Source organism: Podarcis pityusensis (assembly GCF_964106645.2).
Source record: "Podarcis pityusensis genome assembly, chromosome: 12".
Taxonomy (NCBI): Eukaryota; Metazoa; Chordata; class Lepidosauria; order Squamata; family Lacertidae; genus Podarcis; species Podarcis pityusensis.
The window spans coordinates 35,971,783-36,042,671 of record NC_138037.1 but is presented as its reverse complement, the minus strand read 5'-3'; the positions used below and the strand labels follow the sequence as shown (position 1 = coordinate 36,042,671).

At 43.4% G+C, this 70,889-nt stretch overlaps 3 protein-coding genes and 1 long non-coding RNA gene across 9 annotated transcripts; 3 read left to right on the top strand and 1 right to left on the bottom strand.

Annotated features, from left to right (window-relative positions):
• The first annotated feature begins 23,046 nt into the window (after window positions 1-23,046).
• On the top strand, window positions 23,047-26,534 carry NPVF (neuropeptide VF precursor). Its single transcript, XM_080975230.1, has 3 exons — window positions 23,047-23,209; window positions 24,798-25,180; window positions 26,192-26,534. Exons 1-3 carry the CDS (start codon window positions 23,081-23,083, stop codon window positions 26,277-26,279), a joined length of 600 nt encoding a protein of 199 aa, XP_080831356.1. The 5' UTR covers window positions 23,047-23,080; the 3' UTR covers window positions 26,280-26,534.
• Window positions 26,535-27,992: 1,458 nt separating this feature from the next.
• On the top strand, window positions 27,993-44,555 carry SPMIP4 (sperm microtubule inner protein 4). 2 transcript variants are annotated; one of them, XM_080974872.1, is made up of 9 exons: window positions 27,993-28,105; window positions 30,386-30,528; window positions 31,756-31,917; window positions 35,314-35,343; window positions 36,705-36,814; window positions 40,522-40,583; window positions 41,347-41,512; window positions 42,251-42,342; window positions 43,644-44,555. In XM_080974872.1, the coding sequence occupies exons 2-9, from the start codon at window positions 30,395-30,397 to the stop codon at window positions 44,430-44,432; spliced, it is 1,545 nt and encodes a 514-aa protein (XP_080830998.1). In that variant the 5' UTR covers window positions 27,993-28,105; window positions 30,386-30,394; the 3' UTR covers window positions 44,433-44,555. The 2 variants fall into 2 exon arrangements, with proteins under 2 accessions (XP_080830998.1, XP_080830997.1); XM_080974871.1 differs by lacking the exon at window positions 27,993-28,105 and adding an exon at window positions 29,270-29,315.
• Window positions 44,556-47,862: 3,307 nt separating this feature from the next.
• On the top strand, window positions 47,863-51,469 carry CYCS (cytochrome c, somatic). 2 transcript variants are annotated; one of them, XM_080975244.1, is made up of 3 exons: window positions 47,863-48,019; window positions 49,776-49,949; window positions 51,044-51,469. In XM_080975244.1, exons 2-3 carry the CDS (start codon window positions 49,781-49,783, stop codon window positions 51,190-51,192), a joined length of 318 nt encoding a protein of 105 aa, XP_080831370.1. In that variant the 5' UTR covers window positions 47,863-48,019; window positions 49,776-49,780; the 3' UTR covers window positions 51,193-51,469. The 2 variants fall into 2 exon arrangements, with proteins under 2 accessions (XP_080831370.1, XP_080831369.1); XM_080975243.1 differs by having other exon boundaries at window positions 47,864-48,019; window positions 49,773-49,949.
• Window positions 51,470-51,814: 345 nt separating this feature from the next.
• Window positions 51,815-62,383, bottom strand: LOC308459561. Of its 4 annotated transcripts, XR_013978147.1 has the most exons (4): window positions 61,955-62,383; window positions 59,870-59,933; window positions 55,610-56,490; window positions 51,815-52,179 (listed from the first exon to the last, which is right to left on the bottom strand). It is a non-coding gene; the product is annotated as an uncharacterized lncRNA (long non-coding RNA). The 4 variants fall into 4 exon arrangements; XR_013978148.1 differs by lacking the exon at window positions 51,815-52,179 and having other exon boundaries at window positions 53,372-56,490; XR_013978149.1 differs by lacking the exons at window positions 51,815-52,179; window positions 59,870-59,933 and having other exon boundaries at window positions 53,372-56,490.
• Between the last annotated feature and the right edge of the window lie 8,506 nt (window positions 62,384-70,889).

Genomic DNA, 70,889 nt, shown 5'->3' with positions numbered 1-70,889 from the left:
GAGAGGGTGGTGTTTCAAAGTCACCTTCTGAATTCTCTTCAGGGGTTTACAAGTCTTGGAAGGACCCATAGGAACATAGGAAGCTGCGTTAAATTGAGTCAGATCATTGGTGCTTCTCGATCAATATTGTCTATGTTGACAGGCAGCACCTCTAAAGGACTTCAAGCAGGACTGTCTCCCAACCCTACTTGGAGATACCAGGGCTTGAACCTGGGACCTTCTGCTTGCAGGGCAGGAGCCCTACCACTGAGCTATGACCCCCAAAGCCACAGAGAAGGGTGGGAGGAAACTGAAGGTGAGCAGCCACACCAGGAATGGAGGAGGCACACCTGGATTGAGCATGGTGAGTTGTGGGAAGGGAACGATGGGCAGGTTTCTCTGAATTCTGCTCCACACACAATGAACAGGGCTTCTTATGTCTAGCAGAAAGGCTATGAAAGGGAGCTCAATCTGGTTTCCTGAGTCAAGGAGCAGCTGGCTTAAGTTCTGAGGAGTTGAAGCCAGAGGAAGTGTGACAGCGATAGCCATATTACAACAGCAGATGCTGAAAAGATCAAGCAGGCGAAAGTTCTTTCACCTTGATCAGATGCTCACCCGAATAGCTGTGTTTTAACTTGCCACCTAGAGGAGGACAAAGAGGAGGGAGGGTCAACCAGGTCTGCCAAAGCAATGAATTTGACAAGCGGTGTGCCACTACTAAAGGGGCCTATCCTGCATCAGGTAGATTTATATGAGGAGATGGTTGCTTGGACACATGTCTCTCACACACCACTCTCTATTCATTTAGGCAAAGAAGAGGTATTAGCTGAGTTCAAGGATACATTCCAGGCAGTCAGAAATAAGGTGTGAACCAAGACTGGTGAGAAATATGGACTGGGGAGTTTGTGGCATGGCTGAGGAGGGGCTTGGAGGGCTGCACTGGGCCCCTGGCCTTGAGGTTCCCCACACCCCATTTTATAAGCAGCCCCTTTGTGGCTCTTAGTCATCTGACTTAACCCCGGAACTCGTTGGTCTCAGTTAAGGATGTCCTTCCCCTTCTCGCTGTCAGTTGCTGCTCTAATGCAATCCAGGAGACAAAAAGCATGGCCTGGTCAAACTTTTTCAAAGGTCAGCTCTCGCTCTCTCTCTGGCTCAACCTGGCCAGGCTGTTCACTGGAGAAACATTCTGTCTAAATGCTCTGTGAAATTTCAGTCTCAGTAATAAAAATGTACTTCTTTTCCCCCCCTTTTCTTCTTTGGCTCGCTTCCCTGATCACGGGGCTCCTTCCTCACCTCCAGGACTAATCCATTAAAATTTGAGGCAGCAGAAAAGCTGGAAAGAAATTGGTTTTTCCTTTAGGTTCTTGCTTGGCTGAGTTCCAAAGAGAACATCAAAGTACCTGTTTAGCAGGACCACTTTTGGGAGGAATCTATGAGTGACACCTGACATGAGTCTTGTTCAAAAAAAAAGGCCCATTAACATCAATGGACTTATATCCATTCATTTCAATGGTCCTACTGTGATTATGACTAATATTGGAGCTCATCACGCCCATGATCTTTGCCCCAACGTTCCCATACTCGTTCCAGGGACATCCCATTTTTTCTCATGAGAAGACAACAATCACAATGGCTCCTGCGATCTCATGTTATTTTGGGCTGCACTTTTTGGGGCATGGTGCCCCAAAATGCATGTTTTGGGGTGTTGTGCCCAAAAAAAGTGCTGGGGTGGGGAGCATGATCTCATATGGGTCACATGAGTCATGCAGGAGTGTGGACCCAAAAGATGGCATCCCGGATTTGGTCCGCTTTGTGTTAACAGGTATGCCTTCCCTCTCGGCTCACTGAAGTTATTTAAGTCTTGCAAGGGGTCTACTTATGAGTATGGCTGCCATCACCCCTATGACCTTTGCCTCCACCTGCCACATGCCCTGGTTCATGGAAGCTACTGGAGCTATTATCAGGCCAGAGATAAAATGATCAGACAGGCCCTTCTGTTCAGTAGCCATCCCTTCCTCTTGTTCCTCTCCCCTTTCCACAGTTGTATAAATCCTTTCAGAAGGAAACAAAGGAAAGAAAACCCCAATGGCATAGGGACTGGGGTCTCTCTTTCTCTCCCTGCATATGTGATGTGGGCATAGACATGCAGCAATTTTTTTTAATGAAAACATGTTTCTTTTTGACAGTAGAGACGTTACAGGGCCTTGCCTGGCTACAGGAAGAAAGATCTATGCACGGTGCCATGCCGTATTGATACAGACATAAACACAGACCTGTCTCACGAAACCAGGACCAAAGCTGCTTCCGTCTTCTACAAGGCCACAATTGGTCCTCTAGAGCCTGTTCTCCGAGCTTCAATAAATAACAAAAATAATGCCTTATTATTTATTATCATTCTTAACAGTATTCTTTATCGTGTTCTGCACGCTTATTAATCCACCTCCTCTGCCTTTAAGGGCACAGTCAACCCCAAAACAAAGATTTCTTAACTGCTAGTACAGCCCATATTTGCCGGAATGGGGGTGGGGGTTGTCCCCATTATTTTTAGCAACGCATAAAGAAATTCTAAAGTTTCAACAGATCACACACACACACACACACACACACACACTCATTTTCTCCTTGTGCTATTCTCTTGTTGGTCTTTCCTTCATTTAACAGATTAGCAATATTTTCATAGAAGGCGGGAGGAGGGAGAGAGAAAATAATAAATTACAGAATTTGGCAGCAGAAGGTAGCAATGGTGGCAAAGCACAGCTGGAGTGTTTGAAATGTGGCAGTTTTCTTCTGGGCCATCATTTTGCCTGTCCGCTGGGAATGCACAGCTAAATGTAGCCCCGGCTAATGCAATGATCAATCCATGTAAACCTCAAATGCAGAATTGGGGATCCGTCTTTCTGCAGGCAAATCAGAGTCTGTCCCCCCCCCACTCCCACCCCCACCCTGGTTGGATTTCTTCACATAATCAGAAGCTCATCTCAGCCGCTCAAATGCCATTATACAGCCCTGTATTTCAGGTCTTCACATTTTTCATTTTGATTCAAGCAAACGCCATGCGCTAGCTCTCATTTGGCAGAATAATGTACCACCTGCTCAGGGGTTTTTTTTCCCCCATTCCTAATTAAGCATTTAAATTGTTTGTCAACTAAATTGAATTCCTTTTCCTTTATGCTTCTCCCTCTCCTCTCATCCCTGGCTACCCTTTTGCAAACATTTTGCCTTTTTTTGCAAGAAAGTGTTGGGGTGGGCAGAAGTGGTTCCTATGGATGTGACAACCTTTCATGTTAGCCAAACAGATTTTGGTATTAATTTTGAACATAAAGTCATTAACTGATCTGTATCGTAGCAACCCGTTGCACATATCACTTGGGGAATCTCAAAGAGAAAAGAGGTAAAATTGCATAGGACAGGCCGAAACCCCATTTTCTTGAAATAAAAGTATGTGTATTTGTTCTTTAACTCAGCTGATCAGGACCAATGAGCCTTTGGAGTTATGGGGATTTTTAATAAGGGGATGTGTGTGATGACAACATTGGACATAGTGAACCATTTTGACAGCTCACCCATTCCCTTCCAATGTAGCTGTGAGAAGCTGGAAGCTTCCATTTCTGTTTCAGATTAGCCACAGTTTAGTGTGTTGTCTGTACCCTAACCTGTGAATAGCCATAACCATGGTTTGTTGAAATAAGCCATGGTTTGATGTTGGCTAGTTCCGAACAAAATATAGTTAAAGATAACCATATCTTGATTGTTTGGCTGGCACGACACAAGTCCCTATTAATCAAAAACAGAAGTGAAAGCTACCCAACTCCTTCTCACAACCGCACTGGAAGAGGAGAAATAAGCAGGAGCATGTAAGCCTGAGAGGAGGTTAAGTGTATTCCCATCACAATAAACCAAGAACCAAAAACTCCACATTATCATTTTCGAGAATGAATTCACATTTGTTTCTTGTTTGTTGCATGCTGCCCTCATCATCCATTTCTACTTTGGGGACGTCACATTTTGCAATCAATCAAAGCAAAGCTCTTTTTGTACCCGGGGAAAATATGATAGCTGCACACACATTTATCGCTTCTAGGACTGCATTGTGGAATGTGCGAGGATAATGGGCACTCAGTGACTTTTTTGGATGGTATAATTAGTGGCATAATTTCCACCTTTGATAAAGAAGAGATCTGGAGGAGAAAAGTATTTGGCTGAAAAAGAGGCTATGAGGGTTTTGTTTTCATGGATAAAGAGAAGGATAAACACTTTTAGGTTGGATACACGTGTTTTACCTTTCATACTAGAGTGGTATGCCCCTCCCTTTGTGCAAGGGATTGCAAAAGCAGAATCATTTTGTAAGTGATCCAGTCTGATTCCTCCTTCCTGGATAGATATAAGGCTCAAGACACAGTTATCCTTTGGTTTTTGCAAATGTTAAAAAAAAGGTACCAAAATGGATACAAAGTTTTTGGTTAAAAACCATCCAACGATTCATGCATATATTGAAAAAGACAGTTCAAAAATTAAGGCAAAATTTCATGCAAATGATGTGGGAGTGGAACAGAATGAGTATATAGATGGAAACATGGGGAATAGTCAGGGAACGTAAGTACAGTCATACCTAGGAAGTTGAACAGAATCCGTTTCAGAAGTCCATTTGACTTCCAAAACATTCAAAAACCAAATCGCAGCTTCTGATTGGCTGCAGGAAGCTCCTGCAGCCAATCAGAAGCTGCAGAAGCCCCATCGGATGTCCGGGTTCCAAAGAACGTTCACAAACCTTAACACTCACTTCTGGGTTTGCAGCATTCGGGAGCCAAAACATCTGAGTTCCAGGGCATTTGGGACCCAAGGTATGACTGTACACAAATATGTCTATCTTGAACAACCTTGCAGGAACGAACTCTTCCACAGAATCTTGCATAAGGAAACAGCCCAAGCAGGCTATTTTTCTTCTGCTATTAGTTATTTGGTTCCCCTACGTGGCATGGAGCCATGATCCTCCCTGGTTCCTTATTTCATGGCACATGCAGTCAAAAATGAAGCATTTGCACATGGTATCCCCTTATTTATTTAGACATTGTTACACAAACAAAAAAACAAACACCATTAGGCACGACGTCTTACAGCAATTAAAACCACACCCTCACAATAAATCAGCATCGAAATGAGATACAAGAGGCAAGCATAACACATTTTTAAAGAAACGTTGTCTTCAGATAAACATGATCTGACCAGCAAGATTGATAACTGTCAGAATTAAAAAGGCCTTTGTTAAGTGGCCAAAAATGGCTAGAGAGAGGTCTGCCTAAGCTTAATGGGGTGTAGTGTTCCACAATTTGGGGGCAGCCACAGAAAAGACCCTATCTTGGGACCCCACCAACCTTGTCTGCACCATAGGTGGGACACAGAGAAGAGCATCTCCACCAACCTTAGGCAGTAGGCAAGCTGATCAAGTGAATGATACTTTGACAGATTTATATAATAGTGCTTCTATTTATTCAAGCAAAATGTAAAATGAGAAGTCTTCCAAAGAAGGAAATGTACTGGGATATATGAAACAATGGATAAAGCATTGAGTTTTTCCTTTAAAACTCAGTAGGTACCATAAACATGTTATATCTTTCATGTTGGTAAATAAGTCTTTCCCACTATGTATCTGATTTCTTTCTTTTTTTCACCCAGAGAGTATTGCTGGATTTAAAATAAAAAGCTTGCCTGAGGTTATAACTTAAAATTTGAATAATCAAAGAAGTTATTAAGATTGTATAACCAAATGTCTACTTTTTCCAGTGGCATTTCTCTGGAAGTACTTGAAAAGCTATGTAAAACAGTTTCAATTTTCTTGAAAGAGGGTTAGAAGTAAATCTTGGATGTGCCAGAGCTAAAACACTGAAGTGGAATATATTCAAATGCCTTTCAAGTCTAATGCATAAACTCTGGTTATTCCATCAAAGTCTCTTTGAATCAGCCCTCGGAGCTTAGGCATGTTAAAAAGCCATCGCTGGTGTGGAACATTTGGGGTTTATGCATGTAATCTAACAACGGACTCACCGATTGCCGTCTCCCCTGATATATCTGACAATGTGGAAAGCAGTCTGCCATCGGGCTTGCTTGACTATTTTCTAAATGTTAAGCATATTTGCCATATTGCGCCCCCTCCCAGCACCCCCAAAAAACTTTGTTGAAAAGTTAATGGAATGTGGAAAAGAAAAACGCTGCTGCCACAAGTAAAAATGGAAGCATCGCCCCCACAATAGAACAGTCCCAGGTAGATGATCCAAAACAGTTTTGCAAGCCATCAAACTGTGGATTATGCAAACATTTTCACAAGAGGGGGTGTGAAATCGTGTGCATTAAGTTAGCATTAAGTCTGACGGCAGCCACAGGAATCAATCCTCTAGTTGTCTGTCAGTCATTGCCATTTGGGTACCATATTTTCATCTCTCCATGGCATTTTCATGGATGAAAAGCTGGGCATCCAAAAAAAGAAAACAGCATGTAGAGTTAAAGGGTGCCAATCACCACAGATACAATCTTTCATTGGTCCCTTGCAAAAATGTGTGTGTATGTGTGGAGGGAAGTATTAAGTGACTTGCAGAGTGGGTGGTTGATTTCTTTCTTTCTTTCTTTCTTTCTTTCTTTCTTTCTTTCTTTCACAAAAGAAGCTTTGCAACCACTTCAGACAGTGGCTTGACTGCCCTCTGCTTCCCAGCTGTGTTTCGTGAACAAAATACCCTGGTGTGAACAATGCTATATCAGGAACAATGTTGTATCAAAAGCAAGGCTTCTACTGGCTTGTTAGCTTTTAAAATAAATTAAAAATAAACAAGGAAGAGAAACCATATTGGCTCGAAAGTTAAGATCCTCCCCAACAACAAAACAAACTAAGATACAAAACCCAACAAATCAAGATCAACAGGAACAGTTTCAGGGGAGAGCAAGGACTTAACAATCAGCAAAATGGGAAAGGGGGAAGGATAACTCTCCCCCATTGCTGCAGCCTGGACCAGATTCAGAAGACCTGAGCAGGGACCTCACAGGTCTCATCTGACTTGCCTTTCACATGAAGATTAGTGAGGGGCAAGGGTACAAGAAATGCTTTGTAGCCCAGGTCAAGGCATGTTTACTTGCTCAGAAGGAGGGATGGACGAGTGTGTCCATTTCAGTTTCTCTTAGTTTCTAGCATTTCCAATCTAAAGTTCCATTCTCTACCTTTCCATATCAGTTTGTGTGTGTGTGTGTGTGTGTGTGTGTGTGTGTTTAAAAAAAATAAAAAGTCCTCGTGAAAATTCACCAGCATTTTAGTGTGAAATTCTACTCAACTATACAGTTTTGTATGCAATTTCCCAAATAAAATGCATTTTTGTATTATATTTACTAATATGTGCAATTTTAGGCACACTTTGCCCCACTATGTGCAATTTTCAAATATTACACATTTGGCTGGGCAGGTTTGCTACAAAATTCAGAGAAGTGCGAATTGTGAAGGATGGTTGTGCTTCGGTTCAGATCTCGATTTGGGAAGTGCTGACATTTAAAGAACGGAGTCTAATTTCACCTCCATCCCTACTCAGAAGTCCTACTGTTTTTAATGGGGGAAGTGGACCTAGGTAAGTGTTTATAAGATTGCAACCTTAATCAGTCATTAGATCTCCCTCAGTTTACCCCATCCTCCCTCCCATGCCATATCCTCATTTTAGGGCAGTGAGTGGCAGGTATCAGCTACTTTTCAGCTTTAAAATAGCATAGAGTCAGGTCATGGAATCAGAGTTGGAAGAGACCCTGGGATCGTCTAGTCCAAGGTTTCCCAAACTTAGGTCTCCAGCTGTTTTTGGACTACAATCCCCATCATCCCTGGCCACTGGACCCGCTAGCTAGGGATGATGGGAGTTGTAGTCCAAAAACAGCTGGAGACCTGAGGTTGGGAAACTTTGATCTAGTCCAACCCCCTGTAATCCAGGAATGTGCAGCTGTTCCTTACGGGGATCGAGCCTGCAACCTAGCCAATACCAGCACCATGCTCTAGCCAACGGATCTAGCTGGACTCTTAGATTATGCGCAGAACTTGAAAGTATGACAAAAGTGCACAGCTTTCTGCAGGGTTTCTTTAGTTTGATGTTTCCCAAATAGCTAGTTTTCCCAAATTGCCACCAACAGAGCAAGTTAATTCAGGAAAATCTCCAGTGCAGATAGGCTTTATGGAAATCTTATTCCCTCTAATTCCAGTATTCAAGCTCTGGAGGCCATTGCCAAACAGCAGCGCCCATGCACAAGCGTAAGGTGTCAGCAGTTTTGTGGGGAAGCCAAGATTTACAGAGGTGCAAAAAATATTTTTGGGGTTGGGGCTGAGACTGAAAGAGGGAGAAACTCCACACATTGCCCAATGAGGTCTGAGCATGGAAATATTGAGGGTGGAAAAATGGGGGCAAACTTCAGCAATAAACAGGAACACTGAATTTTGTTGCTGCTGGTTCCCTCTTTCTCATCTTCTTTCTCATCTCCCTTTCTCTTTCATTTGCCCTGTTGTTTCTTGTGGGCTTCCTTAAATAATAATTTTTAAAGCAACAAGCAGCCCTGTTCATCGCACACACCTCTGTGTAATTGCCTTTCCTTCACTCCGAAGATGTTTTCACTTCTTGGCATGAATAGCGATGGAGAATATACAACGAAAGCTGGTAAACCCCGATGCCCGTCCCCAGAGGAGAAGTCAGACGAGAGAATGCTGATGTGTTTGCGCTGACTGGGTCAGAACAGACAGGCCTTAATAGAGTCAGGCATTCCAGAGCCGTGTGTCAAGAGTCTGTCAAACCTACCTCACTAACACCAATTAACTGCAAGATAGACTTTGATCCAAACCTTAAGATCACCTTACTTGTCTAGATGAAAGCATGTGTCAGCTTTGAAAGAAAGCGCCAGATGTCTTTAGGAAAATAATTCCTGGTTTTCAGTGAATTCTGAAGCGTGGAACAAAAGGGCATCTCTACAGAAGACTGGATCACTAACGATCCAATCCTCTGCAAGTTTACTTCAGAGTAAGTCCCACTGAATACACTCGGACTTAGGGCCCCTCCAGATGGGTGGGTTTTTCCAGAGGTAAAATGTCATCGATTCTGGTTTAATAGGGTATCAGTGGTGGAATTATATTCATGAATCATTCAGCTTCTGTGATGCTTCCCTAAGCGTTACTGCATTATTGCTGTCTGGAGGCACCCTCTGTGCTATAGCGCAACAAAAACAGGGCAACAAACACACCTCACACATCTGCTCTATTGAGAGTTTCAGGATTCCAGTACAGTGGTACCTCGGGTTACATACGCTTCAGGTTACATATGCTTCAGGTTACAGACTCCGCTAACCCAGAAATATTACCTCGGGTTAAGAACTTTGCTTCAGGATGAGAACAGAAATCATGCTCTGGCAGTGCAGTAGCAGCAGGAGGCCCCATTAGCTAAAGTGGTGCTTCAGGTTAAGAACAGTTTCAGTTTAAGAACAGACCTCCGGAACGAATTAAGTACTTAACCCGAGGTACCACTGTAGTAAGCTATGGACATTCAGCAACTGAAAATGAAGCAGTATGTCTGTTCTGAAATTTTTGCAGAGCCAAACCTTATTGAAAGTGGATCACATATAACTGTTCAATCCAATCAGTGCTTCCCCCCCCCCCCCCAGGGATACTCAAGGTTACGCAGTACCGACAGCTTTTCAAATGTTGAAAGTATGGCACTTTACTGTAACAACTTCATGGTGAGTACTGACTCATTTTTCCCTAAAAATAAAGCACTGAATTTCATCATGAACACAAATCGTCATGAATGCACAATAAAACAGATATCTGGAAGGGCCCTTGCCTGTAAGTAAACCCATAAGATAAGGCTGCAAGTGAAGGAAGGAGTAACAAATTCAGAGGAATCCTTTCCCAATGTACACTGGTTCTTAATACAAAAGTTGAATTACTCTTGCTAAGCAGTTCCACGATGGAAAAGCCAGCAATGTTTAATTTTGTTTTCGCTACACTGATACACAGCATACGATCTCTGAAGAACACAACCGGGAATAATGATTTCGCTATTGCTGTAGAACATTGTAAATGTTACAATGGTTATCAACAACAAGCTGGTTTAATAGCATTCCATAAAATGTTATATAAATCCTAGAATTCAAGTACATTCAGTGCATTAGCGGAGCACAAACAAGCTCTAAAACTGTGTTCATTGCACTATAATTTTCAGACACTGCAAATGAGATGATAGTTTACAGGCAAATTGCTTATTGCCAAGAAGTATGTGGAACAAATATGGCCAGTTTGGGCCCCAGTCACTGTACTGTTGACTGTATACTGATAAAAGTGAATGCATTGCCGATAATGTTGTCATTTATGGCAATGAGGATAAGGAGCACTGCTGTATCTTAACCTGCATAAAAGCACCTGATTTGCTCTGATGTCACAAAAGATGGGCGAGTTTGCCCAGGCTATATTAGAGTTGGGAGTGGCAATTTCAAGTCTTTGGATGTACTTCTGAGCACCAGTATGGACTGGAGGTACACACCTGTTAAGTTGTGGGTGAACATATCAGACGACACAGCGATTCTTCAAACAGCTCTTGTTTATTCACAGGCCAGAACTGAACTGAACTGAAGGGTTCAGTCAGCCTGCTTATATAGTACAACATAACTGTAACAATTTTCTAAAACTCTCCAATCACTGAACGTCACTTTCAAGCCCTTATTTGCATAACTATCTACAGTATCCCCCTGCTGGCCCAGGGTGAGAACTTCAGTACATAACAACACCTTACGTTACAAATGATAAAATTATTGCCTACATGTTATGGGCTTCAAAAAAGAATCCTGCTTGTACAAATTGGCTGGTTAGTTTTGGAGTCTTTCAATGGAAACAGGAAGGTCGCACTTGCCACTTACAAGAGTTTTACAAGAGAGATGGTAATGCACATTTAGATTTCATTTTCATCATTATAAGCTAGACTCTACATTTCCCCCCTTAACTTTTTTGCAGACCAGCCAGCATTCCCTGACATTAAGGGCACTTTCAGACCGTCACGATTTTCATGCGGAATTCAATCACATACGCATACAAACAGCTTGCACAATGAAGATCCAAAATCTTTGTGCAAATAAATCAGGATGAATGTTCAAAATAAGCAGGTCGTCTGGAAAAAGCCATAGTTTTTTCCTGGCTATTTTTTTCATGCAAAGCAACCCTGGGGAGATTCAGGTTGAGTAGAGGACCCAGCAAGGGGATGTGTCATTTAACATTTTTGCTTCCATTCCCCAGCTGTTTTTCCACTGGGGAAGAAAGATATGGTGACCGTGTATCATGCCCAAACCTGAAGATTACCACAGCTGCTTTCTGTAGAAAAAGTTGTAAAAACAAAACAAAACACAATAACAGAACAGAACATGTCATGTGTAGCTTGGTCCTAAATCTGAGCGCATTGAACGTGAACACTTCAATTAGGAATTCTTAAAAGGATAACTTTGTCTTTTTCTAAAGAGATTGAAACGTTTGTGAAAACAGTTTGTGCTTTTTCAAATTAAGAAAGGTCAGCCAAAACAATAAATGAACAAATTTAGGTAGGAAGCAAACCAAACCAATCTAATCACATACCCTCATCTGCCAAAGTAGATAAATAGGTTCAGCCATCTTTCTCCCCAGGGGGATGCATGTACATGTATTTTCCCCCAAAAAACAAAGTACAAAGCAATACTGCATTTCAAATTAAACCGGATAGCTAATTAAAGGGCTTTTTTCCCCTATCTTTCTGGTATTACAGGACAGCCCTGTCAAAATGCAAGACACAGTACCCTAAAGAGGAACAAAGTGCAACCAGAAAAATGGGTTCAGTTATGTGAGCATAACATTAGGATTCTTCCAAGTCAATTAAAATTAATAATTAACTGTAGCTAGTGTAATAGAAATTGCATGAGCAAGTATAATCTTTTTCACATCAGGAAAACATTATGAATAACTGAGCTGAATTAAATCATCTCTTTAAAATTGTAGTGATATAAGCATAGAATAAAATTAAGCAGAAGCTGAAAATGCAAAGGTTAAATGCAGACAAGTCTGTTGTTTTTTTTAATGTTGAATATCTTTTTGGAACATTCTCTGTATACGAATGATCAAAAATTCAGCTCTGGTATTTAGGAACCAGATAGATTAAGTGGAGTTTTCTACATTTCCTCTCCCAAACAAAGCCATATTTTGTAATTGAGTTTAGATTTATTTCACACAAGGCCCATTTTGCAATAGTTTTCAGTCATACATAATTTGTAGGCAAGTTAGCAAACACTAGGTAGTAACCTAACCTCCATTTCCCAGAAAAAACCTCAGTCTGTGTGTGATGCTCCAGGGCCTCAGAAAATTTCTTAAGCAAACATCTCATGCCCCCATGTGGTTGAATTGCAAGTCTGCTGAAAACTAAAAACAGTGCAGCAAAGGAGCAAGCACACAAATGAAGATTTTGCTGTTGCTGCTGCTGTTAAAAAACTGAAAACTTAGAAATTTACAAAATGGTGCTTGCATAAGACAGCAATGTGCAGCTCACTACTTACTGGTTTTGAAGGAATGTCTAAGAAGGTGCCTGCGATATTACCACGAGCACATGACACACTGCAGCCACAAACGCAGGCTTGTATCAGACTGGCACAGAAATAAGTTGAGCTCCCCCTACAAAACTGGGAAGTATCTTAACTTATTTCTAAAAACATGGTTTCCCATATTTATGAGGTTGGACACTTTGAGAACTGATGCTCACTGCTTCCCCGGTAGACCCTCAGTTGTGGACCCTTGCTCTCCACCTCCTTCCCAGCAACTGGACCCTCATGGTCGCTGGTCAATGGGGAAATCCCTTCAGGTGCTGCAGCCATGGGGAGGTGTGACTTCCTGGCTGGTGTGCTGGGTTCAAACAGGCCAATCAGAGCCCAGGTTGTGGGAGAGTTCCTTGCTGGCTGGCCAGGCATTGGTTCACAGCCATGACCGGCTGGACAGCAACACATAAAAGGACACTGTGGGAATAGGATGCTGAGCTGAATGAACTTTTGGTCTGAATCAGCAGAGCTCTTCATAGGTCCTTAAGAATGAATCTCAGTCGCTTACTGAAATCAGCAGAGGTGTTGATGTCTGGGTTGATTCCAAAATGGATTTGTAAAGAAGCCACAGTCTAAAAATGGCTGGTCTGTGTGAGGTAGGAGGAACAAACAGTAACCCACTGCTGAAGATCATTGGAGGAAAAGGATCTTCAGAGGTAGATTCCTCTCTGCCCACCATGATCCTTTTGGGAGCAGACTATGTGCAAGATGGGCAGCACTGGATTTAGGGCAGTGTGGGCAGCTGCTCCTATTTTCAGAGTATCTTATTAAAGCATATGATCGGATATATTTGCAATGGTTGTTCTGCTATCATTTAGTCCAGAGGTGGCCAATTGGGTGCCCGCCAGATGTTTTGGACTACAACTCCCATCATCCACAGCCAGCACAGCAAATGGCCAGGAATTATGAGAGCTGGAGTCCATATCCTTGGATTCCCTGCAATCAGTTGGAGGTGTTTGCACACACAGCTGAAACTCTCTGCAACCCTTACTCTCACTGCGTAGTTCAAAGTCCCTGAACCTAAATATCACCAGTATAAAGAATATAAGTTGGAAAACCTGATAGGAAAAGGGAATGGTGGAGCCAGGGTTTTTTTCTGAGTTTCCCGGCATTATGAGTAATAAATGCAAAATTAGTGTGAGATTTGTGACTAATGTTTCAACATGAAGCCAGCAAGCTGTGAACCACTAAATTCAATGAAAGTGATTAGAAACTATAGACAGAGTTCCCTGCCAGCAAAATAAACAGTTAAGTGGCAGATGGTCGTCGACAATCCCACTGGAATTGATGGTCCCTTTGCCCTAACAAAGCAGCTGTTTATGTGACAGAGTGTATGTGCGCATGTAAAGTAAAATGTCACATATATATCCTCTCCCCGCAAAAATCCAATGACAGCAATGGTCATGAGCACTCTCCTAATGTCATGGATTTTTAAAAGCCAAAGAGTCACCCGGGATAACAAAGGACACATCGTGTAGCATTTGCTGATGTACGTGTGTTATAAGTAAGTTCTCACAATTCAATCATCTCTGCCAGAGAAGAGCAAATGCATGTGGCTTTTCTCTTTGCCCGCATGGTGCGCCACCCCTGCCTTTGCCATCCCTGTGGGCAGTTCATCCAATTGCCATCTAAAGTAAAGGTAAAGGGACCCCTGACCATTAGGTCCAGTCATGGCCGACTCTGGAGTTGCGGCGCTCATCTCACTTTACTGGCCGAGGGAGCCAGTGTACAGCTTCCGGGTCATGTGGCCAGCATGACTAAGCTGCTTCTGGCGAACCAGAGCAGCGCACGAAAACACCGTTTACCTTCCCGCCGGAGTGGTACCTATTTATCTACTTGAACTTTGACGTGCTTTCAAACTGCTCGGTTGGCAGGAGCAGGGACCGAGCAACAGGAGCTCACCCCGTTGCGGGGATTCAAACCGCCGACCTTCTGATCGGCAAGTCTTAGGCTCTGTGGTTTAACCCACAGCGCCACCCGTGTCCCAATTGCCATCTACAAATTCTGCAGGGCCCTCATGGCTCATGTCCTGATTCATTCAGGAAATCAACCACACAATCCCGCATGATTTACATGGATGTAGAAGGCAATCGAGCTATCCATCCCCAGGTAAAGGTAAAGGACCCCTGGACGGTTAAGTCCAGTCAAAGGCGACTATGGGGCTGCGGCACTCATCTCGCTTTCAGGCCAATGGAATCGGCGTTTGTCCACAGACAGCTTTCCCGGTCATGTGGCCAGCATGGCTAAACCACTTCTGGCGCAACAGAACACCGTGAAGGAAACCAGAGTGTACGGAAACGCAGTTTACCTTCCCGCTGCAGTGGTACCTATTTATCTACTTGCTCTGGTGTGCTTTCGAACTACTAGGTTGGCAGGAGCTGGGACAGAGCAATGGGACCACAGTGCCACCTGCGTCCCTTTCCATTCCCAGGACAGAGGTGAAGGATAGGGAACTGTACTCAGCAGCCAGAAAGTTGCTATGTGCACTCATATCCCTCTGCACATGAGGCTACCTTTGGGGAATGAGCATTAATGGAAACAGCCTATGGAAACACATAGAGGGACAGATAGATTGGTGTATAGAGGCCCCAGCAATTTTATGGTACTAGCGGTTATAAAGTATAAGGTGTGGATATCTGATCTATGGCCTGTCCCAGCTATAGGATGTGTGGAGACTCTTTGTCCATTTTGTCCAGTATCTGTTGTGTCCTGAGTGTCTGTTCAGGATCTGAGTCAGTGGTTTTTCCCATTGTTGGCAACCTGAGCATGTTCACGTAGCCTTCACTGAGGGGCCTGAGCTCAGCATCGCATCCAAGAGGTCCCAGTTAAAATCTCTGACAACTCAGGTAATGTCAGGCGTGAAGAGTCCTCTCCCCCCCCCCCCCACAGTCACTCTATAGAAGAGGATAATGAGCAGTTAATATTTTATAGTCCTGTTTATTTGGTCATCTTGTTGCAAGCAAAAATCCACATCTCTCCACAAGGAGAGCAGTTGGCTACTCTCAGCCCCTCCCCCTTACGTCCCCAGCAACATCCTGGGTGCCAGTGGGAAGCTCTTCCTCCCTGCATTCTCTGTTCTCTAATACAGACTGACCTCCTAGTTCTTGGGGAGGGAGGGTCCCCCATGCTCTCCAATGACGTTTCTGCTAGCTGCTCCCTCCCTTCTCTCTCTCCTTCCGCTCTTTCGTAACTAGGCAACTCCTGTGGAAACGGCTCAGTGTCTGTGTCTCTGCTCATGAAACCGCTGGAAATAAGGAGGGCAAATCTTCCCCCCTCCTCCTCTTCCAAGAGGAGCTGATCTGCCTGATAATACATTCCCCAATCCTCTGATCCAGACCTTTCCCTGACAGCTAATGGAGCCAGGAAAGAGTCTTTGCCTTGCACTTCAGGAAGCTCTTCCCACTTGCAATGGACTGCACGAGGCTCAATACATCAATAGTATGGCTATGAGGCAACTTGTAATGTGCATGATATTTATATGTGGCCCAAGTAACAGAGAAATGGGTGACGTGTAGAAAGCATGCTGCACAACTACCCCATTTTAAGCAAGATATCTTATATTTAAGGAAGCCGCCCTGGCTTCTGATCCCAATCATGGATGTCCCATTTTGGCTCCTGTGTTCTGGCCGTGCCAGAGCATGTAACCAAAAGACGCACCAGTTTACCTTGTCCTCATGCATCACCCACTCTTATTCCTCTGGCTTTCTAGCTGACGTACTGTCAGAGACTGTGCTGAGAAGGGCTGCACTGAGGCAGGATGGTGGGAGCCACCCCCTCCCCCTGCTCCTGCTCCTGAATCTTCCCAGGAGCAGGAGGACAGTATAGATTTGGAACAGTGGTTTGCAGAGGGACATAGTTCAGAAGGCAGAAGCTGGGAAATACTGGATGGGGAACAGCTAGCAGAAGAACCACTGGGAGAGAGAGGGTTAACAGATTCACAGTCATTGGACAGCATTCCTCCGATCTCCCCAAAGTCACGAAGAGCTCAGAAAGTCTCAGAACAGAAAGCACAGAGATTAAAAAGGTCAGGTGGCAAGACATAGGAGTGATGTAGATTAATAGGGACAGAAGGCAGTGTGAACCTTAACTGGGAGCACCGCCATTTCTAGGAGATGTGTTCTTTGTTCTCTCGCTGTGATTATTAAAGTTTCTAATTGGTAAGACGTTCCTTTCTTTGAACTTATCTACTGCCACGGGGGGAGGAAACCGATTCTCCGAAGCCTGACACGTACTTCTGGAAGCTGGGGCCACACTTCTGGAAGTGGCACCAGCTTCAGGAAGCACTTCAGTGGCTGTGGTGGAAGCAGACACTGAGGAGGAGGATGCACCAAGAGATGGGGGAGCTGGGCTGGAGTGCAAAGGGGGCAGCCTCCATCGAGGTCATGATCCAATTTGCCGCACTCTAGTGTTTGAAGGTATGAGAAAGTATTTGCTTCATCAGGGCTGGGGAGCCTGTGACCCTCCAGATATTGCTGGACTACAACTCCCATCATCCCTAGCCATTGGTCATGGGGTCTGGGATTGATGGGCACTGGAATCCAGCAACACTGCAAGTGCCACAGGCTCTCTCCATCCCTGGACTATACACAGTAACACAAAAGACACAAATATTCAGAGGGAACAGGGAAATTAAAAGCTCTACTAATCAAATTGATCAGTTTCTATAGAAAATCGCATTCTAATAAATTCCAGAGTAATGAGTATCCATACTGAAAGGCCCTCGGTTAATAGTTAATTTAGTTAAAAGGCTAATGCCTCTTTAAAATTCCAGAAAGACTTCTTAAACTTAAATTTATGGAAGTGTTTTTTTCTTCTTCCTGTGTTCTTTGTTATTACCTCTGAATCCAGATTTAATCAGCTTCTCCCTCCCTCCCCTAAGCCTTTATGAAGGCTGTTGATTTGTAACCAATCCAATTCCCCTTAATAATGTATGTTAAATTAGTTTAATTTTTAATAGGAGAGAGAGAGTTAGGGATAGTGCATGCTGCAGTACATTTGTAAGTACAGTACCATTCTTTTCAAAAGAGTTAGTAAAAAGTACAAGTACATTTATAGCTCAAGCTGTTATTGAGGACATGTTTGTTTTATTACTAGAATCAGATGCATAATTGAAGAACCTGTCCAGCCTAGAATTATTGTTCTCACGTCTTCCTCTTCTTCTTTTTCTTCTTTTTTACTAAGAAAATATAATTGTCTTTGGTCTCTTGCTCTCATTTCACCAAGCCCACTTCTGCAATGCTTCTCCTTATTCCACCATCAGGAAAAAAGCAGCATAAACATTACAGGTCTCTATTGATTTGCAAGATGTGTTCCATCAAGAAAAAGAATGAAAAAGAAAAAGATTGATTCATAGATTCTTATAAACAGCAACATTCCCTGAATCACTCCTTCCTTGTATGAATCAAATCCCCCAAACTTTAGTAGACGTTAGCAAATAAGAACAAAAAAAGGTTGGTCAGAAAATAGTAACTTTTGCATTCTAGGACTGACCTCACTTTTATCGCATTTATTATTTAATTTATCCAGTTTCTCTCTGACCCCTTCCTCCCAAGGTGGAAAGCACATCCACAATAAAAGAATACAATTAAAAATAAAAATGAAGACTTTGTTGAAAAAGTGGTACTGGACACCAGTTTAGCTTGCCCTTATATTGCCCACAACCCAACCACGATGCTGATGGTGTGGTCCTAAGAGGACTTAAGATCACGTATGATGCGTTGCCTGGTAATACAGGCATTTGGAGGACTGGGGGAAGTGTCCAAAATAATCTAGGAGCCTGTGGATTTCTCACTCCAATTCTGTTTATTGTCCCCCTCTGAAGGCCTGAAGGCTGGTGTAAAGCATGAGGATTTACTATCTTTTTAGTGGCCAGTTGGCTATTGATAGCTGAAACCTGGAAGGCCTTACCATGATTATTCCTGGATTTATGGTATATAAATATTTGGTAATCAGCTAGTGCGGAGAAAATAAGGCATAACTTTAAAGTCATAAAAGAAACAGGGTGGGGGGACCAGACAATTTTTATGCAATATGGTGACTATTTATTAAATATACAAACGAAATTGATCTTAAAGATAAATGCTCCAAATATCATGTGGCAAGCCTGAATGGCATAACTAAACCTGTAGCATGCTCATACAGACTGTAAAACGAAACTCCAGTTGTGCTTAGCCATTGCTCTTCTCAACAACTCCACTTTTTAATGTTCTGTATCATCCGTTCCCTGAGATCCAGGCTCCCCCAAATCATGGGAAAATAGAATGGCGTCCAAGCAGGGTCAAAACTTCAAAATAAGAGTACCATTTAGATGGCCAGTGCCCTGCCTCTGCAATATCATTGGAGAAATGACCCAGACACTGTCAACCCCATCTATGACCCCAAACTGCCCAAAGCTGCCCCTGTTGCAATTTGCTAAATTTGCCCTGCTGCCCCAGTACCTGTCAGGATGCTGTCAGCAGCTCCCGGCTGATTGCCCAGGAAAGTATAAAGACAAGGGAAAGTTTCTTACAGCCCTTTTTTATTTCAAACTTTACAGGGAGAGGCTATAGAACCCAGCCTCTTGGATAATGGCGTTGTCCCAACTGAATCTCCACCCCCGTCGCTCCCACTTTCTCATTTGTCACTTCTATGGGTGTTGCTATGTGCCCTCTGCCTTTGAGCTCTTTGCTCTCCTACTTTTAAGGCTCGCCAGGTTCTGGGAGATGGAGGGTCTGGAATGCTTTCTAATGACAACATGTTGCTTTGGCTCTCCCATGATTTCCCAACTTTCCCCCTCATCTGCCTCTGAGCTGCGACCTCCCTCAAACCCCTGTTGTAAATCTATACTGTCTTCCTCTTCCTCCTCCCTGGAAGGGTCAGGATAGGGAGGCGGTCTCCACCATTCCTCCTCTGCCCAGTCCCTGACAGTACCCCATAACGTGGTCTAGAAGAGACAAAGCCTGCTTTGTGCCTCTGACCAGGGCTAGTCTACACCCAAAGCACCAAAGGCTGCCTTCTAAGCCTCTCTATATGGTCCTCAGGATTTACCCCCATGCCACACCCCTTCCCCCAAGGCCACACCCCTCACTGCCCCTGCTTCCTATCCTCCTTGAGAGTTTTTGGCTGGATGAAATGTGTCTTGTGATCACGACTCTTGCTTGGTGAGAAAGAGCCAGCATGGTGTGGTGGTTAAGAGCGGTGGACTTGTAATCTGGTGAACCGGGTTCGCGTCTCCGCTCCCCCACATGCAGCTGCTGGGCGACCTTGGGCTAGTCACACTTCTCTGAAGTCTCTCAGCCTCACTCACCTCACAGTGTGTTTGTTGTGGGGGAGGAAGGGAAAGGAGAACGTTAGCCACTTTGAGACTCCTTTGGGTAGTGATAAAGTGGGGTATCAAATCCAAACTCCTCCTCCTCTTCTTCTTCTTCTTCTTCTTCTTCTTTTTCTTCTTCTTCTTCTTGCCTGCTGTGTGAGTATACCCTGCTTTTGTTGGGCATTTGTTGCTTTGCCCATTTTGACTCTTCCCCCACCTACTCACCAGCATGTGGCCCCAGGAAGACTGACCAGACGATCCCCACCCTGGTCTACACAGTTCAGATTCATGTTATGGGCCCAGGAGTCAGCTTCGTTTTAGCTGATCAACAGCCTGAAGGGGGAGAAGGAGGTGTGACTCCACCTGCAGCTGATCAGCCTTTAAGGATGAAGAGGAGAACCAACTGGCTTCAGCCTTCTTAAAAAGAGCTCTCAGCAGCAGTCAGATGTTGGAAACAATGTTTGTGGTTCCCTAGGGTTTGTAATCATCAGATTCCCTAACCGCTGGATTTCCCAACTGTTTGCCCAACCCTCAGAACAGACTTAACTTCATATGCTGACTCTGCCAAGTGTACCTCAAGAGACTCTTCTCCTCTGGTTGTTTGGCCTCACACGCCACCAAGTTTCACATGCTGTCACTCGGTAATGGGACTATGACAATTCATAGGAACCCTAGACACTCCTCCACACACTACTGTGAATTCTCCATGGCAGACAGCTTTCCACACTCTTGCAGGAGGCTCTCCCTGCCTCTCTGCAATTTATTGTTCGTAAATTCTGAATATGCACATATTGTGAAATTTGCAAATTCTGAATTTTCACATACATGCAAATCGGATCACAGGTTTCCATTGTATTTCTCCAAACTTTGAGATACGGTTCTTGACTCAAACCACATACCACAGTGTGTATAAAACTGTATTTTAGGATAAAATATATTTAGAAAGGTGTCTTTTGAGAGAAAATACATTCAAACATAGAATTTAGGTACATATTTAAATATGAATTTTCATGCACCTTAAGCAAACAAAAAACACAGATTGATGCAGAAATAGGATGACATATGTAGGTGTGAAAGTGATGCAAAACTCCCAGAGACTCCTGGGGTTGGGGGGGGTCTCTGCCTGTCCACGCAAATGATTCCTCCATCCCTAACCATATCAGGATACTAGCATAACTGTTAACATTTGCTTGAACTTTTACGTAGAGCTGCATTTTTAAGACCAAAGAAATATCAAACACAGTTCAGTAAGAAGGCTGCATACATAGAATGTATGAAAAATGACTGGGCCAATTCTTCAATGAAAAAAATGTATGCATTTTTAAATCATGCTATTTCAAAATGAGCCATAAAATAGGTCATTACATACTAGGGCAAAATGAATATGCAATGAATTATTCATCTTTATGGAAATCCTTCGATACTTATTGGTGACATGAGTCATGTAATGCATATCCTTTTTGCACAATGCACTGTTAATAATGAATAAGGATTTATCATTATATTATTATATGAAATGCAACGAACAATATTAAAACCTGCTCTTCCGCTGGAATCAAGTGATTTACGGCACACTGACAGATTCGCTTAGAAGACAAAGTTGCTCTTTTCATTACTACTGATCAGATTTTCATGCCATTTAATATGAAAGCATGCATTCCTCCAGGCCAAGAGTTCATCACAGCGTTTGAGTTTCCTGCATGGTCCTCATTCATTGCAATGGAACCTACGTAGGAGCAGAAAGTTGTCCCTCAATGCAGCTGACATCATCAAATAGATATTGCCACTTGTTGCATAGTAGTCAAATAAAGAAGAATTTGTTTAATATCCATCAGGTTTTGAGCTCAGATATCATTACACTTCTTATTTAATAAAACACAATAAATTATATATTAGCAAGTAATCTTACGGAGGATACGATATCCTGCAAAACAGTTTCCAATACGTAACAGTTGGACTGAGTGTTGGGATAGGACCTGGGAGAGCAGGGATCGAATCCCCACTCAGCCATGAAGCTCACTGGGTGACCCTGGTCCACTTACCATCTCTTAGCCTAACCTACCTCACAGGAGGGGATACGGGTGGCGCTGTGGTCTAAACCACTGAGCCTCTTGGGCTTGCTGATCAGAAGGTTGGCAGTTAGAATCCCTGAAATGGGGTGAGCTCCTGTTGCTCTGTCCCAGCTCCTGCCAACCTAGCAGTTCGAAAGCACACCAGTGCAAGTAGATAAATAGGTACCACTGTGGCAGGAAGGTAAACGGTGTTTCTGTACGCTCTGGTTTCTGTCACGGTGTTCTGTTGCACCAGAAGCGGTTTAGTCATGCTGGCCACATGACCCGGAAAGCTGTCTGTGGACAAACACCGGCTGAAAAGCGAGATGAGCACCGCAACCCCATAGTCACTTTTGACTGGACTTAACCATCCAGGGGTCCTTTACCTTTACCTTTACCTACCTCACAAGGTTGTTGCAAGGATGAAATGGAGAGGAGGAGAACCATGTACATCACCTTGAGATCTTTGGAAGATAAAGGTGCTCTATAAATGTACCTTTACCATACCTTTACCTATAAATGTAACAAATACAATTGCTATATAAGTGTTTAACAATGCCCAGGGTGGAATCCAGAACAGCAAACTACACCTTTAAAGCACATTCAAAACACATTTCCATCCTCAAAGAATTCTGGGCAGTGAAGTTTACTGCTCACAGAACTACTGTTCCCAACAACCCAGTTTCGGCAGTCTGTTTCCAATGGTGCACCTCTAAGAAGAAACAAACTCCCACAGACTTGGGAGAATGGCATGCACCGACATTTCATTTTCAAGCACTGATGACTGAGGCTGATGCAAGAACAGAGTGGTTTTGTTTCAAACGTGGTAATTAAGCATAAGGTCTTGCTCCAGATTATTGTAGCCCTAATTAAAGCTCTTTAATAGGCAAGGGAAATATTTGGTAATGCCATCTGCATTTCTTGACCAGAAACACTTTTGTTTAAACAAGTTCACAAAACAAATTCTCTGCATACTTCCTATACATAATTAACGTCACATTTCTAATTCATATTAAAATGAAGATGTTTGGAATCGGTGTCATGGTAAGATTATTATTTTTTTGGTTGCCTGATAGTATAAAAAGATGCCACTTTTTCTGCTGTCCAGATTTGGATCTCTGATGTAAATACGATCTAGGAGAACTGAAAATTATTTCAAATGAACAGATTAATCTTATTTACTTTAGCTACATGTTTGCTTTTAGCCTCAAAGACCTTCTGCCGTGATGAATCGGTAATGACCAGCTTGCAGAGCAGAGAAGAATACAGTGATGATAACTATTCCGAGGTAAGAAATTTACTGACATAATATTATCCTTTAAGAACTGTGTTTGCACTGCTATTGGTACATAAAGAGGTTGACAGAGAAAATGTTGAAACAGCATATGTGTGGATCAATCAGGGCCGGCCCAAGGCATTTTGGCACCTGAGGTGAATCAGAAAATTGCGCCCCTCCAAGAATCGTACCTCGGGTTAAGAACTAAATTTCTTCTGGAGGTCTGTTCTTAACCTGAAACTGTTCTTAATCTGAGGTACCACTTTAGCTAATGGGGCCTCCTGCTGCTGCACACACACGCACACAACACAATTATATATTTTTTAAGACCCTTCTATCTTCATCTTCAGTTCACAAACAGAGATCCATGTCTTCCCAGCTCCCACCTGGAACAGCTCCCATCTTTCTCAACCTCACACCCTGAGAAAAATCAGTCTATTCTGCCTCTCACAAATCTCTTCTACCAATCTTCTCTCTTTATGTATCTTCATTCATATCATGCTTATAAGTTATGTCATTTAATATTAATAAAATACTATCAAAAACTAAGTAAGAAAAAAGAAAGAGAAAAAAGAGGTACTTCTTCTCTTCTATCTGTCAATTAAATAGAATACAGTTATTTCCAATTTTTAGCAGATACACTCCAGAATAGCTCCTAGCTGTAGGTGGTATACAGCTTTCTGCCATCTGCTAATGGTACTACTTCAAATTCCCTTTGCAGGCTTCCAGCATCTCCAGTTCTGACACTCAATCAGTCTAATATGACTCTTCCTTTATTGTTATTTCCAATTGTCCTGAAATTAATATTTCTCCAGGTTCTTGTGAGATACTTCTTTTTGTGAGTTCCAGAACATCTCAATAAAATGAGAGTCTGCATTTATTTGCCTGTTACTTATTCAATAAATCATAACCTCGCGCTTTTCTCTCCTGGAAAATAAGCTCCATCTCTGATGTTAGTCATCAAGGTAGAAATTATCTATCAGACATTACTTAGCAGGATGGTTTCACCTTCCTGGTGTCTGTGACAAAAGATCTGGCTAGTTCCAGCCAGTTGGCTATTTTTTAAAAAAAAAATATTAAGGATTAAATTAGGAAAGTGGACTGGTAAGAAAGCCAAGGATATTAGCCCACACTGGGGTAAGTGCACAGCCAATCTGAAGGTAAGACCACTTCAGAATGAATTGAGTGTAGTGGTACCTTGGTTTAAGAACAGTCTGGTTTAAGAACGATTTGGTTTACAAACTCCGCAAAACCAGAAATAGTGTCTTGGTTTGAGAACTTTACCTCAGTCTAAGAACGGAAGCCGAATGGTGGAAGGGCACCGGCGGTGGGAGGCCTCATTAGGGAAAGAGCACCTCAGTTTAAGAACGGTTTTGGTTTAAGAACAGACTTCCGGAAGGGATTAAGTTTGTAAACTGAGGTACTCGCCCTCCCCCAACTACACTTGAAGTGTTCTCACTCTCCACAGAAAAATCTGGGACTGGCAGAGAGTCAAGACTTGGAGAGGGCCAAAGCCTAACCAGAATCACACTTAATTATCAGCATGTAACCAGTATATTAATCGCCTTGAAGTTGTGTTATTGGTTTTTTTCCCTTTTAGTCTAGTGAAGACATTATAGAAGAAAATCAGAGAAGCCTGAACCTTGAAGAACTGGAGGATTGGGGGCTGAAGAACATCATTAAGATGAGGACACCCACCACAAAGAAGGTGCCCAACTCAGCTGCAAATTTGCCCCTGAGGTTTGGCAGAAACTTTCAGGAGGAGAGAAGCATCAAGCCTGCAGCAAACCTGCCTCTCCGGTTTGGAAGGGCGTCTGCCAGAAGCCTTGCTCGGCACACCCTTCCTTTGTCACAAAGATCTGAGAGAGCTCCTTCGGTTCAAAGTTCCTTCCATTCTCCCGCCAACTTGCCACAAAGACTTGGGACGTCGCTTCTCTTCACTCTGCCCCAAGTGGCCAAAGATCCTGACCAAGGCAATAACAAGTAAATAAATTTAAATCCATTGTTTTATTCAAGTGCTGAACGCTCTGTGGCAGCCTTCTATGATCTGAACAACACTTCCCACCAGCCACAGATTGTGTGTCCATGATGAAGTCCAAAACAGCTGAAGGAAACCAGGTCATAGAAAGCTGCTCTATGTGTTATTCATTCAATAAACAACTTCTAATCCCAACCTCATTACCAATCTGAATTGATGTAATAATATAATGTTATGAATTTGCCAGGTCAATGTGAATAAAGTATTCCCTGGAAGTCCAAGTATGTCCTTTGTGGCTTGAGAAAATCTTAACGGACCTGCCGTCTGAACTTGAAGGAGGAAAGTATGATGGAGAGAGATGTGATATTTTTAAAGCAATGAGGCCACTCTGGAAGCATCCTCTCTGGATTTGATAAAAAATGATCTTTCCTCTCCAAAGTCAAGCTCTAGAGTTGTGCCGAAAAATTCTCCTGCATTATATTTCAACCATTCTCTATCAATTCCCCATCATCCAATTCTCCATCACCAAAACCCAAAAATAATAATTGGACATTTCATACAATTCAAAACATATTTTTGGAATGGGGTGGTGGAGAGGATTTTTTTTTTTTTAAGTATTTGAATGGTACCCTTGAAAAGCACATTTAATTTGAAGAATGATCCAGAGGGTGGTGAAGGTGAAGGTGTAGTGTGTGTGGTGTAGTGGTTAAGAGCGGTAGACTAGTAATCTGGGGAACTGGGTTCGCTTCCCCGCTCCTCCACATGCAGCTGCTGGGTGACCTTGGGCTAGTCACACTTCTTTGAAGTCTCTCAGCCCTACTCACCTCACAGAGTGTTTGTTGTGGGGGAGGAAGGGAAAGGAGAATGTTAGCCACTTTGAGACTCCTTCAGGTAGTGATAAAGTGGGATATCAAATCCAAACTCTTCTTCTTCTTCTTCTACCTTTTCCTTTACATCAATCCACATTTGAATCATTGGTGCCGCTGAATCATTCATGGTTGATTCTTTCTTTTCAGATTTGGCCATTTACACAATAATATGAAAAGGGAATCTGATGATGAAGAGGCAAGACTTTGGAAGGCTCTGGGTGAATTTCCATTCTAAAAGGCGATACAACGAAAGAGAAAGAAATGGGGCAATTTTTTTAAAAAGCCACCAGTCTTCAAATCATGGTTTCCATCAGGAGGCATTTGTAGACTGGTGATGGTGGCTGTTGTACTAGTTTGTTTCCATAGCTGTGCTGCGGGTTTCAATCTCTCTTGTACTCTGTACCATTGGTGTCAATTGTAAATAGCATATAGTAGTATTGTATGTAGCTGAAAACAGTGTCAGCAAAATAAAAAATGTCACCACAAGAAATCTACCCTGTAACCAAAGTGGCTGAAAAGTGATGCAGAAATAAACAGGTTTTGGGCTTGCTTCTATAAAAGCTGTACAGAAGAAAATGTACAAAAGGATTGGAATTTTTTTCCTGATTCCTGTGGATGAAGAAATCCGTAAAAATAAATAAATAAATGGGGGGTGGGAATGACATGATGCTGTGCAATGTAAATTTCTCTTTGGTTTTATAGCATAGGAGCCAAGGAAAGTATCACTGCCTAGTAAGTGAAGCTGCAAGCAAATTCTAGGCAGGTAACACACACAAGGATGGCTATCTGTAGATTATTTATTATCCATGCATATATATTATTCATGAACTGGGGAGAAAGGCAGGGGAAGGACTGGAATAAATCAAACCTACAGGAATGGATTTCAGGAAGCTGCAGGAGCTCCCAACCTTCTTTGTTTCTCACACAAGTTGTGTGTTGGTGCCTAAGCCCTTTATTTTTCAAAAGAACAAGAACACAATACTCTTGTTAGGCTTAGGCCAAGACGTTAGAGATGAATCAATGAAGAGCTGGTGGTTGTAAAATGAGTCCAGACACCTGCAGGATTGTGCTGCGGTTGCGTTCATACACAAATCAGGGCCAAACTAAACAACATACTGCACTGTGTCACTGCTAATAATCTCAGAGTTTTTGGCTTTTTAAGTGTGGGAGCCCTGATTTTCATCAGGTCCAGGTACACAGGGAGGGAAGCTTCAACTCTTTCCTCTCCCACCATGGTTTTGATTGAAATTGTCATAATTGTCCCCCATAAGTACCAAGAGGAAGTATCTCTGTCATTGGCCACCTCAGGAATCAAATGCTGGCAGGTAGTGGTCAGGGGTTGGACTTGTAGGGCAGAAAGTAGGAGGACCAACATTAGGTGGCGCCAGAGCCAATGAGAGTCAAAGCCATCCCCTGACTGGTTGTATAACCAAGAAAGCAGGCAGGTGGAGACTGGCTGAGGGCAGACTAAGGTTGGTGGGGCAGTGCCCCATTTGCCAGAATGGACTAACCTCCACCACTAGGGGATGGGGAGTGGTGACCAGATGTTGGAGGAGAGAGCCATATGTGGTGTGCCATGTGGCCTCCCCTGCACGCCCTAAGCCTGCTGCCTTCAGCTGTAGTGGAGAACATTGCCCTGTTCCCAGTGACTATGATCATTAGAATGTGTTTCATTCTGTCGAAACATAGAGAATACAAAACGAAGCACTGGTTTAATGAGAATCTGGCCGTCACTCTCAGATATCTCCCCCTTGTTTCAAGAAGTAGCATAAAAGGTTACTTTTCAAAGCACAATTAGGTGAGGGTTTTCTTTTCCTTCGTTTAGTTAAACTTCCTTTAAGTACATTCGTGGTATTTTGGTTTTGGTATCAAGCACTATATTTCACTTTTCCACGTCCATTTTACCGAAATATAATGTGCCAAATTCAACAAGCTAATTTTTCATCAGAAACTGTGAAAGCAAACAATCAGGACAATCTCCTCTATTGTGATGTCAGATACCACTGACAGAACAGGGCAGGAAACTAGAACAACATACTGCACTGCCCTTAAACTAGAAAGGTAGGTTTGAGGCTCAAACTTCCACTTTTAAGTCTGCTTCCATCTGTTTCCTCTCTTCTAGCCATTCTTATCTAACTTTCAACACTGCATGGGGTTGGGGAAAAGGCCTGGAGACTAATGGAAGCATCAAAGATGGATCGTCATCCATCTTGCGGGTATAGGGTGGTTACAAATTTAATAAATGATAATAATAACTTTGAAAGTGGACATGTGTTGCACGATTCATGGTGTTGTGGTTGTTGATGGATGGCGTTGAGAAAGTTAGAGCATAAGACAAGCCTACTGGATCAGGCCAAAGGCCCATCTAGTCCAGCCTTCTCTTCTTAGAGTGGTCAGCCAGATGGCAATGGAGAGCTTGCAAGCAGGACCCAAAAGCAAGAACACTCGCTCCCCTCTTGTGGTTTTCTGCAACTGGTATTCGGACAGTTTACAGCCTTTGACCGTGGAGGCAGAGCAGATTATTAATTAATAGTCCAGAATGGGTGGCTGATGAGAGATAATGGCTAGGTTGATAGCTGGTGTCAGGCTGCAGGGAATCCGATCCCCCTCCCTCACGGCAAGCTGCCAGTAAAGAAAAAAACAAGAAGCTCTTACCAAGGTGTTTTATTCAATATTCACAGAGATAGACATAGAATGAAGTCTCTCAGATAATGGCGTTGCTCTGAGTAAAGTCCCGCCCCTCTGTCTCTCCTATTATACATCATCCCTGCATCAGCTAATTTGTGTTTTTTGCCTCTGAGCTTTCTGTTCTCCTACTCTCAATGCTCGCCAGGTCCTGCGAGGGGGGGGGGGAATCAGGAATTCTTTCCAAAGACACTGAATTTGTCAGCTGTCCCCCCCCCCCCGGTTCTTCTTCCTCCTCCTGCTCCTCTCCCAATATTTCCCAGCTTCTCCCCTCTGCAGCCTCTGAACTATGACCTTCTGCAAACCACTGTTGTGAATCTATACTGTCTCCCTCTTCTCTGGGAAGTGCAGAGGAGGTGGTCCCCACCATTCCTCCTCAGCCCAGTCCCTGACAGCTGGGATACTTTCTATGCCTTTGAATAAGGTACCTATTGGAGCACAGAGAAGGTGACCTACAACCACCCCTCCAGCTGAGAGGCGGAGGATGATGGGAACAGTTTGTATAAACATAGACTATTTGCCATTTGGAAGAAAGGAACACAGAAAAAAAACTGGTTTCTGGATGAGGGCATCTTGGAAGTGCAAGGTATCTCTGTTTGGGAATCTGCTATGGGGTAGTACATCTCCTGCCTTGGAAGAGGGCCTCTTTGCTTCTCCGTGTGCCAAACCTGTGGCCCTCCAGATGTTGTTGGACTTTGGCTTTCATCAGACCCAGTCAGCATGGCCAATGAGCAGGGATGATGGGAGGTATAATATAGCAACATTTGGAATGTCACAGGCTTGCCATCCCTGCCTTATGCTCTGCTTGTATATTTCTTGCACTGAAATGTCCTTTGAAGAAGTGAATAGGGATAGAATCAACTGCGGTCACATCCTGGCATTACATGTAACCATAGCACTGGTATATGGTGCGTAACTGCTGGTGTAATCCAGCAGGTGAACACACTCACAAAACTGCATGTATTTATCAAAAGTGGAACACAACAGAAATGTGCGATAGTTCTGTATGAATTTGCCAAAGTTCAATGCTAAAGTGGAAGGCATGGTACAATTGTATTTCTGCCATAAACTACATCTTAAGGGAAATCAAAGTAAGAGCTAGAGTTTATTGAATGGCTGCTAAGAAGAAACTGACTCATATTCTTCCCACGTACCATTTGGTACAATACCCAGAAGCTGAAAGAGAATTTCCCCTCATGCAAATAACTTTAATCCAGCATTCCCCCAACATGGTGTCTCCAGATGTTACTGAACTCCAACTCCCATCAACCCTATCTAGCTTGGTAAGGGATGGCAGTTCTAAACATCTGGACTGCATCAGATTGGAAAAGGCTGCTCTAGTCCCTTCCAACTTTTTTTTAGGGACTTTGTTTTAATATGATACTGTGTCACTTTGAAAAAACAAAATTGGCTTCTTCTTTTCCAAAATCCCAAGTTTTCAATGTTTCCAGTTCATCATGAAATTCTTTGTCATATCTACTTTTGTCCAGACTCTCTCATTTTTACATTGCAATCTGAAAAGTGATCAGTAATGAAGTTGGTGCTGTTGCAAAGTCAATTCTAGTTACCTATGAAACAGAATTTTATCTGTTCAAATTAAGCAAAATGCTAGTTGCTTTGATCACGGACTTTTCTGTGTATAAATTTACTCTGTAGCTATTAAAGATGGAAATGCATACAGGTATGACCTATTACAATGATGCTCAAGGTGGAACAGCCTTAGTAACAAAAACCTTGGAATCTGCGAATCACCTGACTCCACTGCATATCCCCCCGGGCCCACCTATATCACCAGAAAGGTAAGAAGTAGCTATTCACTCTATATATTTTTTTCAATATCTCTATGTAGCTGACTTAGATCTTATACAGTGGTACCTCTGGTTACAGGGACGCGGGTGGCGCTGTGGGTAAAACCTCAGTGCCTAGGACTTGTCGATCATATGGTCGGCGGTTCGAATCCCCGCGGCGGGGTGAGCTCCCGTCTTTCGGTCCCTGCTCCTGCCCACCTAGCAGTTCGAAAGCACCCATAAGTGCAAGTAGATAAATAGGTACCGCTTTATAGGGGGAAGGTAAACGGCATTTCCGTGTGCTGCGCTGGTGCTGGCTTGCCAGAGCAGCTTCGTCACGCTGGCCATGTGACCTGGAAGTGTCTCCGGACAGCGCTGGCTCCCGGCCTCTTAAGTGAGATGAGCGCACAACCCTAGAGTCGGACACGACTGGCCCATACGGGCAGGGGTACCTTTACCTTTACCTTTACCTACCTCTGGTTACGAACTTAATTCGTTCTGGAGATCCATTCTTAACCCAAAACCGTTCTTAACTCGAGATACCACTTTAGCTAATGGGGCCTCCCACTGCTGCCGCGCCAACGCCGCTGAACAATTTCTGTTCTCATCCTGAGGTAAAGTTCTTAACCCAAGGTACTACTTCTGGGTTAGCAGAATCTGTAACGTGAAGCGTTTGTAACCTGAGGTACCACTGTGGTATGAATATATTTATTACGGCCACAATGCTGTGTATTGGAATTAAGCCTCATTGACTTTGAGGAGATTTAATTCTGAGTAAACACACATATAGGGAAGCGGGTGGCGCTGTGTTGTAAACTGAGTTTGCCTATGCCTGGTATACATGGTTAGACTCAAACTTTTAGTCACTATGAGCTAGGTGTCCATGTGTCCTGCTTTATGAGGGACAGTTCTCTGTTTGAAGGGCTGTCTGTTTCAAGTCTGATATACACAGAAACAACTCTGAGAAGAAGGCGAGAGAGTCTTCAAGTTGACTATCAACAGTCAGAGCCTGGTCAGCAGTCAGGCCCGCTATGGCAAGATGCATTATATTTCTTTTTAAACTGCAGCAATTGCTTCCAAATGTGAACCAATACATCTTAATCAGCATGTGCAACTACTATGCAAATCTGTGTCCTCTTTGACCTCCGGTCTGATAAGTGGCCATCCTAGCTATGAAGCAAGCTTCACTCAGGTAGAGTTGTTGCAGCTGCTCTTTGGGAACATTTGATCTGATTTCAGATATGAAGAGCTAAGGGAAATATTCCAGCTGCGCAAGCCCATCGTGAAAGGAGAACAAGAATCTGAACCCCTGTTGCCAGAATCCCACAGAATCTACGAGCCGCCTTACAAGTTTGATCAGGAACACCAATACTATGGCAGTAACAGAGATGCCCCGCTAAGGTAGGCTATCTGCTTTCTCTCTGGATGGCTGGATATTGGTGTTTAAATCCAGAAGCCAATTCAGAAATGCTGGTGTCTCTTGGAAAGCCAGAAACTGATGAGGACTAAACCTGGAAGAATATTTATTTTATAAAAACATTTCCTCCATCCTATGGTCAAAAGAGACTGCCCAATATGAACAGAGAGCTTTTATGATGTATGATACACTAAGCTCACGTTTAAAATACCTGCAGCGTTCAAGAATGAGGCATTGGTGTCTACATCCTGAAATTCTGCAGTTTTCAGATCACTATATTAACAAGTATGTCATTAATTTGGCAATAGTGCCATAGCAAAGGGCACTCCTATATACCTTGTGTGGCTTTGCATTTATGTTGGTTGAATGGGTTTTTATTCAGCATTGCTAAGATACACAGGTATCTTCATCACAAGAGTCAGGTCACATATATCCTAAGATTAAAACCACAAATTGTATTGTGACCCCTTTAAAGACAACTGTATTATAAAATGGGCTTTTGTGGACTGGATTCTGTGTCAGTTCATAAAGGCTTGTGTGTTAAAGATGAACTGCTTTGGCTTCCATTCTTATTGGTTTGCAGGAAGCTTAGACAACTTTGGCTATTTGATAAGCTTTCATTCTGATTTGTTTCTGGGAAGGTTAGATGACAGAATTCCACTTGAAAATAATAGCAGTCTAGAAGCAGCCTTTGTTATATTTGCAGCAACAGGTTAACATGGTTGTCTCTCAAGATGTTGTTCCCAGCTAAGATCAGACTGTCTTTAAATAGCACGTGGAGCTCAAGTGCTGTTGTGGTTGTGCCTTTAGATTTTGATGCAGGGTCTCAGTCCTTGCAGAGAGCTAGCAGTTAAGTTAATAACTGAAGAAAATGTTCTCTCATTGCCCTGATGAAAACTTAGCAGGCTGAGAGAAACTTGAGCATTGTGGGATTAGAACTGCAGAACTATAGTTATGCCACCTGATGGCACCAAAACACAAAAAGTGATTGCTGCACGTTTTAGAACTGGAATAAACATAATTATTTGTTTGAATGCCTGTTTCATTCAGAAAGAAACACAGTTGCGTTATCAGCATAATGAAAAAATTAGGATACATTCCAAGAGCAACTATTGCAGCCCACATGAGATCCTTTAAAAAAAATATATCTATTTGCATTTATACTGATCCAAAGATATACAAAGGTTCATTCCCAGTACAAATTATCTTTTATAATACACCAGAATAAATAAATACTTTAAAAAATCTAATCTAAAAAGGAGCAGAAGGAAAAAGAAGGAAAAAGAAGGAAAAAGGAAAAGAAAGAGGGGAGGAGATAAAAAGAATTCCAGTTTTCTGTCCTTCAGCTAAATAGAGTATTCACTCATTAACATCCACCTATTCTAATTTTTATGACCCAATATTTTTTCAGTCTTCAAATCCAGATATTACAATGAGTCCAGTTGAGATCCTGAGCTGTGCCCCTCCCCTACTAGGTGCTGATGTAGGGAAAGAGTGGTTCCTTATTTTAAAACATACTTCCTTCCCGTGCAGTGTTTGTAACGTTTGTGGTTAAGTGTGGACACACGTCATGTCAGGAAACCAGCCTCCAGAAAACTGGAAAGAACAGACTAGATAGATTAAACCTGCTCTACACATTCAGCAAAGTGGTTTGTTTAGAACTGCACCCCTTCATAAAATTGCTCATCTTGCAAGTAAAAAACCTAGCACATCTGGAAGAAAGGATTGTCTAGCTGGGACCATTCCATGTTGCCCTACCTTTCTACTTGCAAAGATTCCATATGCAGGTAGGTTCTGTACATGTGGGCAACCGTGGGTCGAAGACATTCTTCATTATTTGTTTTATTGCCCATTATACACGGAGCTTGGAGATGGTTTCTAAATTCCCTGTTTGTTCAAGAAAGCAGTCTCTCCTCGGCGGAGAGAGTTCTGTGATTGTTGAGTAACTCTAACACCCGTGAGGCTCATAAAGTCACCCTTTTTGCACTAGCAGCAAGAAAGATTAGGAAGAAGGAATTGGACAAAATAACAGTAAATTGTAAGGAAGATTCTGAGGTCTAAATTGAAATACGCTGTATGTGGTTGCAGAGGCTCCCTATTCACAGTCTTGCTTGCAACACATGGTTCTGCTTGTTCAAATACAGGTTTTGCTTTATATTTTATATTGCCTGTGTTATATGGTTTTGTCATGTCCTTTGGCAAGCACAATTTACTGAACAGAACTAAACTACTTCCAGTGAGTTGTTTATGTACGGGGAGGGTTCACAGATGTGATATACCACCTGCAGTTTGAAATGGCACAGTCTCTTTTACCAACTCAGAAGTCGGCCGCCTCATTGTACTGCACACATGCAAGCCTTGCTCCCTATAATTTTTGGTTGCTGCTCCTGCTGTTATTAATTCCATTTTAAAAGTGCCCTTCAGCCCATAGGATCCCAGGGCGGTGGACAAAAATAATCAAATAGAAGTTTCCTGCTAGAGATGCAGCAACAAAACTGCTAGCACATTTGCAAAGCTAAGCAGGGTCTGGTCTGGTTTCAAATTGGATGGGGGACTGCATGTTGAGATTCCTGCCTTGCAGGGGGTTGGACTAGATGACCCTTAGGATCCCATCCAGCTCTACAATTCTATATGATTCTAAATACAGTACAATACAAAATACACTGTTTAATAGCAAAATAATTATCAAAATCAATAAACCACTGACGTAAATATTTTACAACTATGAATAATTCAGTGCAGTGCAGACAAAATACTAACTGATGGATTCCAAATAACATTTGTCTCCCAAAGTAGATCCATCCAAGGAGGCTTTCCTCATTTTGACTCCTAACATTGCAAAGTACTGCTGTTTGCATCATGTTATAATCCATGTCCAAAACATGGAGGACATTTTAACACCATCATCATCAATTGAATTTATATACTGCCCTAGACCCAGAGGTGTCAGGGTGGTTCACAGAATAAAATTAAAATATAAAACCACAAATTACATAATCAAAATAAAAACAACCCAATAACCCCCCCCAAAAAAACACGCCCCACTATTTAAAAGGGCATAGGATGTCAATCAAATCAACCAAAGGCCTGATTAAACAGGAATGTTTTTGCCTGGCACCTAAAAGTGTATAATGAAGGCACCAGGTGAACTTCCCTGGGGGGAACATTCCACAGCCACTGCAGAGAAGGCCCGTTCTCGTGTTGTACCTTCTGGTCCTCTCCAGACCGATGGGTGAAATTTACAAAGCTTTGAGTATATCCTAAAGCCATTTGGCCAGATTCAGCTGCAACAATCAGAATAGTCTCAATTACAATTGCCTTTTGGAAGTATAAGGTATCCTATACACTGCCGTAATTGGCTGACCTCTCTCTTATTACAGACTTCCTGACTTGCCAGAAAATTCAGAGGAGTAAGTATAGTTAACTTACGTCTGTGTTAAAATCTGTGTGTTTTTTATTCAGATAACAGAAAAAGCATGACTGACATTTTTATCCATTTCCCAGCCAAACTGGCTTCTAAAGCAGCTTACAGTTCAAAATGTACAATATATTAGGACTATATGGAGGAGTTTGTGGCTTCTAGTTCCTGGCAATTGATGCCACAGTCCAGGTTCCCAGCTCTTCCCCCCGAGGCGACAGAAAGAGCTGAAGATGACCACAAAGGCTTGCTGATGACGAAGACACTGCCCTTCCCTTTGGTTTATTGTTAAACTAGTTTCTGTATAATTTATTGGCTAGAAAATGATGGCCCAAGCTCTCCACTGGACCTCGTTCCAGAATTCTGCATTACCCTTCCTGAAGTGCAAAAACAGTTAAGAAAGAAAGAAAACAAGTGCATTTAGCACTCTGGGTGCAGAGAAGGGCAGGTGTAGGGTCATCTTCCTAGGAAAAGGGAAATAATTCATGCTGAGCAATGATAATAATTTATTCCTTGTACCCCAGCCACTCTGGGCAGCTTCCAACAGAACACCAAACATCGAAAGCTTCCCGAAACAGGGCTGCCTTCAGATATCTACGAAAAGTCAATTGTTTATTTCCTTGACATCTGATGGGAGGGCATTTCACGGGGGGTGGGGGACTACCAAGAAGGCCCTCTGACTGGTTCCCTACAACCTCAATTCTTGCAATGAGGGAACCACCAGGAGGAGCTGGACCTCAATGTCCGGGCTGAACAATGGGGATGGAGACGCTTCTTCAGATGTCCAGGGCCGAAACAGTTTAGGGCTTTAAAGGTCAACATCAACACTTTGAATTAAACTCAGAAACGTACTGGGAGCCAACGTAGATCCTTTGGGACAGGTGTTATATGGTCCCAGTGGCCACTCCCAGTCACCAGTCTAGCAGTCGCATTCTGGATTAATTGTAGTTTCCAAGTCACCTTTGAAGGTAGCCCCATGTAGAGAGCGTTGCAGTAGCCAAGCAGGAGATAACCAGAGCATGTACCACTCTGGTGAGGCAGTAGGAATGCCCTTCCTCCCCATGCCTTTGGCTCATTCTTAGGACTTCTTTCTTTCTTTTTAAAATACTGTTAGTAAATTCTGGGTGAAATGTGTTGCTGTAGCCTGTAGTTTAACAGCTGAATCCCTCGAATGAACCCAGGGCATTCCTGTCAGCAGGTATGGAACAGCTTGTAGAGAAGTCAAGGTAGAAGTACAGAGCAAAATTAAGGGATTGTATTTCTTCATCTGAAATCCATTCCAAGCAACTGAAGCCCATCATGACCATACAATGTTCTTTGTCCCTGTCAAAAACTTTCTGCTGTATTTGATAGATATGAGAAGTATCTAAGGCACAAGTCGCCAGCCAATCCAGAGACACATCTTGTGGCTGGCCGTCACCGGCCACTTCATCCTTACGTCCACAATAACATCGACATCACAGGTAAAGCATTATTCATTTGTGCCTGTGTGCGGTTTTGGTTTAAGTCTTCTCATGTCGTACCTACGGGACCGCCTCTCCCAATATGCCCCACAGAGAGCCTCAAGGTCCATAAATAGCAACACCCTAGTGGTCCCGGGCCCTAAGGGAATTAGATTAGCTTCAACCGGAGCCAGGGCCTTTTCAACACTGGCTCCAGCCTGGTGGAACGCTCTGTCTCATGAGACCAGGGCCCTGCAGGATCTGATTTCTTTCCGCAGGGCCTGTAAGACAGAGTCATTCCGCCTGGCCTTTGGCTTGGAGCCAATTTGATTCCCTCCCCCTCTTTCTCTTTCTTTTTCCTTTCTCCGCCTGTGATGAGGCTGCATTTTAGTATTTTAATGTTTCAGTATTTTAATGTTGTATTTTAATCTTGTTTTTAAGTTGTATTCATTCAACTTGTTTTTATTATTGCTTGTTAGCCGCCCTGAGCCCGGCCTTGGCTGGGGAGGGCGGGATATAAATAAAAATTTATTATTATTATTATTATTATTATTATTATTTTATCAGCTAGAGAAACTTAATTTAAAAACCTGCTCTTAGGATAGCTGTAAAGAAGTGTGCAACCAGAGACCCTCCAGATGATGATGAACAACAATTCCCACCTGCCCTAGCAATCTTAGCCAATGGCTAAGGGATGATGGGAGCTGTAGTTTAGCATCTGGAACACTAAATGTTCCCCATGCCTGTTGAAGATAATATTCTCAACTGTATAAGATAGCAGACCTCTCTATTTAGAAGCTTTAAGGCAGTTCTGTGCATTATCTTGGGGGAAGAGGGGAGCAGCAATACTTCCATATAATTGGAGGGTAGGAGTCAAAACAATGGCTTCAAATTACAAGAAAGAGGATTCTGACTAAGCTTCAGGAAGAACTTTCTGACAGCAAGAGCTGTTCAGCAGTGGAACGGACTCCTAACAAGAGGTAGCAGACTCTCCTTTCTTGGAAGTTTTTAAGCAAAGGTTGGATGGCCACCAGTCATGTATGATCTAGTTAAGATTCCTGCAGTGCAGAAGGTTGGACTAGATCAGGGGTTGGCAAACTACGGCCCCCGAGCCGGATCAGGTCCGCCTGGGTCCTAAAACCAGCCCGAGAACCTGCCGTGAAGAGTTACGCCTGCCCTTCCCCCACCCCATTCTTCCCAGTGTGCATAGGAATTCATTCATATATATTTTTCAAAATATAGTCCAGCCCCCCACAAGGTCTGAGGGACAGTGGACCAGCCCCCTGCTGAAAAAGTTTGCTGACCCCTCGACTAGATGTCCCTTGGGATCTCTTCCAACTCTACCATTCTGTGATTCTATTATTTGTTATGCTACCTTTCCCAAAAGGCAGGTATGACATACCTGGTATGTGGAGGAAACATTGACCATCTCTGTATGCAGGGCTTGCCCATCTCCCCCTCGTCTGCACACTTCTTCCCAAATGCTAAGCATCCTCTGACTCCAAAATCCATGTAAGGCTCAAAACTGCTGGTGAAAAAACCATCAGACTCAAATCTACTGAGTCACAGGAGGCTAAGCCACAGACTCAGTCCTGATGGCTGAACCTTGACTTTTGAATTCAAGCTCTGTATAGGTGCTCATAACATAATGGGTTTATTGGCAGGGTTCCATAGAGTTCCTGGTGGGGCTTTTAACTGAGGCCTGTAGCAGGATTTTTCCTGTTCCAAGGAAAGGGGGAGGGAGATCCTGGAGATTAGGTTGTAGTGACATTATCAAGCCTCCTTCATCCGGCCAGTCCTGCTTTTGTTACTTTATTTATCTGTCCATGCAATACAAATATATGCCACTGAAAGCAAGGGCTTTACAGCTGTGCCCCCAATATCTTCTGAAACTGAGGGATTGTTCTTCTCAGCCTGATTTTTCGGACAAGCCATCCCTTCTTTATCTGTCTATTGGGTTTTGCCCCTTACGATGCTTTCAACTGGCCAATACACACACATTTGTTTATTTATTATATTTATATAATGCCCATCATCCCCAGATCTCAGGGTGATTAACAAGATTATTTATATTTTAAGCAAAAGCAAAAATAAATAGTTAAAACAAAAACAACAAAACAATAACCCCTCCTTCTGCAAACACATTTAAAAGGTTAAAAGATTAATTAGAATATTAATCAGCCAAGGGCTGGTTGAAGAAGAATGTTTTCACTTGGTGCCTAAAGATGTATAATGAAGGTAGGGGGATGCAGGTGACTCTGTAGTCTAAGCCACTGAGCCTCTTGGGCTTGCTGATCAGAAGGTCGGCAGTTCGAATCCCTCCAACAGGGTGAGCTCCCGTTGCTCTGTCCCAGCTCTGCCAACCTAGCAGTTCGAAAGCACGCCAGTGCAAGTAGATAAATAGGTACTGCTGTGGGGGGAAAGTAAACGGCATCTCCGTGCGCTGTGGTTTCTGTCATGGTGTTCCATTGCGCCAGAAGCGGTTTAGTCATGCTGGTCACATGACCCCAAAAGTTGTCTGTGGACAAATACCAGCTCCCTCAGCCTGAAGTGAGATGAGTGCTGTACCCCATAGTCACCTTTGACTGGACTTAACCGTCCAGGGGTCCTTTACCTGAAGGTGCTGGATGAACCTCCCTGGGGAGAGCACACCACAATGTATATGTGTGTTTATTTTTATTTTATTATTCCAGTTTTAATTTTTCTCCTTTTCCCCCAAATTGCTTTGAATGCATTGAAAAAGTAGCATAACATCTTTTAAATAAATGAAAGAATGAATGACCATACTGCGCATTCCGACTTCTATAAACGTGTTGGCAATAACGCAAAACGGATTACAGGCAAAGGGAAGTAATGTAAGAGGAAAACTTCATGAGACTACTGCAGTCACAGAACATTTGTCCAGTTTAAATGCATACAGTGTTAAGAAGCTTTAATCATTGGGAAGTAATGGCATTAAGCAACAGGTCAAGTTGAGTTAAGGAGCTGTTATCTCCAACCACCCATCACCACAACGCTGAATAAGAACGCTGAAGCACCTTGTGGGATCTTTGCCTAGTAAACAAAGGAGGCTTGTAAGACATTATTGTACAATAGTGTGATTAGCATTCCTCCTCCTAAACTTTCTCCCGTCTGCCTGTACTTTATTCTAGACTGGCTCTAAGCAGTACAAAGATGGAAAGATGTGCGGTTCTATTTTTGTTTTGCAAGGGACCATCAGAGGACAAGTTCTATTCCAAGCAAAGCTTATCAGGTTAAGAATTATGGCCTTCTCTGAGGAATTCTTCAGCTGTGTTCCTTCTTTGCATTCAGACGCTGGCAGCAAAATCATTGTACACCGAGTGTGCACCATACATTTAAAATACACACCACCACCACCAACCCGGAAAGAAACCTGGGAACTTTGGTTGACCCTTCACAGAGCACCCTTAACAAATTACTGTGCCCAAGATTGTGCTTTTACTGTATGGCGTGTACTCAGCCAATTTTGCTCCTCTTCCATAAACATTGTTAAAAGTGCTCTGCAAAAGATGGTAGTCTTCTGCCTTCTGCCCAACCGGGACACAGGCCAAGACCTCCTGGTAGATCTCTGATTTGCGGTGGATGAGGAAGCATTTCTTGACTATAGCAAAGTAGCTGCCCCCTTCCAAGTCAGATTCTTCTTCTTCTTACCTGAGCTGCTTGAATTTCATATTATGCAACCAAGTATTTCCTCCTGAATTTTAAAGGTGGCCCCGAAAGAGACGAAAGAGCCGGCGAACCTTTAGACAGACGGCTTGGATACTTTCCTGTAGGTAATCGCGACTATGGTTGGGGATTTTAACAATAGAGGGAGGGCTAGGGCTCAGCAATCAAAAAGAACCAGGTTCAATTCCTGGTTACCTCCATCTTTAAGAATAAAATGTTGAAACCTCAAGTAACAAAGAGGTCTTGGAGACAGCTCTGGCAGAGTAGACCAGCCTTTGCCAACCAGCTTCATGGACTATATTATTGTTGTTGTTGTTGTTGTTGTTGTTGTTATTTATTAACTGCCTTCCACATATTTGTCTCGAGATGATGCACAAAATAAAAACGACCTTTTAAAAAAGTTTAAAACAGAACAATGACAGGAAATGATTTTTTTTTAAATCTTACAAAGTAGACACGCCCATGGCAGAGGCAATGCCTTCTTTGAATGGAGGAGGGAGGGTGGCAGAATGTGTGTAGAAAATATCCCACAGTACTAAGGTAGCATTCATTTTAATGGCTCCATCCTCTTTTGCCTCTGGTCCTGACCTCCACTGGCACATGGCCTCCGGAAGGTTGCTCAAAAGGGAATGTGGCCTTCAAGCTGAACACAGCTCCCCATCCCACCCCTAGACTCTTATGTGGAAAGTGAATCCAAACTTTTACCATCCTCATTCATTTGCTCCCAATTGGACAGATTTCTAAAACCACATTTTAAACCTTGACAGCTTCAATTTTGAAAGTTGTGTCCTTCCTACCCTCTCAGCAAACACTTGCATGGTTCAAGCAGGAGAATTTAGCATGCCTGTTCTACTTTTTATTCTCAGAATGGCGATGAAAATGGTCAGCCAGGCGACCCAAATGCTTCCCCAAAGGGGGGCCGCAAGAAGACTTCCAAACCCCCGGAGCTTGACATTTCATTCAGAGCTGCCAACATGCTGGAAAATGTCAAAAAGGCCCTCTGGTTGTCGACTTACAAGCGTGACTACACAGGTACACACCTTTTAAACATGAGAGATTAAGGCTGGAACACAAAATACCTACAGATTAATCATCTTGAGATTTGCTCTGCATTTTCCAAAATATTATGATGAGGGGAGGTTTTTTGGGGGGGGACAGTCTTGATGATACCTGGGCTCCCAATTATTGGGACCTGGACCTGTAAGGCTGGAATGTATACGAGGGAACCTGCAGAATGGGTCAAACTTATAATGGTAATGGCTTTAGTGCAGCCTTTGTGAGCATCTCAAAGAAGGAGCTAAGTGATGCTACTCTCCAGGAAAGAGGGCCACGGGCATCTTCCCCACTCCCTTCACCTGACTAAAGGCCACATGATCCTAGGTAAAAGAACAATGCCCAGAATTGGTATTCCTGTGAGGAGGGAGCCGGATGTTAAAGCTGCAGACACAGAGACATGACTTTGTGTCTCCCCTGGAAGCTTAAAGGGGAAGCAAAAACTACAGGGGTAGGTGTTGTTGCTGTGAGCCACTCCATCCTATGCTTGGGATATATATGTGTGTAAATAAAACCATTTATCCTGGAGACACCACCATCTCCATTCGCTTTCATTCCAAGGAAACCAAATCCTGGGTTAAGCACAGGTACCCCTGGAGTCTCTAATAGCTTGGAGACTGGGGTAACACATAACAATATTATTGCTATTTTTCAAAGAAAAATACCACATATTACATATTAACTTCCTAAACTGATGTCAACATTGTTTTGTTTAAGGTAAAGGTTCTATGAACCCCTTGCTGCTGGATGACCATGATCCCAAGATGATTGGCAGAGCAACTGGAGAACTGGGCATGGACGTTGAACTCGTAAGTATGGCAACTAGGACCTTTCAAGCTGATCGTTCCCTTCCATTTCTGATGTTCAGGCTGTGAGTGCCATTGATAATGTAGCCCGAAGGGCAGCACCCACCCACAGCACCCAAGAGGGAGATATCAAGCTGGTAGGTGGGCACGGTGGTTGCAGAAATGCAAAAACAAACAAACGTCTCTCTGAGGGAAGGGGGAAACCACAAAGCAGCCCAATGAGAACTGAGCATGCTCAGTTTCATAGAACAGCCAGCTGACTGTCCTAGAAAACCAGGTGGGAAGGAGAATGGAATGGAGAGGCTGGAATTCTGAACAGCAACACTCCACGCTGCAACCTTATTGTTGCAAGGCACTCTTTTTCTATGCATTAGCTTTGTTCGTGATGAGACACGTTTTATTGATCCGTGGTGATGAAATGTCTTCATTAAAGCTTCTCTTTAATGGAGTGGAACAAATATACTAATAATAATGGAAATAAACAGTAAAAAAAAAAAGGTAATACCCTGGACATAGCTGTCACCTTGCAATGCCTACAGTGGCTTCTAATCTTGCATTGACACTGAAGTTGCGATCTTTTCAGCACCAGGTTAAGATTTTCCTCTTTGATAGGGCTGGGCGACATATCACTATATCGTCCAAAACCAGTTTGAAGTCCATATTGTGGTATCGGCTTCATAATTTTTGACCGGGCAATATATCATGAATCATGATGTGTGTTTGTGTGTGCTATGCAAAAAATCGCAATGTGGGGAAAACCATGAACCCAGACGATGCCTTTATACATAGCTCCATCCTTATTTCAGACATGACAATATATCAGTATATCGCAATGTTTAGCTGGTGATATATCACGCTGTTGAAAACCAAATATCGCCCAGCCCTATTCTTTGACCACACATTTTTAAAGGGTTACATCTGTCCTCCAGTATGTTTGTTCGTTTCATAGATGTTGTCTTTTGGTTTCTTGTATTCTCTTGTTGCTGATATTACCATACACTGCCCTGGAATTTGCTTGCACAAAGGACAATTTATTTAAATATTAAATCATCAAGCAAATGATATACAGTATCTAGTTTGGTCCTATAACAGAAATGGGGAATTTCTGGCATGGCAGATACTGCTGGACTACAACTCCCATCACCCCTGACCATTGGCCATGCTGACTGGAGCTGATGGGAGTTGGGAATCTAACTGCATCTGGAGAGCCAAAAGTTCCCCATCGCTGCTCTGAGAGTTGTATTTAGAGAACATCACTATAAACAGAAAGGGTAGCTATCAATCCCAAACGATCTGTTTTTCAGAGAGAATCATTTCCGTCAGCTGAGACTCAAGTAAGACCCTTAGAAGGACGTATTGCTCGCGCACTTCAAGGCAAACCAATTCGCCCCTATGACCCTCAGCAGCAGGATCCTGGCTATATTTGTGAGCACCCACCTCAATGGACAGGCGAGTCACTCATACGCAAATGTTTAGATGCGGTGCAGAGCAGCAGTAGGCAAATGCCTCCGGAAACCGACAGCGGAGCAAAAAAGAGAATTGAGGACTTCCCACAAAATCAGATCAATCGTCCGGTAGGTAACCCAAGAGAAAGCATGAAACATACAAAACTTCCGTGGAGCAGGTTTCAGAAAATTACAGATACTTGGAAGACGGAGAAGTTGTATCAAAGGCAGCTTGCTGTCCCCCCCGAACCAGAGATTGTTGTGAAGCCCGCTGAATCCATTCGCTACGAAGATCTGCCCCCCTCCCGCTTAAGCAATTACATTGTGTGGCACCATCCCATCAGCCTCTCTAAACCAGGCCCAACGGAGGTGAGCTTTGAAACCTGTGACGACATCCCGGGTGTTCAATGTGTTCCTAATGTGTTCCCAGGGATCGAAAGCAGGTCTAGTTTCCCAGAATGGATTCCTAACTGCGGGATAGCTCGGCCTCAGACAAAATTAAACGATATGCAGTATTGTTTTAGGAAGGGTGAAGCCATCAAGTGCCTGAGTGATCTAACTAGAGGAGGAATAAGGGACCTGAGGGATCACGACAGGAAAGGCAGAAGGCACAAATTCTACGGTGTGAATGCCTATCACTATAACTGACACACGTCCTCACCCTTTCAAAAAAAGCGAAAGGGAAGGGCGAAAATAATCTCAGCCGATTTCTCCAGTTGCTGCTTCTGAATTGGCTTGCTGTGCTTTATAAAACACTCTCCTAGTTTTTCAGTTTTTTGCGTGAAGTACTGATTCAGTGTCGTCCAAAGGCAGGTAGAGGCAGCTCTGAAGTGGTTTGGGAGGAATCAAATGAGAACAAGACATAAAGCCTCTTTGCACCTAGGGCCACACCTGCTAGCCATGCCTCTAATATTATGAGGTACAGTGGTACCTTGGTTCTCAAATTTAATCCATTCCGGAAGTCCTTTCCAAAACCAAAGTGTTCCAAAACCAAGGCACGCTTTCCCATAGAAAGTAATGCAAAATAGATTAATCCGTTGCAGACTTCTAAAAGCAACCCCTAAAACAGCAATTTAACATGAATTTTACTATCTAACGATACCACTGATCCACAAAATGAAAGTAATAATCAATGTACTGTACAGTGGTACTTCGGGTTACATACACTTCAGGTTACATATGCTTCAGGTTACAGACTCCGCTAACCCAGAAATAGTGCTTCAGGTTAAGAACTTTGCTTCAGGATGAGAACAGAAATCGTGCTCCGGTGGTGCGGCGGCAGCAGGAGGCCCCATTAGCTAAAGTGGTGCTTCAGGTTAAGAACAGTTTCAGGTTAAGAACAGACCTCCGGAACAAATTAAGTACTTAACCTGAGGTACCACTGTACTATAAAATAAATATGACAGTATTATAGATGACAACAATTAAAATTATTTTTTTTTTCTTACCTGCACTGATTAGTCATTGTTTGGATGGCGGGCTTTTATCCATTTCTGCAGTCACACAATCAATCAATCCACACAGTCACAAAAACAAATTAACTGAAAAAGCCTCAAAAACAAAAATGCAAAATTAATAGCAAAAACAAAAGCACCGAAGTTAATCCGTTCCGGAAGTCCGTTTGACTTACAAAATGTTTGAAAACCAAGGCACAGCTTCTGATTGGTGCAGGCGCCCCGGAAGCAATAGCCGACAGCTGCATCAGACGTTTGGCTTCTGAAAAACATTTGAAAACCGGAACACACACTTCTGGATTTTTGGCGTTTGGGAACCAAGGCATTTGAGAACCAAGGTACCACTGTAGTTGTTAATTTGCATTTTTCTTCAAGGAACTCAAGGTGGCGGTGCACATGGTTCTCGCCCTCCTCATTTAATCCCAACAGCAACCCTGTGAGGTAGGTTAGGATGAGAGGCAGTGACTGACCCAGGGTCACCCAGTGAGCTTCATGATCGGGTGGGGATTTGAACCTTGGTCTCCCAGGCTCTAGTCTGAGGCTCTGACCACTACGCCACACTGGCTGTCATCAGGACTCCTCTCTTTCTATGCCCCTGACATGTATGTGTTCTACTGAATGTGAAAGCGGGGTCTTTCCTTTACGCAGCATTGCATATGCAAGGATCCAAACCTGTCTCTAAAAGCTCACTGGGCAGGAAGGCAGAGGAAGGGCAAAAGAGGGGGGGTGACCCCACCCACTTTTGGCTCTTGCCCTGCCTACTTATGGAACACAGCCCCTGATAGATCACCCCAGAATAAGTGCAGCCAGCAACAGAATCGTATTCCCCACTCCTCATCTATATGCACAAATCCCCCAGAAAGAAAAAATATTTTCAACTCTTGAGATTAATTTAAAATATAGTGGAATAGTCAATTTGCTACTCACCTGTCAAACTATATGGAGATCATGTGCTTTTAAGAGCTCCATAAAAGGGAGGAGCCAACCACCTTTGCCTGCATAGTTGTAGAAGTACTCAAACTTCCTTGTTCAGGCAATGAAGCGGAACTTTCAGTTCATTTATTATGGTGGATGTAAAATACACAGAATGCAACGTGTATTTGCATTTACTGAGAATACTCAGTAAATCCACATCAGTGACCTTTAACCACCCACCAGCATTTTCCAGCTAATTATATGGCTAGCAACCACATCATGGGATTTAAAATCAATATGATGCTAGGTGGGAGGTGTGCAATTGTTATCAGGGCTGCAATGCACAGGGAGGGGAGACTTAACCCTTCCCTTGCCTGACCAAAACCTCAGCAATTTGAATTAGCAAAAAGCACCCATGCCTGTACTATGATGGTGGTGGGTGATTTTCTAGAGGATCCTATCACATCATACGAAAGAGTTAAAGCTGCTCTTCCCATGCAATGTGGCCTTATTTTTTAAAAATCCTCTTACCCACCATGCCTAATATTAAATTTTTGTCAATCCCTTGATATGGACACTATCCATGTGATTGACATAACATCTAGTTAGGCTATCCCTGCCACACTGTAACTGAGCCTGGAGTAAGGGTCATTGCAGTTTGCACTAGATGGAATACAGCTTGTTGGACTACAGCTCCCATCATCTCTGACCACGGGCCATGCTGCCTGCAACTGAGGGCAGTTGTAGTCCAGCAGCATCCGAAGGGCGCCATGTTGGCGATCCTTGTTGTAAGGCATAGGACCTTGGGAGGTTGCACAATATATCCCATAAAAGGTGAGCTTTGAGTGGGAATTCAAAGGCAGGAAGAGAGGTGTTCTGGGGCATATACAATTGTGGCACTAAATTTTGCAACGTCATATCGACACAATCCAGCACTGTCACAAAGGGCACTAAAAGGCTTCTTCGAAAACAAAATTATTATATGATATCCCTAATGTAAAATCTACATTAACTAGAATATGCATTTCATTTCAAGAACTGCAAACCTATACAACATGTCTTCTCAGAAGCAAATCACATTGATTTCAACGCAGCTTGCTCCCAGAAAAATATATGGCTGTATGCTAAACTGTTTTTATCCCACCTCTTTCTTATTCTGTGTTTGAATATTTACTCAGAGAGACTCAGGTGAGAAAACAACCTTTAGCCCTTTTAAAAAAAATGTGGCATAATAATCCTCAGATTATACAATTTAATACTTTGCTCTGGGTGCAAAGGTTAATAGAGTCGTTCCATCTTGTCTTGCTCCCTAATTACATCATTTACCTGTAACTTTGTGACTACACCATCATTACCTGAATGGGGAATCCCCCTTCATTGTACGAAGAAGAACAACTGCAATATCCTCGCCCAATCACACCCTGGGCGGAATTCCCACGCACGTCACTTTCTGTAGGGAGGAGCATCCAATCACATGACCTTTTTTTTTTTTTAAGCCAGCATCCTCAAGCGTGCTTGACCTTGCCGCTATCCCTCTTCTGCACATGCGCCGCTGTCGTCATCTTCCTACGTCCCTGCCTTTGCGCAACGCCAAAGCCGGCTCACCCGAGATCCCCTCTGGCTCAACCTAACTGCTGAGATTAGTCACGCTGACAGGCGTCCAGCTGGCCCAATAGAGCTTCTCCGAGCCGGCGTCTGATTGGCCAGTTGGGAGACACGGCGGCAGGCCCCCGGAGGGAAGCTTGGTTGCGCGGACACCGGTTACATAGCGCTGGGTACGGGGTGCCCTTGGGCTCAGTCTACGGAACTCTTGACGGGAGAACGCGCGGCGGCGGTGGTTTTGCATCCCTTCCTCTACTTTGCGTGGTAATGAACGGGGGAGCGGGAGCCTCTCGTGTGAGGAATGGAGGGGGGCACCCCATACCCCGAACCGGGGGAGCGGGGTTAGGGGAGAAGCAGAAGCCTGCGCTGTAGGCCGGGCAGGGAGGAGAAGCGGGTCGAGGCGGGAGCGGGCTGTGCGGAAGGCCAAGGTCAGGCAGGTGAGCCCGGGGAGAGAGGCCGGGCCGCCTCCACGTGGCCTGGAGCAGGAGCGCGGCGGGCGGCGGAATCGCGGCCCTTCATGGCCTCCCCCCGGTCATCGCCCTGGAAGGGGCTGTAGATGCAGCCCCTGCAGCGGCCCTTCCCTTCCACGGGCGGTGGAGACGCCGGTGTCTCCTGCCGGAGGGACGCGGCGTCCCCAGAGGCCCCGCAGCGCTGACTCATAGGCGGCGGCGGCGGCGATGTTATCAGGTTTCGAGCATGCGCCCTTATGCAAGATAAGGAAAAGGCTGCTGCTGCTGCTGCTTCTGGGCATCTTTCGACCTTGTGAAGCTCCACATAAAGCCGAAAAGGAAGGCACAGGTCGTTGACCTCAATGAAAGAGGCCGCCCGAGAAAAGAACATTGCTGCGCGCCGGTTTGACCCCCCGCGTGAACTTGTGCCCTTCATCCCGCCCTTAAGCAAAGCTTTTCGCGCGGCCTGGAGCTTCCCGCCGAAAACCAAGCATGGCTAAAGGCACAGGGTGAACTTGGTCCCTATATATATAGGGCGTCCACATGATCACACCGAACAGCAGGGATTTGCAGTCTCTATTTGCCAGCCACTCACAAATACGGGGTTGGTATTTAAAAGAAGAAATTTTAAATGCATATATACATATACATACATGTGCTATATGTATTTTAAATCTATCCTTTTGTTTACCAACTCCATATTTGTGAGGGTGGCTGGCAAAGAGAGACTGCTCGTCCCTGCTGTTCAGTGTGATCTTGTGGATGCTCCCTTAACTCTGTGAAACAGGAGACTTGAGAAGGAAGGCATGCTTTGTTCCAACATTACAGTGCCTCTCTCACTTACCTCTGTAACATGGACAATTTTCCTGGTGTCACTGTCCTAACCACAGTTTTTGAGACTGCCCCCAAACTGAGAGGGAAGATGAGAAATAACACTTAGCATGACCCTTATTTCCTCAACAGGTTTGGCAGTAGTGGGTCCTGTTTAGGAAATAAGGCACTGTAATGTTGGAACACCTCTTGCTTAACAATTTCAGCCATGTGCATGTTGATTTGGAAGCAAGAACCTCCCAAGTAAAGTACATAGGATTGTAGCGTTGCACAATAACAGTGTCATGAACAACTTAGCTTGCCCTGATTGTATCCTGGGTATGATGACACTACAGGAATATAGATTACTATGAATCAGACAGAATTGAATATATCTGATACCGTGTTTTATGCAGACAAGCTCTTTGATATTCACTTATGCTATCTTACTCTAGAACAAATGCTCCAAACAAATTTCCTGAGATAGTTTTGAACCCCAGGGACAGACCATTTTCTTCTTTAATGTTTCATTTTAACATGTAACATTAGTAAAACCTAATAGCTTTTGAAAGTTGATCTACTGGTCATAGTCACTGGCTTTAGAATGCATTGTTTTGTGCTTGGTTTTTTGTTTTCTTTATGGCCGCTTTTAGAAGTACCCGGATCTTTGCATTCTTACTGCGTTTCTCATTCACTTCAGATGAGCCCAACTGACCTTGAAATGTTTAAGATTGTATGATGTTCTTGTTTTTCTTCAGCAGTGACCATGGGAGACGTTGAGAAGGGCAAGAAGATCTTTGTTCAGAAGTGTTCGCAGTGCCACACAGTTGAGAAGGGAGGCAAGCACAAGACTGGCCCTAACCTTCATGGTCTTTTTGGCCGAAAGACTGGTCAGGCCGATGGTTTCTCTTACACAGACGCCAACAAAAGCAAAGGTAAAATGGAAGTGTCCTGTTAGCTTTGCAAATCAGATTGCAGGAAAACTAGCAGCAGTCAATAGGGAGGACATAGTTGTAACATAGAATGCATTCTCACTCCCATGACCAGGGCATTCTGGAATGTGCTCTGCATCTTTCCAAAACTCAACCAGTCCCACTTCATTGCCTGTTATGTGCCCTGCTTTTAGGTCATCAAGGAAAGGTGGCTAGGGAGTCAACCACAGCTTATCAGGATGCAGAGGAGGAAGGTCGGCTCTGTGTGCATGGCACCAGTGGGAGTGCTGGATTGGCTCCACTGGTGCATCCACAGAGCACTGACCTTGTCCCAGCAGTGGTGTGGCAGGACTCCAGGTACATGCTCCTGCCACTCCTGCCTGCTTTCAAGAATTAACTTGCCATTTAATTTCTGTTCTCTCTGGAGTCAGCTTCCTAACTTCTTCTTTGCAGCAGCTTTGAGCTGCCATTTAATCATGAGACAGCCCACACTAGATTAGTGTCTCTCTTGCAACTCCCAGCTCCATACCTATTTGTGCAGGTTAGCTGGCAAAAAATTGTTTGCCAAGTAAAGAGCCATAGAAACACCACCTAGTGGTTGCATGCAGTGGGCAGGCTTTTAGGTTTTGACTGTCATGAGAATGAGCAATTTCAGAGTTCCTAAAACAAAAATACTCAGGACCTCATCTTAACAAATGCCCACTTAGGGAAAGATTTTGCCATGCATTGCACGGCAATTTACTGCTTATGCGTGTATTGGCTTTTATCTAATATAGCATGGAATTTTACAGGTAGCATCATGACTGTACAAACAAGCAGGGTTGAGCAGGAAGTGTAGACTCCCATCATGTGCTTTCAGTTCAGGGCCAGTAACAACATCTTTAAGAGTAATGCCTCAGTGACTGGTCTTAAAAGTTATCAGTTCATGTCCTGATTGCCTAATTTGTCTGTCCAAATCTGCTGGTGGTTTTAAATATAAAATGAACCATATGACATGGTTTTCAACATTGGACCAAAGTATTGAAATGGGGGGGGGGGAGCGTTGTTGGATTCTTTATATAGAAAACACCTTGTTAAATACTGTTGTTGTTTCCTAGGTATAACCTGGGGAGAAGATACACTGATGGTTTACTTGGAAAACCCCAAGAAGTATATCCCAGGAACCAAGATGATATTTGCTGGCATTAAGAAGAAGGGGGAGAGGGCAGATTTAATAGCATACCTGAAGGAGGCCACTTCTAACTAATGGCTTCTGCTGCCTTATTTATTTCACCATACAAATGGAAATGACTCTCTGATGAGATTGGTTTTTAAACTTTCTATTTTTACATGCATTATATTGTAACAACTTCAAAAAGCCTTCTCGTCAGCCAGAGAACTTTTGATCATGAATGGTTGCTAACATATGTACTTGTTCTTGTATTATAATTTATAGAATTGTGCAATCGGGTTTGAATGAGTACAGTCAGGGTCACTGTAGCGTTTCCTGATCATGTAATTAAAAAACAAACAACCCCTGTCAATGTGTCTCTGCTTTTTCTTTCCGGGTTCAAGCATACAGTGGTACCTCAGGTTACATACGCTTCAGGTTACAGACTCCGCTAACCCAGAATTAGTACCTCAGGTTAAGAACTTTGCTTCAGGATGAGAACAGAAATCGTGCTCCGGCGGCGTGGCGGCAGGAGGCCCCATTAGCTAAAGTCGTGCTTCAGGTTGCAGGTTAAGTATGGACCTCCGGAACAAATTAAGTACTTAACCCGAGGTACCACCGTATTTGAAAGCAATTAGCATGGTGCTTTCTATAACCTCATCACAAGCAACTCCATGGCCCTGTATGCCTCTCCTGTTTTCCTTCCCCATACGACGAATCAAACACAAACTTTTTTTTAATTTAAACTTCACTACAAAACTTGGAACATGACCTCTTGCCCTTGACCCCTGGCTCTCCAGAGGCTTATGGTAGAGGCAGGCAGCATAATAGCTGCTGCAGTCATTAAAAAGTAGCAAGTTGGTATGAAGTGGTGGTAAAAGCCATGAGTAGAGTCCTGTTGGTGCGCTTGTGCTCACAGAAGGGCTTTAGAGCCGGCAAAGGTCTTCACTAATGGAAGAAGGTAGGCAATAATAATAATTGCCATCTTCCCCTTCTCTGACAGCTTGTAGTTTCTTCTCCCCTCTCCCAAAAGGCTGTTGAGTCCAAAGGGTTGAGATGTCCTCCAAAACAGGAGTAAGTGGGCTGCAGGGGGAAAGGAAAGTGAGAAAAATGCATTCCCTCCCATTCTTTTAGCTGAGGTATACAAGGACACCGATTAGATTTTACCCTGGAGTGTTATGTGTCTATATTGAGCAAGAAATGTACACAGTATATCGAATGGCAGCACTCCATGCCATGATACATTACAATCTTAGTTTCTAAAAGGTTAGGGGCAGCTGGCTGGGGAAGTGTGTTGGTCAGAATTCACGATGGGTGATTGGCCTGTTTCGGCAGGTTCTTGCGTTTTTATGAGTACTATTTTTGAAGGCTTTGAAGGAAAAGGCACTACAAGATAAGTGCTTGTAGCAATGTAGTAATTATACCAGCATTAACCACAGCCATTCTAGCCAACGGTTAGGGATGAAGGAAATTACAGATCAGCAGCTGGAGGCCACAGGTGCCTCTCCTCTGAACTAACACAACCATTTTACTTCCAAATTCTTTTTCCTTATCACTGAACTCATAATTGAGTTGAAAGGTTCATTGACTTCTTTATATAGCTTAGAAGTAAGACATACTCAAACCAGATTAAACTACCATACCTGATCAAGGGAAGTCAATACCGCTCTGTTCTGCCTTGATCAGGCCACCCTGGAGTACTGTGTCCAGTTCTGGACGCCACAAGTTAAGAAGGATTTTTTAAAATATATATATATAATTTTTATTAGTTTTTTTAACATATCATTTTCAGCAGTAATTAAACATACTTTTACATATTATTCAAATTTTTGACATCCATCAATCCTGTCTGAAAATTTTCCAATCTAATCTCTCAGTATGCATTTCTTATCTTCCCTATTACATTTCAAACTCATAACCAATATCTCTATTTCTACTTTGTAACACTTTGTATATTTCTCCTTACAAAACTTCTTGTAGTCCTACTAGCGTAATTTGTTGATTACAGTTGCTCTTCCAATAATTCATATACTTCTTCCAATCTTCTGTAAATCTCTGGTCCCGCAGGTTTTGAATCCTTCCTGTCACTTTGTCCAATTCTGCACAGTCCATTAATTTCGTCTGCCATTCTTCTTTCGTCGGAATTTCTTCTTGTTACCATTTCTGGGTAACAATACTCTTGCCGCAGTTGTTGCATATAAAAACAATTTAACATCTTGCCTATTAATGTCCTGACCTATAATGCCAAGTAAAAATGCTTCTGTTTTTGAAAAATAATAATTAAAAAAACATTTTTAAGTTAAGAAGGATGTTGACAAGCTGGAATGTGTGCAGAGGAGGGCAACCAAGATGATCAAGGGTCTGGAAACCAAACTTATGAGGAGCGGATGAGGGAGTTGGGTATGTTTAGCCTGGTAAAAAGGAGACTGGGAGGAGATATTATAGCCATCTTCAAATAGCTGGGATAGCTCAGTCAGTCAAGCATAAGACTAAATCCCAGGGTCGTGTGTTTGAGCCCAACATTGGGCAAAAGATTCCTGCATTGCAGAGAGTTTGACTGGCTCCTGTTGTCCCTTCCAACTCTACAGTTCTATGAAATACTGTATTTTTCGCTCTATAGGACACTTTTCCTCTCCAAAAATGAAGGGGAAATGTTTGTGCGTCCTATGGAGCGAATGCAGGCTCCTTGGCTTCAGCGAAAGCAATGCGAAGCATCCAAAGCACAGAGGGAGCTCTTCCTCCACGCTCCGGAGGCTACACGTTGCTTTCGCTGAAGCCTGGAGAGCGAGAGGGGTCGCAGGGATAGCCGCCTGAAGCCTTTGGAGCGCAGCGGGACCTCGCGCTGTGCTCCAAAGGCTTCGGGTTCCTTTCGCTGGAGCCAGGACTTCCTTTCAACCACTGCTGACTTTAATCATCTATTGAATACTCTTTAAATACCTGCTTTTGACTTTGTTTTATCAATCATTTTAATATTCTTTTGTATATTTTTGTAAACTGTTCAGAAAGCTCTCTTACCATCATGTGGTTTATAATATATAATAACAAATTCAATTAAAAAACCCACACACACTTCTTTTCCTTTCAAACAGAGTTTGAGCCTTACTATTACATACTATTCAGTAACTGGATGTTGATCACCGTACTTCTGGGCCTGGCATACAAAAAAAAACGCCTTGTGCTTTGCCCCGGCTATCGTCATGTAGATTTGGAAAGGCTGGGGCGGGGAGAACAGAAAAATGGGGGGGGGGGGACAGGTTCCCCCTCTTTTCCCCCCAAAGCCGTTTTTTAGAAGTCCATGAGAAAAATGACAAAGAGCAAGAACAAGAAGAAATGGAAAATGATAGCAGTAGTTCAGAAAATGAGATAGAATAAACTGCATGTATATGTTGTGTCTTCTTTTTGTGTGTGTTTTTTGTGTTTTTAAAAAAGCACTACTCAAAGGGTAGACCTTCTTTGGAGCTTAAATATTGAAGTGGACCTTAACTTTATTTGCTGTTGGTGCTAAGGGGCAAATTGATTATTTTTTATGTTGATGGTTTCTTGCTTTTTTTGCTGCTTTTGAGGGAAAGGGGGTGGTTACATGTTTTATTGCAAGCATAATACTTTTATCTACACTGTGTTTCATGCAATTTGTAAAACCACTCCACACTGAACTTTTTTTCAATTTTTCCAAAATTTCCATTTTTTCCTAGGGGAAACGGGGGGGGGGGGGCTTTTTTCCCTCATGGCTTCAAAATTTTACATTTCTACACTGGGCGCCTCTGAAATTTTATAGACCAAAGTCCATCCCTGGGAGGGGACAGAGGGGGTGTCACTTGTTGCTTCACCATCTTAGCTCATGCCTCTCATACAGCTGCTGATCCTTGCAACCTGTGATTTACTTTTCGTACCATTCTAATCTGAAATTCAAAGCAAAACCGGAGTCACGAGTTCCAGTCCCTCATCTGACAGGGAGAGTTAAGACAACTGGCAATAGTGTCAGGCAACTGTTGCCTTCATGCCTCCTTGTGATCTTCCGCTAGGTGTCTGGTTGACCACTGTGTGGGAAAGGACAAAGGACTAGATGGGCCTTTGGACTAATCCAGCAGGGTGGTTGTTACGTACTGAGTTGAATAGGATCCAAAATGCAGCAATCTGATTGGTACTAGAACAATAGGATTCAGAATGCAGTAGTCTGATTGGTCCTAGAACAATAGGACCCAGAATGCAGCAGTCTGATAGGTCCACAGGAGCCACCCAATCCAGCTCCAGGTGGAAGTGAATCCGCAACCTGATTGGCCTACAGGAGAATCCCGGAATTAGCCAATCACCTGGGGCCCATTGTGTAAATAATGTATATAAAGCAGACATTCTGGGGGAAAGTCCATTCCTCCTCACCACTATGAGCTGCATAAAGAGCATGAAATCCACTCTCGACTCCGAGCATATTTCAGTGGTTCTTAAGCGAGTGCAGCCAGTTCAGCACATGTTCCAGAAGCTTCAATAGAAATGTACTACCAAGAACTCTACTTACACAGTGAAAACATGAGATAAAATTCACCCTGCAGGGAAGCATTCTGCCGCAGCTACAGAGAATCCATCTTACACTCTTGGCCTTTCTTTTATTCCGTGGTTTTTGATATCCTCGTGTGTTCATTTTTGTTTGCCTATTCATAAGTGGCTGGCGAAACAACAGTGTGACTGTCGCTTGCTGCATATATCAAATGGCGGCTTTGTGGAGTTCAGACTCTGATCCCTCTTGTGAAATGCTAGACTCTTGGGTCCTCCATTAGATGGTATGATTGAATTTCAGAACACTCAGTGTTATCCTTTGATTTCTGCTTGGGATCAAGTATTTACCTGCACGGCACAGTGTCTGCATTAGCTTATTGCGTTGAGCAGCAGGCAGGCAAACAAAGGAGAGAAAACGGAGACTGCCGCTATGGATTGCACTTGTGGCTCACTTTAACATTCAAGGGATAAATAATCCAGAATGCCTGTGAACAAAGCAAGCCAAACTTCTGGTCTGCAATGCTGGAGGGGGTTTGGATGCAGTAGAGATGTTTCACACCCAGACTTGCCAAACTCTGGGAGACGGGAACCCCTGTTGAAGTTAGTGAAATTTCATCTAAGAAGCTCAAATCATATATGTGACTGACACCCTTCTCTGGAAATTAAACCAATGTCAATACTTTAACATTCAAAAACTTTACTTGCAGAAACTTAGTTATAAATGAATTAAAACAGAATATTTACAGTCACGTGCTTCTCCAAGCATGGGCTTCTTCTAACTTCCAAACAAACTGTATTTTCCTCCCTTTCCAGAGCTCAGTACTCAGCCTTCTGTATCTCAGGCCATGCCTTGCAACTTCTATGAGAGATTTCCACTTTTACCTTTTCCTTCTGCTTTTCTGTCTTTCAAGCAAAGAAGAAGCACTCAAACATTCTATTCAACTTAGCAGTATTCACAGTGGATTCTAAAACACAGTCATCTTGCCTGACATTAAATGGAGTCTCTCATTCACTAGATACCTCCCATGTGACTACTAGAGAACTCTCTAGAATTCAGTTACCAACCAATCAAATTTAAACACATAGTCATGCATAAACGTATTTATAATCTCAGTCAATTAAATTACAGTGGTACCTTGGTTCTCGAATGGCTTAGTTGACGAACAAATCAGCTCCTGGAGGCCGAAAACCCAGAAATAAGTGTTCCAGTTTTCGAACTTTTTTGGAAGCTGAATGTCTGACGCAACTTCCACTTCAGCGCAGGAAGCTCTTGCAGCCAATCAGAAGCAGCACCTTAGTTTTCGAATGGTTTCGGGAGTCGAACAGACTTATGGAATGGATTAAGTTTGAGAACCAATGTTCTACTGTACTATACTTAACAACCCCCACAGAGAGCCCCAATACACCTGCCAAACCAGATAGAAGTTACTGCTGGTGGTAACCCATGCAACTGGCTGTTTTGGAGGTGGAGAGTGAAGGTGGCAGGAGCTGAAGCAGCACAGAATCTGCTGGGTCTTAGGCTGGCCCTTCTACCAATATGTGAGGGCAACAGTTGTTTGTGACAAGCCAGAAGCTGGGATTGAAGAGCAAATCAAGACAAAAAGATAAATCAGGATTGAGGAGCAAGCTCACTACCCAGGAGTGGCTCTCTCAGCAAATTCACTCCATATAAACTGTCTTGCAAGCTTTTCCTTAATAGACTCCTGCTATGCAAGAGTTATGGAACTCTGCTGATGAAGTCAAAATAATTTAAATTCTCTTGCTTGGAGATGAATGCGCATAGTGAGGCTGCATAATTGCTTCCAAAAGAATTAGAAAATATACATTTTCTAATAAAACTCCCTAAGCTCTTACTTCTGGGAGAGATAATTCTAAGAATTCCTGTAATACATGCTTTCAACTGTGGCACTGAAGATGAAAGACTTCCGTTGTAAGAGTTTTCTCTGAATCTGTTTTTTTTTTTTTAATTATGATTTAACGCTGCTCTCTGCTATTTTGCAAGGAGCTGGAAACTCAGCTCATATCTTTGCTGTTATATAACATATTATGAGGAGATGTAATACAAGTGGGGTGAGGGAATAGCCCCACATCACAGAGGCCCCAGGATGCAGGAATGAGGCAATGGAAGGTGACGGAAGTCAGTGGGAATGTCAGGGGATGAAGAGAAACAAGACATGGGTAAGGGAGTTGAGAATGAACTGAACCAAAAAAGCAAATACATAGTGGCATGTATGACACAATTATGTTCTGAATATTTGGTACTAATCTTTTTTATTTGAATTCCATCACTTGACAAACATCACATCACAGCAAGATGGACTTGTGCTCTTGATTCAACACAAAAGGTTGCTACACTGGTGCAGTGATGGCCTGGGACTCGGGCTCGGACTCGGAAGAGTCTTGGTCCACACCAGATCCTCTGCCTCAGGCGGCATCTGAACCGAGTCTGGGGCCTGATTCTGAAGAGCGGCAGTCTGCACAGGTTCCCCTGCAACAAACACCAGCTGGGCCAAGTCAGGAGCCTGAGCGTGCCCTGGCTCCAGATGTGGGGATTACCTCATTGACCTGTGCTGGGCAATCACATGCAGCTGCTCCGCTACCAGTTGGTTCAGGAGAGGCTGAGGCGGCCTCTGGGTCTAGTAACTCACCGACATCTCCAGAGCTGTAGAGACTCAGGTCTGAGAGAAGGAGAGACCCGAGTACTCGCAGGGGGAGTGCTCGGCTTCAGGCGAGACAGGGACAGGGAGGTGAGTCACCGGGGGATCAGGACCGGCCGTTACCCCACCAGAGATAAAAGGCTGCCGGACGCCACCCCAGGTTGTGGGAGCAACATTGCTGCTTGCTGGAACCTTCCTGTTACCCTGTGCCTGTCCTAGCCTGGTTTCCTGCCTTGGCCTGTTGGACTGACTCCTCATGGAATCCTTGGATCCTAGTGAGTCCTGTCTTTACTATTCTGCCCCCAGGTATTTTGTTGTTGTTGTTTAGTCGTATCCAACTCTTCATGACCCCATGGGCCAGAGCACACCAGGCACTCCTGTCTTCCACTGCCTCCTGCAGTTTGGTCAAAGTCATGTTGGTAGCTTTGAGAACACTGTCCAACCATCTTGTCCTCTGTCGTCCCCTTCTCCTTGTGCCCTCAATCTTTCCCAACATCAGGGTCTTTTCCAGGGAGTCTTCTCTTCTCATGAGGTGGCCAAAGTATTGGAGCCTCAGCTTCAGGGTCTGTCCTTCCAGTGAGCACTTAAGAATGGATAGGTTTGATCTTCCTGCAGTCCATGGGACTCTCAAGAGTCTCCTCCAGCACCATAATTCAAAAGCATCAATTCTTCAGCGATCAGCCTTCTTAATGGTCCAGCTCTCACTTCCATACATCACTACTGGGAAAACCATAGCTTTAACAATATGGACCTTTGTCAGCAAGGTGATGTCTCTGCTTTTTAAGATGCTGTCTAAGTTTGTCATTGCTTTTCTCCCAAGAAGCAGGCGTCTTTTAATTTCGTGACTGCTGTCACCATCTGCAGTGAACATGGAACCCAAGAAAGTAAAATCTCTCACTGCCTCCATTTCTTCCCCTTCTATTTGCCAGGAGGTGATGGGCCCAGTGGCCATGATCTTAGTTTTTTTGATGTTGAGCTTCAGACCATATTTTGCCCCCCAGGTATAGGGTGGTATATAAATTCAATAAATAACAACAATAATAATTGCTGTTATGGAATGTTAGTGTAACCTAATGAGTCTTAAAAATTGCCAAATAACGTGATCTGCTCCTCAGGCCAATAGTCAAACCAAATAAATTTGCCTTTTCACCACTTTTCTCAGTTTCTCCAATGCCCTAGTCTAGCCACCAGAGGGAAATCTTCCTCTCTCTTTTTCATTAAATTCAGACACAATATAAACAGATCGGTCAACCAGATTTTCAAAGCGGATGTCTTGACACAACTGATAACTGATATTCATTCAGTCTGTCACAACAGTAAAATAAAACTGACGTTTCATATGGTGTCCAAGGTGATAAGTGTCAGAACACTGTCATGAAGCACAGAAGACATGCAATGTTCTATAAAATACTATTGTTAGTTCAAATCTTGGGGAGGAGAAAGCATTATTTGCAAAATTTGATGCCCTCAAAGAGCACCTGTGTTCATTTTCATCTGTATATAAGAACATTTTACACACACACACACACACACACACACACACGGTAGATTAAGTGACTATCTCTGGATCCCTAGGGATGGGTTCTGGCGACTACTTAGAATTTTGCAAATGGCATTAGACTTACCTTCCATTGGTTTGTGAGGACAAAGTAGATGGTCACAACCAAAGTGTTAGGTTCTGATTCTGTGCTGGATTATGTACAAAGATTGGCAGAAAATATTAGTTTCAACTACTGTTTGTGTTTAAATACGTTGTCAGCCCTGTTATGCAGAAGAGTGGACAGACCTGCTTCTGGCGGTAATTTCAAGGGGAACAAGGGAAGGCAAGAACTGGTGTACAGTGGTACCTCGGGTTACATACGCTTCGGGTTACATACGCTTCAGGTTACAGACTCCGCTAACCCAGAAATAGTATCTCGGGTTAAGAACTTTGCTTCAGGATGAGAACAGAAATCGTGCTCCGGCGGCGCGGCGGCAGCAGGAGGCCCCATTAGCTAAAGTGGCACTTCAGGTTAAGAACAGTTTCAGGTTAAGAATGGACGTCTGGGACGAATTAAGTACTTAACCCGAGGTACCACTGTATAAACAACACCTTCCTGTATCATACAAAGTGTTAGCCCTAGATGAATAGCATTTCAGCTCTGCTTCAGGCAGCAAAAAAACTTCAGTTGGCACTGAAAGTGCTTTTTCCCATAGGGAAATATGACCAGTTCTGAAGATGTGCCATGATCCACAGATCTCTTGGATACCAAAGGACACTGTATGCTTTTAGTATCACACACAGGACTTTGGTGACCCTAGTCATAGCTGCTTCAATGTGGCACCCATGGGTGCTAAGGCACCCCAAAGGCTTCTGTTGCTCACAGAACCTCTCCTCCCTCTCTCTCACAAATGGGATCATCTTAATAGATGGTCCTGCTTGCCGGCAGGCCCTCAAACTGGCTCACCCCACCCCACCCTGGCGTGGGTGGAGCTATCACCCTTATGCCGGGGTGGCAGCACAATCACCCAGGGCTATTGCCCAATCATTTTGAAGGGTGATTGTGGGGAAAGTATATAAGCGGCGGTGCGACGTGTGCCAAGCACCTGCTTTGCATGGCTGAACAACCCCTAAAACAGCAATTTAACATGAATTTTACTATCTAACAAGACCATTGATCCATAAAATGAAAGCAATAATCAATGTACTGTACTATAAAATAAATAAGACAATAGTGTAAATGATAAGAATGAAAATTATTCTTTTTTCTTACCTGCACTGATGATAGTCATTGTTTGGAGGGGGGGGGGCTTTTATCCATTTCCGCAGTCACACAATCAGTCAATCAATCAATCAATCAATCAATCAATCAGTAGCTGAACTTGGTTCCACACAGACATACACAAAATTAACCAAAAAAGTCTCAAAAACAAAAACACAAAATAAATAGCAAAAACGAAAGCGCCAAACTTAATCCATTCCGGAAGTCCGTTTGATTTCCGAAATGTTCGAAAACCCAGGCGCAACTTCTGATTGGTGCAGGCGCCCCAGAAACAATAGTTGACAACTGCATTGGACTTTCGGCTCCCAAAAGACTTTCGAAAACCAGAACACTTACTCCCTGGTTTTTGGCATTTGGGAACCAAGGTACCACTGTATATGAAAGCTTAATAACTGTATAACTTATTTACTTGGAGGTAAGTTGAAAAAGAAAACTTAGTTTATTATTAGGTACAATGCGTTAGTAGTACAGTGGTGCCCTGCAAGACGAATGCCTCACAAGACGAAAAACTCGCTAGACGAAAGAGTTTTCCATTTTTTGATTCGTTCCGCAAGACGAATTTCCCTACGGGCTTGCTTCACAAGACGAAATGTCTTGCGAGTTCTTGCGAGTTTGTTTCCTTTTTCTTAAAGCCGCTAAGCCGTTAATAGCCACTAAGCCGTTAATAGCTGCTAAGCGCCGTGCTTCGCAAGACGAAAAAACCGCAAAACGAAGAGACTCGCGGAACGGATTAATTTCGTCTTGCGAGGCACCACTGTACTTAGTGGTTTTGCTACTCCTTAAAGAAGATAGCTAGAGGCCTGCTCTAGTACCTCTCTGTGTATGATAACCTCCTTAGCCAATTACTCTCCAACTCCAATCACACACACACACCCTGCCAGTTAACTCATAGGCTTATCTGGAGGGCATTCCTAGAAGCGTGGCTCAGGATTCATTGCTCTAGGGTACCTTTCCATTCCAGCTTTACCGTCATCTAAAGTCTTCACTCTGGTCAGCTTCTACTTTTTGTTAATCTGACCTCAGTTTCCCCCAAGACTGCTATCAGAGTCTTCCAAGCCTCTCTCACAATCCACCTTAGTTCTCATCTCAAATCATTTCAGCATCCAGCAAAAGTTCGCCATTTTCTTCAGTTTGCTTTGGGCTCAATCTCTCGGCTTCCTTTTGGCTTTCGAGGTTTCTTTGCCCATTCTCTTCACTGTCCACTGACGACTGTTCAACTGACCCCTCAAACAGTGCTGATCCCGGCTTTATATTCCCCTCAGCTGGGACCTCCAGCCAATCAATTTGTATCTGATGGAATTCCAAATTCCAAACCTTTGTTGGCCTACAATTATGGACCAATAGCTTGGGATGGAATGTCCACCAAATGACCAACTAGACTGATCATTTTTGGGTGCTGTGTATGAAAGGCCAAACCAAGCCATCACCTTAGCAACAGTGAACAACTGTGACAGTTTAACTGCCAAGTGACAGGCCTCATATACCCTGTATCTGTATCTTCTGATGATTCCTCTTCCCACAGCTAACGGCTTACATTCCAGTCTCTGTTTAAAGCCATCACAAGGTTCATAGCAATACAAATGTACCTTACAAAAAATACGGTACCTGCACATGAGCTACGGGCATCTGTCAAGAGAGGAGTCAAGAGCTGTTGCCAAGATGCAAACCAGCATATGACAGAGCAAGGAATGACTCTTCTTATCTCTGCAGCTGCCATCTCCTGGGTGACAAGGATACCATTAGGCAGTTGAATGCACATGCGCACTCCATCAATTTCCCTCCCCCCCCCACCCATCTGCATGGCCCCAGGCAACCCACACTATGCCACAGTTCCGGTACAGCTACAACAATGCCCAATCTCCTACCTAAACCATTAAAATAACCGTTAGAATGTGAGAAATGCCTTGTGGACTTTTATGCCTCCATGCTTGGGGATGAATCCCACTCTCCCCTTCATTTTTGGTGCAAACTGTAGTTAACGACCATTATCTTTGCACTGGGGCTTATGAATCATGCTTTTAATTTTAAGCACCTACTTCTAACCATAGTTTGCAACTAACCACATTTAGATACCAGCTATGCTATCCATAGTTAGCTTTGAAAATGAAAGGGAGAAGATAAAGCAGGAGTAGAAAGTACCAAAGCCCTCACTTTCTTAACTATGATGAGAGGACCAGGTAGCATTATAACTGCTCTCAGCCTCAAAGTTTGCAATAGAAACCCTTATGTCTTCCAGCAAAACTATTGTCAGGCTCATTTGCCCAGGCCTGAGCATTTAACTTTCTAAAACTAGATGTTCCAGTCCAATCTTGGAAAGCAGGTGAGGCTGGGAGGTCAGATTCAGAGCCAAGAAACATGACCTTTGTAATTAAAAAGATAAAGCACTCTGGTGGAGTAAGTCAGGTATGTTTTTTCTATTGCTTGCTTCTGCACAGCAGCAAATCTTCTCTGTGACCCAGAACAGTCAGTGACTTAGCTGAGTTGTACTTCCTGAGCAGTCGTGAGGAAAAGACCTAGAAACCTGTTTACTGAGTCATCCAATGGTGCACAGTTCTAAGAACTGCTCCGTGATGCTTTGCTGAGCTTGGCATGGCCCATAAACTCAGTGCCAGCAGAGAAAACAAGAACAGCAGTAGTAGCAACTTACCCTGTAGGGAGACACATAGCCATGTGCTTTCATTGAAGTCAGACCCAAGCCAGGGATCCCTGTAAACACAATTTTTAATCATTGCGTGGCCAGGCAGAGACCCCCCCCCGACCTCAGGCGACCCCCATGAGGAATAATGACTCATGACAACGTGTCATGGGATTAAAATTGGCCACAACTTTATTACACTTTCAGATGTAGGGAGACCTTGGCTTAGGCATTGGGCGTTTATCCCTCCCTGTCCCCATCCGGGGATCTGGGGAACATCAGGGTTGTCCAAACTGTGTGGGGTTTGGGCTGGCTCTGGAAAACGTATGTTTAAGCAGAGAGCCCGCCCCCCCATTTCGCCGCAACACAGGGGAGAGCACTGACAACCTAACGGCATATGGCCAGTGACTCCCTTCCACACAACCTCTTTAACGGGGAACCCTGGGATCGCCGTCGCAGGGGGGACGTGGGTCACTGCTTCACACACACACAAGCCCCATTTAGGGAAGATAGACTAAAGGATTCTGCCCAAAGCCTGAAACCACCAAAGTTGTGACGTTTTGCTACGGGGAAGGCAAAACCTGCCAATGCAGGGAAATTTCTTCCCGATCCTTCAACAGCAACCATCAATGTCCGTAGCAGCACCCGCATACCTGTAAAGAAGAGGTTAACCTGCAAAAGGAAGGTGTAAACTGAGGGAGGGCAGGGTGGGAGAAGCTCTGGAGCCGACTGAGGACTCCCAGGTAAATTCCACCCTCTATTGTGTGTGCAGGGAGGTCCTAACCCTACCTGGTCAACTCCCCTGGCAACACCTCCCCAGCTGGGGATGGCTAACGGTCTGAGGTTGGGCAGGAACCTCCAGGTATCCAGCTTCGGGAGGCAAAGACAGGCTACATTGCCGGGGATTGTGTAGGATCAAGGGGCTGCACGCAACCCAGCAAAAAGCACCTTCCATTTGAGGTGGGGAGTGGTTATTACTATTACGATGGTTAAGATCCTGTGCTATCCATCCCCAAAGGATGCCCAAGGTAGTTTACAAAACAATCAAAACCGCAGGTCCCTCCAGACACCTGCGTAATCAGAGCATTCATCACGATTTGTGATTATGATGTTATTGGGGCAGTTATACACAACCCCATTTTGAATACCCTTTTCGCCTGTTTTGCAGCAGTCGTACTGCTTCATTTGCCTCAGGCACATGGCCCATAATTTCCTGATAAAATGACAAATGTTCGGGGGCAGGTGCGGGGGGTGGGATGTATTGCTTTGGTACACTATTGTGCAAGAATTCCCCTCCAAATGTCAACAGTGCAGCAATGTTGGGGAGGCATCACAAAAGAACGAATAAAAAGGAGTGATGCATAGAAAGTCTGCTTTGGTTTTTTTTATTCACAATGAATGACATTTTACTGGCATTTTAAAAAGCCAATAAAATGACTTTTTAAAAACACAATGTTACCTACCCTGTGAAATCTCTATGCCTGTGCAAGATGTGACCTGCAATGGTGAATCCAGAGCCCACGATTCATGTACCGTTGGCTTGCCAGGTGTCCAAAGAACCTCCTATTCTATAGTGCCAAGCAAGGAGCAAAAACAAACGAGTGAGCGCCTGATAGATCACCCTGGTGAGTTAAGGTAAAAGAAGGACACCTGGACGGATAAGTACAGTCAAATGGGGTTGCAGCGCTCATCTCGCTTTCAGGCTGAGGGAGCCGGCGTTTGTCCACAGACAGCTTTCTGGGCCATGTGGCCAGCTTGACTAAACTGCTTCTGGTGCAACAGAACACCATGACGGAAACCAGAGCACACAGAAATGCTATTTACCTTCCCGCCACAGTGGTACCTATTTATCTACTTCCTTGGGATCAGATCATCCCCTCTGTGACACTTCCAAAGGACTCATGAAAGTGACACAATCTCATGGAAATTTCTGTTTGTGTAAGTGAGTTCTGCTATCAAAGGGCAGCATCCCTAAAATAGCCATCTATGAATCCTGACTTTGCAAAAATAAAAATCTGTTCTGTGACCCTGGTTGGCATTCCATCTTCTCCTTTAGGTGTGTTGAAGATCAGAATTTAATATGCTAATGACAAAAGTTGATATTTAAATTTTTAACAATAAAAAGTCCGCACTTTTACTCTAAAGTGGCTACTGTTCAGTTGGCTTTGAGAAGCAATGTGCTTGATGCATGAATCACTTGGTACCCTGCTGCTGTCACTCCATTTAGAATCCTATACTTCAGTTTAGCAAACTTCCTTTCCAGCATATTTGAAAAATAACTTGGACTTGAGTGGTGCTTAATGCCCTCTGCTCCTCTGTCAAGTATATCAGGAATAATGGCACTTGCAATTAAATAGAAGGAACACGCTATTGCTGTTCTCCTAGGGCACTCTGCGGCATTCGGGTTTAATGACGGAGCTAAAATTTAAGCACAGTGTTGGAACAGAAAGATATAGATTCCACTGGAAGACAAAGTTGGCTGGAGAATCAGATTGAAAGTGCATTAGCAAGGCATTACTTCATTTCAAGGCATTAAAAAGTTAGTATTTACAGGAAGGCAAGAATGAGATTGGCAAATGTGACTGAGCTGCTGGTTATTTTAAAAAAAATAATGACAAAAGAGGTGGCATCATCTTGAAACCATCATTTCATTCACCTCTTTCATGTTAGAGCTCCAGTATAGAGAATATATAGAGTCTATTTGGGTGGGCTTTCTACATCCAAACATCTCAATGTTGGATTGCAGCAATAAAGATTAAGAGAAAGACAAAATTCCCAGTCAAATTTAGAGAGAGAGATGCACTTAAAGTCATTTGCAGCCAATGAACTTCAGCCTGCCTGAAGGCCTCTCCAGATGTCCTTTCTGTTGGACATTCATGATGATTTGGACTCATGATGTTTCAGGATGTTTATTTACAATCATGCTTTCAATACTGTTTGCATTTGCAAGGCTCTCAGGGTGGACATACTGCTTTGTCTCCAACTGGTGCATGCCCCATAGCTTCCTGCTGAAACCCTGTAACTTCCCATCCCACAAATGCTCTGGATTGTTGTATGTGTCCCACTTTTGTTGTGCTATAGTGTCAGAGCGCCCCTCCAGAGGGCATTCAAGTAGCCACACTTGAGAAGCATTGCAGAACAACAAATAAAGATGGATTGCATGTGGTCAGTCCAGGATAAACCCACCACTAAAAGGTAAAGGTAAAGGCACCCCTGACCATTGGGTCCAGTCGTGGCCGACTCTGGGGTTGCGGTGCTCATCTTGCTCTATTGGCTGAGGGAGCCGATGTACAGCTTCTGGGTCATGTGGCCAGCATGACTAAGCCGTTTTCTGGCAAACCAGAGCAGCACACGGAAACGCCGTTTACCTTACCGCCGGAGTGGTACCTATTTATCTACTTGCACTTTGACGTGCTTTCGAACTGCTAGGTTGGCAGGAGCAGGGACCGAGCAACGGGAGCTCACCCCGTCACGGGGATTCGAACCGCCGACCTTCTGATCGGCAAGTCCTAGGCTCTGTGGTTTAACGCACAGCGCCACTAATGGGCTATTAATGCATCAGCAACATGTTGCAGAATGCGCCCATAAAAAGCACCAATCTGGAGAAGTCTCATTTGCTGGTAGATTGCTGTACTTCTTGACTTCTCAGGCATTGCTATGGATAGACTTCCCTCCACCCTGATCAAAGTACCCTTACTGGCTTCTCTTTGCAAACTGCTTATATAATTCCTTCCTCTTCTTTGCTGCAGTGCTGTCTGGCCTCCCGGCTCAACTCTCTCCAGCCCCAACAAAGTGCTAGCTCCCTCCAAGGCTGCTCTGTCCACTTTGAAGATTAGTGATTGTGGCACCCTTCTGTGATGACTACCGGGTGTTGGGCTCAAAGGGCGAAAGGGCATTTTATTGCTAGTCTGAAACGCAGTCCTTGGGTTCCTATCAAGGTTGCCTTTGTGATGCTGCACAAAGCCAGCGCAGATTGCGAGACTTCCCTTCCAACTGGTCAAAATGAAATCAGACACCCCCTCACCTTTTAGGATGGCGTTATGTAGTATTTAACTTACTTCCACATGCGGTAAGAGGTCCCTACTCTGCTTGCTCCATCTGCTGAGCGAGGCCCTGGGCTTCTGCCCTAAAGTCCTAGACTGAGGGCCCCTTGGACAGCAATAATCCTTTAAGGACAAGCATATTTCTTCTTTTCCATTCAGCTGCACGTTGGTATCAGTGACTAGATGTCAGGCTTCTGTCCTCATTCCGTCCTCATTTTTCATTTTGAAAGGGTGATAAATTAGGGGATCTGGAGAGGTGGCTGGGACTGAGAATTGTTGACTGTGCACCAAAGAAAGAAAGCACTCAAAAACAGGACAGTATTACACAACCCCACTATCAGCTAGGGATGAGGCAGAGCAGAAATTCAGTTTTGTCATCATTTAAATACGAACCTACCAAATGAATGAAAAATAGGATGTGGAAATCCCAAGGGAGCAGAACAGACTATTAATGTATGTGACCGCAGCTGAGTGGATGTTATTGGCCCAGAGATGGAAATAAGATAAAGTCCCTACCAGAGAAGAATGGCAGATCAAGTTGATGGATTATGCTGAAATGGCTAAAATGACCTGAAGAATCAGGAATCAGGAAGACCAAAATTTTAATAAGGAATGGAGAAAATTTATAATTTATCTTAAATTGTAAACAGTTAAAATCATTAGTAGGATTGGAATAACACTTGTACAGTGGTACCTCAGTTTAAGAACAGTCCTGTTTAAGAATAATTCGGTTTACAAACTCCACAAAACCGGAAATAGTGTCCTGGTTTGCGAACTTTACCTCGGTCTAAGAACGGAATCCGAATGGTGGAAGGGCACCGGAGGCGGAAGGCCTCATTAGGGAAAGAACGCCTTGGTTTAAGAACGGTTTCAGTTTAAGAACGGACTTCTGGGATGGATTAAGTTCATAAACCAAGGTACCACTGTAGTTTAATGGTGAATTTTGGACACAATGGAGAGGTAAAATATTTGGATTATTACAAAAGATGCAGGAGGAAATGATTGACAATAGGACCCACAAAAGGGAGGAGGGAAGTCCAGGAGATTCCTTGGAATCTTGTTTCTATGTCGTATGTTGGATATGTGACTGTAAAACTTTAATCTGAAAAACCAAATAAATAATTTTTGATCTATATAAAGGAAAAATAGGATGTGGAAATGTAGAGAACGAAACTTAAAACTGGAAAAAAATGAAAAACTGATATTGCCAGATTTGTCCATACCTAGTCCCAGCTAGCATGGCCAATGTTCAGGGATAATGCGTGTGGGAGTGTGAGGCAGGGAGATCCTGCAGGATCAGGCCAGTGGCTCATCTAGATCAGCATCCTATTCAACATATTGACCAATCAGATGCCTGTGGGAAACCAGCAAACAGGACCTGAGCACAGCATCACTCACTCTTCCTTCCTCTGGTTTCCAGAATTCAAATCTCTGGACGGCACCAACACAAGCTACTCCTGTTCTAAATCCCCATGGTCAATTCCCATGGATTTGGGGGCAGGAGTGGTAGCTGGGAGAGAATAGCTGAATTATATATGGGACAAATTATATTTGAGCTCCGTAATCAGGACTTCATTTGGTATGAGGCTCTTGGACAAATATTGAGAAAGGACGGTTGCCTTGGTGCTCGACTGCTCTGTGCCACAGATGTCAGAGTCCCAAGCAATGGTTTGATTACTCCAAAGAAAAATGAGAAATAGAAGGTCCCTCATGTATTGCAGTGCACACCCAGGGTTCGTAAGTGGAATGCCAGAGAGAACAAGCAGGATTAGCCTTAATGAAAACAGAGAAGGTCCCTGCTGAAATAGAAAAGAAAAAGTTTTAATGATGTTTGGAGTTAAGTAACAGAAGTCCTTTTGCATTCTTTTAGAATATTTACATATTCTAACCTCCAGAAATCTCCAACAAAATCTTTAATGTTAATTTCTGAGGTCATAAGATGGTCATGCACTTCAGAATGTCACTTGCAAGGTCTTAGCTCAGAATTTCCATTGTTTTAAGCCAGGATTCTGTCTCTTTAGACTGGCATCCCAGTCTCCTCCTAATCTTACTTACTAGGATCTAAGACCTATTAAAATCAGTGCAACTGACTCCCAAGAAATATGCTAGGCAGTAGCCTGCCAGCTACCTTCAACAGTTCCACACACCAACATAACATTAAATGGACTCTGATAGTTGGATCCTAAATATGTTTATTTGGAAGTAAGCCCAAATGAGTTCAGAGGGACTTGGCTGCCACTAAGTATCAAGTCATTTTCAAATGCTTCAGAAAAAAAGAATTATAAAGAGATCTCATTATATTAGCTTTATTTTTGGGGGGGGGGTTATTGGGTTGTTGTTTTTATTTTGATTATGTATTTTGTGGTTTTATATTTTGATTTTATTCTGTGAACCGCCTTGAGACCTCCAGGTATAGTACGGAAGAAGAAGAAGAGGAGGAGGAGGAGGAGGAGGAAGAAGAAGTTCCTGTCTTCTCCCTTGTACTTTATGCAGTACACAACACAAGTTCTTTTTTTTATTAACAATTTCGACATAGCAAATTATCAAAACTAATCATCTTCATTATTTTCCCCCCATTTCCCCCTCCCCAACAAACCCTCCCTCCCTCCCCCTATGACTTCCCTCAGCTCCTCTCTCTGATTTCTCATCCAATGTTCTGCATATTATACAACTGTATACATCCTTATATTATCTATCTTCTATGTTATCCCTCAGTAAATTTGTGTATGTTTATTCAAAACCTGCCAAGGAGTCCAATTCATTTTGTTGTCTTTTTAAATAATTTGTAAATGGTTCCCATTCTTCTTTAAAGTCACAGTTGTCCTTGTCTTGTAATTTGCCTGTCAATTTCACCAGTTCTGCATAGTTCATCAATTTCTCTTGCCACTGTTCTTTTGTTGGGGTTTCCTCATTCTTCCATCCTTGTGCAATCAAGACTCTTGCCACTGTTGTAGCATACATAAATAAGTTCTTTCTTTTCCTTGGCAGGTCTTGTCCTACAATCCCTAACAAAAATGCCTCTGGTGTTTTTTTAAATAAATGTTATTTTGAACATCTTCTTCAACTCATTATATTTCATTCCCCAGAATTTTTTAATTTCTCTGCATTCCCACCACATATGGTAAAAGGTCCCTTCCTTTTCTTCACAGTTCCAACATATGCTTGACCCGGTTTTATACATTACACAACAACACAAGTTCTGACA

What these genes read in the sequence shown, in the direction of transcription:
- SPMIP4 (XM_080974871.1), top strand. Translation starts at nt 29,292, where the DNA reads ATGAGGGCATCTTGGAAGTGCAAG. An exon ending in AACAGAGATGCCCCGCTAAG is followed by an intron (nt 31,918 to 35,313) that starts GTAGGCTATCTG and finishes CTCTTATTACAG; the next exon opens with ACTTCCTGACTTGCCAGAAA. An exon ending in CAATAACATCGACATCACAG is followed by an intron (nt 36,815 to 40,521) that starts GTAAAGCATTAT and finishes TGAATTTTAAAG; the next exon opens with GTGGCCCCGAAAGAGACGAA.
- NPVF (XM_080975230.1), top strand. Translation starts at nt 23,081, where the DNA reads ATGAACAGATTAATCTTATTTACTTTAGCTACATGTTTGCTTTTAGCC. An exon ending in GTGATGATAACTATTCCGAG is followed by an intron (nt 23,210 to 24,797) that starts GTAAGAAATTTA and finishes TTTCCCTTTTAG; the next exon opens with TCTAGTGAAGACATTATAGA. An exon ending in CCTGACCAAGGCAATAACAA is followed by an intron (nt 25,181 to 26,191) that starts GTAAATAAATTT and finishes CTTTCTTTTCAG; the next exon opens with ATTTGGCCATTTACACAATA.
- CYCS (XM_080975244.1), top strand. Translation starts at nt 49,781, where the DNA reads ATGGGAGACGTTGAGAAGGGCAAGAAGATCTTTGTTCAGAAGTGTTCG. An exon ending in AGACGCCAACAAAAGCAAAG is followed by an intron (nt 49,950 to 51,043) that starts GTAAAATGGAAG and finishes GTTGTTTCCTAG; the next exon opens with GTATAACCTGGGGAGAAGAT.